At 42.6% G+C, this 67656-nt stretch overlaps 2 protein-coding genes and 1 long non-coding RNA gene across 7 annotated transcripts in view; all 3 read left to right on the plus strand.

Moving 5' to 3' along the window:
* ptpdc1a (protein tyrosine phosphatase domain containing 1a) overlaps nt 1-13638 on the plus strand; it is an 18054-nt gene extending 4416 nt beyond the window's left edge. For 3 of the 5 annotated variants that reach the window (XM_012855026.3, XM_021312018.2, XM_036151522.1), the window contains exons 2-10: nt 1488-1583; nt 2195-2366; nt 2539-2619; nt 2783-2901; nt 7799-7936; nt 8025-9094; nt 9363-9548; nt 12047-12157; nt 12229-13638. In XM_012855026.3, the coding sequence (XP_012710480.2) occupies nt 1496-1583; nt 2195-2366; nt 2539-2619; nt 2783-2901; nt 7799-7936; nt 8025-9094; nt 9363-9548; nt 12047-12157; nt 12229-12342 (2079 nt within the window). In that variant the 5' untranslated portion in view covers nt 1488-1495 and the 3' untranslated portion in view covers nt 12343-13638. Of the gene's footprint in view, nt 1379-1487; nt 1584-2194; nt 2367-2538; nt 2620-2782; nt 2902-7798; nt 7937-8024; nt 9095-9362; nt 9549-12046; nt 12158-12228 lie in introns of all 5 variants that reach the window. The other 2 variants (XM_021312019.2, XM_036151520.1) reach the window with 2 other exon arrangements.
* A 3586-nt stretch (nt 13639-17224) lies between these two features.
* Nucleotides 17225-21517, plus strand: LOC110367165. The gene is made up of 2 exons (XR_004933559.1): nt 17225-17336; nt 20441-21517. It is a non-coding gene; the product is annotated as an uncharacterized LOC110367165 (long non-coding RNA).
* Nucleotides 21518-22592: 1075 nt separating this feature from the next.
* wnt7aa (wingless-type MMTV integration site family, member 7Aa) lies at nt 22593-49089 on the plus strand. The gene is made up of 4 exons (XM_021312021.2): nt 22593-24060; nt 24270-24496; nt 26325-26596; nt 44179-49089. The coding sequence occupies exons 1-4, from the start codon at nt 23990-23992 to the stop codon at nt 44656-44658; spliced, it is 1050 nt and encodes a 349-aa protein (XP_021167696.1). The 5' UTR covers nt 22593-23989; the 3' UTR covers nt 44659-49089.
* The last annotated feature ends 18567 nt before the right edge of the window (nt 49090-67656 follow it).

Consider the following 67656-nt stretch of genomic DNA (forward strand, 5'->3'; position numbering starts at 1 on the left):
CCAATTCATGAAGAGAACCGCTGCAGAATCAAAGAGCCATTTAGATATTTAAACATAAATACACAAGTTAGACATTTTTTACACAAGCCTAAATTTCTTTGTGTTAAGATCTGATTACAGATACAGATGAGTTATGACTGGATTTTTCTTCCTCTCATCTGATTGGTCAATTTCATGCCCGTCACAAATGTAACAATCCAATCAGAAAGCGGTTGGCATGTTGAGGTTGAATGCTAACTGAGCTGCAGGTCCTGGAAGAATTGCACATGTTAAAGATGGAGGACGGCGGCAGAACGTCTGCTGCTCAAGTAGGCAGAACCTTTTCATTTAGTGAAACAGAAAAACAAAATGATATATTTTTTGAAAATCAAGTTGTCATCCAGGGCGCCGTCCTCCATCTTTAGCATGCACTCTTCATGAGGCTGGTGGTCCAGAGAACAGCTGCTGTGAGACGTTGGTTCTGCTGCACAAAGGTAGACGGTGTAGGGATTAGGTGAAGGCAGCTGGCTGCACTGCAGGTTATTTAAGGGTATGAGAGTAAAGGGCCGAAAAACAACTAAATTTATTTTCTGTCGGATCAAATCCCAATAAAATACGCTGAGGTTGATGTTTGGTTAATGCAATGTTCCAGCGGCATGAATGCACTGTACATCTACCCAAACACTAGGGTGTTTGACTAAGCCTCCTCAGTGACAGCACCAAAGGGGAAATGCTTGCATATCAAAACGTTTGCCATTTGCAACAGTCCAGCTCAATGCTTAATGGACAGGAGCTGATTTTGACTCGTGCAGCACTGCTGCGCCCTCACCGCAGAGCAACGTGGGAAATATTCGTTCCCTGAAGTCGAGCTGACTGATAAACATTTAGCTGAACCGCCTTTCATAGCGCAGTTCCTACATTTGCTGAGTGAGTCAAAGCGTCGTGCTGTGTAGCGGCGCCGCACAGCACGACGCTTTGACTCTGCTCGCCTGAATAATTGATACAAGTGCCATCAGCCTTGTAAAGTAGGATCAGTTCACATCATCACTCTGTGGCTGCAAATCAGTGATGGGAGGTGTAACCTAGAGTGATCTCTTAGTTTGAGCGTTCAGCCCTTGATGTCAGCCGGGCTGTAGCTCGCAGCACAGCAGACCGACTTTAATGTGAACCAAGGTAGAGGCAGGAGGACGGTGCATTTCATAGAAACAGGAGTGGTACTTAAGGTGCTGATGGCCCCAGGCGACACCCACCTGCTCCCAGTGGTGCTGTGCTCAGACTGACACACCAGCTGCTTGCAGTTCACTTTCTTTCCTTTCTCCCCCGAGGTATCCTGCCAGGCAACGCTGCTTACAACGCTCACAGCTCCTCACTGCTCCTCACAGCTCCTCACTGCTCCTATGTGAGCACATGCTGGTGCTGTTAACGTAATGGGCACAACCAAAGCTCCCGCCTCAATGCTGTTTGGTATTTTTCCACCTGCTGACACCACGTTTGCTCTCACCTTTCAGCCCCGGCCATGGCGGCTGGTGTCAGCATACTGACTGACCTGCCTCACTCCAGCAGGGGTTCCCGTAGAGACGAGATCGGAGCAGAGATGGAGACAGGTACGAAGCCTTGCAGGTTTGCTGTCACTTAGAGGAAGGGTCTCTTTCTAACTCACATATCTGATATATATGGTTCACTTCTTTAAATTGTACAGCTTGTTGAAGGTTATATTTGAGAAAGGTTTTACTAAAAATTTGATGATGAGTGTGTGCTGCTCCAGATGTTCTGCCTTTTACAAAAAGAGAAAGGGCTTCTCGCTTCTGTATAGTTACCAGCTACCTCAGATCTGTGGTTGGCAGATTTATCTGCCATTGATGGCTGTCTGAATGGTTGTCATGGTGACTGCTTCAAATACTGTACATGACCTGACCAGCCACGGGTTATTCACTCTGTGCACAGAGCCGCTTAGCCCGACAGCCTTTGTTAATTGAGAGAACCAGCAGTGCCTGAAGTGGTAGACGTTTCAGGAATGAGACAGCGTTCCTTACATGATTAAAATGTTCATGGTTTAGGAGCAGGACATCTTGCTAAAGGTCCTGATGCGGATGGCTGCTTTCAGCATCGTCCAGTTTCAGTTCGCAGATGGAACCTTGTCAGAGAAATAACCTGTCGTCTGCAGTTAGAAATCTGATGCTATCTGTTTACACTGTGGAAAACTTTCTTCCCCCAGCCAGTGCAAGAGTGCCCACAGCAAAGTATACCAAGATGGGGGAAACACTGAGACACGTCATTCCTGGTCACATGCAGTGCTCCATGGCCTGTGGAGGGAAAGCCTGTAAATATGAGAACCCGTCTCGCTGGAGTGATGAGGAGCAAGCTATTAAAGGCCTCTATTCATCCTGGTATGTGGGCAGCTGACAGACGTGTTTGCTCCCAACTGTTGATAGTCCAGTCCTTTCTCTTTAACATAATCATGTTACTTTGAATCACCGGGTTGGGGTCAGTTTTGTTGAGTCATGTTTTAGTTTTTAAATTAACAATTTTAAAGATGATTGTTTCGTTTCCTCTTTACAGGATTACTGATCACTTGCTAGCTATGGCGAGGCCTTCCTCTGACATCATAGAAAAATATAATATAATCCAACAGTTTCAAAGGTACAGTATTATCTGGAGCCCGCTTTTTAATCTTAGGTAATTTTATTCTTTAGCCTGTAGATTTCCATGATGCGTCCTAAAAAGTAATTTCTTTGTTTTCAGATAGCTCTGTCACATGTGTGGACTGCTTTTATCCCATTGACCTGTTTTATGCTGCTCTCAGGTGTTGTTTGAAGACTGTGATTAACCTGCAGAGACCCGGAGAGCACGCCAGCTGTGGCTACCCCCTGGAGCAGGAGAGCGGTTTCACTTATCGACCTGAAACATTCATGGAGGCAGGCAGTGAGTTCCATGTCAAACATCACAAACGCATTGTACTCGTGAAATTTACAGGTTGTGATATCAGTAAAAATTGTGTTAGTGTCCACTATCCACTATGTTCAGACATGTTTACTGTTGAAGCTGGATGCTCGGTGACGGTACTGATCCTTTAACGTTTCATACCTTTGTAGTTTTTTTTCATTTCATACCTGGCTTTATTGGGTCCGCCTCACAATGTTTTGTACCAACAATGTGTTAGTTTTTACATTTTAGATTAACGTTTCCTGTCTGAACATAATTCAGAACATTATTCTGAATAGTTGGTTGTCAGGACAAAGTCTATTGTAGGGAGATTATGTTATTTGATTGCAGGACGTCGCTTAGTTATTTTGGTTTAACCAGGGATCATAATCTAAAGTAAATAAAGTCATTTTGTAAGAGTAAGCTGTCCCAAACAGGAATCAGAACCAAAATAAATAATAAAATGTAATTTAAAATCTTCAGATAATCCTCAAAAAATACATTTAATCAATCACTTAATCTGGATGGCATTAACTTGGCCTCTGGTAATAAAGTAAAAAACCTTGGCGTTATTTTCAACCAAGACATGTCATTTAAATCCCATAATAAACAGGTTTCCAGAGTTTCCTTTTTTCACCTCAGGAATATCACTATAATTTGAAATATTCTGTCCAGGGGTGACGCTGAAAAACTAGTTCATGCATTTGTTACTTCAAGGCTGGACTATTGTAATTCTTTACTATCAGGAAGTCCACAAAATGCAGTTCAAAGCCTTCAGCTGATCCAAAATGCTGCAGCAAGAGTTCTGATGAAAATCAACCAGAGGTATAATATTTCTCCAATTTTAGCTTCCCTTCATTGGCTTCCTGTTAAATCAAGTATAGAATTTAAAATTCTTCTTCTAACGTATAAAGCCCTTAATAATCAAGCTCCATCATATATCAGAGCTCTGATTACCCCGTATGTTCCTAACAGAGCACTTCGCTCTCAGACTGCAGGTCTGCTGGTGGTTCCTAGAGTCTCTAAAAGTAGAATGGGAGGCAGATCCTTTAGCTATCAGGCTCCTCTCCTGTGGAACCAACTCCCAGTTTTGGTCCGTGAGGCAGACACCCCGTCTACTTTTAAGACTAATCTTAAAACTTTCCTTTGTGACAAAGCTTCTAGTCAGAGTGGCTCATGTTACCCTGAGCTATCTCTATAGTTATGCTGCTATAGGCTTAGGCTGCTGGAGGACATCAGGGTCTATTTCTCTCTCTCTGCTGAGTTCTCCTACTATTCTCCAATTTGCATTGCTTGTTGTTATTTCAGCTTTTAACTTTTTGTTCTGTAATTTTTGTCTCCATAGAAGGTACACCTGGTCTGGGGTTCTGTTAACTGTGACATCATCTAGGGGAGGCAGATAATTTGCCATTACCATAAAACAGAAAGAACCAATGTGTGCTTCTGTGCTTTCTGTGTCTCTGCTCTGTCTTCTGTAACCCCCAGTCGGTCGTTCACACTGAGCCTGGTTCTGGTTCTGCTGGAGGTTTTTCCTTCCCGTTAATGGGGAGTGTTCCTTTCCACTGTTGCTTCATGCTTGCTCAGTATGAGGGATTGCTGCAAAGCCATGTACAATGCAGATGACTCTCTCTGTGGCTCTACGCTTCCCCAGGAGTGAATGCTGCTTGTCAACATTTGATGCAATCTACTGGGTTTCCTTAGATAGGAAACTTTTTGACCAATCTGTCTGATTTGATTGAGTTTGTAAAGTGCCTTCTGATGACATGTGTTGTTAATTGGTGCTATATAAATAAAATGTAATTGAATAGTATAAAATATAATACAATGTTTTAACTTTCATGACTATCTTTGGAGGGCTGCACAGTGGCGCAGTGGGTAGCGTTGGTGCCTTGCAGCAAGAAGGTTCTGGGTTCAAATCCAACCCTGGGTCTTTCTGCATGGAGTTTGGATGTTCTCCCTGTGCATGCGTGGGTTCTCTCCGGGTACTCCGGCTTCCTCCCACAGACCAAAAACATGACTGTTAGGTTAATTGGCTTCTCCAAATTGTCCTTAGGTGTGAATGGTTGTTTGTCCTGTTTGTCTCTCTGTGTTGCCCTGCGACAGACTGGCGACCTGTCCAGGTGAACCCCGCCTCTCACCCAGTGAACGCTGGAGATAGGAACCAGCAACCCCCACACCCCATGAGGGATTAAGCGGTTCGGAAAATGGATGGATGGACTATCTTTGGAATTGATCCCTACATTTTACAAAGACAAATAAAGTGATACACAATAATCGTGAAGTACATGGATTTGAAATAGTTTAATTATGGATGTAAAATGGAAATAAGGGCAAAATTTATATGGGTGTGAAAAGGTAGGCTGTATTAGTGAAGGGGCAAACTGACCCAGAGCCTTTCACAGTTGGCTTGTGCTCTGAAATGAAAAGAATTAGTCATGTAGCCACAGCAGCTTACAACAGTAGAGATGAAAAAAGGTACAAAAAAGAGACTTCCTTAGAAAAAAGCTAGTTTGATTACAACGGTAGAGTAATACTTGAAATTATCATCACCTTTTATTATTTGGCATTGCAATTTTTGTACATTCCAATGAAATTTTTCCTCTGCATTTAACCCATCCCTTAGGGAACAGTGGGCTGCCACAGCGCTATAGACGGGAGTATTTAGAGGCCAAAGGTGTTGCTCGGGCACTCAGAGTGGCAGTCTGTGTGATTTGAACCAGGGAACTTGCAGCCTTCCCAGGATGCAAGCACACTGCTCTAACCCCACTGGTGTAGCGATCACCGAGTCATCTAAATATCAAGATGTGTTATATTGTAATATCAAGTTCATATAAGTTCATGTATTACCTGAAGCCATGACAATATCATTAGTGACCTTTACCAGAGCTGTTTCAGTGCTATGATGAGCTCTGAAGCCTGACTGAAGCTCTTCAAATAGTTCATTATTTTGTAAATGTTCAGCTGGAGTGGAGGTAGAGAGGCAGTGCTTGTCATACATCTTGTTTTGGTCTACAGACTGCTCAAGCACCACCAAGAGGTGAAATATCGCTCATTGCTCCTTTGAATAAATGGCACTGAATTAAATTTGGGAGCCCAGCTCCCTAGTATCACTATTAACAAAATTATCAATTTGTGAGGGGGACATTGGGTTTCTACCATCTGCTGTGTCATTTTGGATACTGAGCAGATTAGCAATGCAACAGATTCTTTAAAAGTTGTTACAGCATTGTTGGATAAAGATTGAATGTAATGAAATTTTGTCCTAGGGTCAGAATATTTGGTTGTTAAATAACGGCCAGACAGGAAAGGTTTGTGAGAAAAAAACTGTTTTGCTCACACCCAATGTCATATATTAGCACAAGGTCCAGAGCATGAAGAAAGGAGAGAGTAGGTCTGTGAATATTTTGAGCAAAGCCAGTGGAATCTAAGATGTCATGAAAGGCTACATTTATGCTTTTAGACTATCAGTTTCAACACAAATGTTAAAATCCCCCACTATAATGACCTTATCTGTATTTTGCGGTTCAGCTAGGGACACAAGGCACAATTTATTTTGTTTGGATTCACAGTCAGTGAAAGTTTGTCTGACCATTTAGCTGGCAGGGAGTCGGCACAAAAATCTCTTAGTTTGAGATGTGCTGAAGAGTGAAGTCTGCCAGCGTGTAGAGCACCTGAGAAAAAATATCACTTAAAGTAAGCTCTCCCGGGCTCCGTAGTTTTGTATGGTGCTGGTAATTCAAATTCAACTAATTTTATGCAAATTTGTTCAAAACCTTGTTAAAACATGATGATAACATGTGAAAAATAATAAAAAAAACAAAGGTTGTTTTTGAAGAATTGATCATTCACTTCTTTTTTTTTGCTTTTTATTCAGTTTAAACCATGCACTCTGACTCTATTCTTTAAATAATCACCTGTCTTGAAAGCTTCCAAAATACATCAGGGAGACTCTATTTTTCTAAATTCTCCCCTCCGGGGCTCGGGCACCGGCATGAGTGCACCCTCCTACCTGATGGTGTGTGGCCTGCTACTGTAAAAAAGTTTGACTGCCCTGTCAGGGCATAGTAAGTTCCAACCCCAGTCTGGTCCATTGGATGGCCAGACAAGAAGAATGGTGTTGCCCCACATCTATACTCAAAGCTCGGACGCTGCTGCTTGGCCTTAGAAACCTGTTCCATGAAGCCTTCTGAGCACTGGTCTTGATCTGATCTGAAGGTCACATGACATTTGGAGATCTGGAGCGATTGACTCTGTAGAACGTTCTGCACAATGACAAAACTTCACAACTGGGCTTGTTGCACAGGTTTCATTCTATCACCAGTTTTAATACGTTAATGTCAGAATTCACTGAGCTCCTGAGAGCAACCTATTCTTTCACAAATATTGGTAGTGGTAGCCTTCATGACTATGTACTAGACTTTATACACCTCTGGACACAGAAGGGACTGGAACTTCTGAATTCAATAATTTTAGCAATAAATTGTTTAATGTTGCTGAAATATCCCAATAGAATAAGTATTCCGTGTGTAATTCCAGCCATCGGTTGCCATGAATTCTGAATATTGGGCATTAGTCATAGAGCAACCCTTATCAGTCCAGTATATGCACCGCACTGTTGGAGTAATGGCTTTTTTTTATAATGAAGGAGCACTGTAGGGTGGGAAAAAATATGGCACAAAACATGCAGTTATATTGAATCATTGTCGGTTAATCTCTTCCAGGGTGAAACATAATATGAACAAAAACCATTAACAATAAAAGGATCAATTTCTCAGCGTCTACATTGAAATTATTAAAACAAGAGAAGGTGTGAGATATATATGAAGTGTTAAAAATGACCAGACAAAAAAATGACCAAAAATGAAACGGGTCTGTTGTTTGACTTTCTTTCTTTCAGTCTATTACTACAACTTTGGATGGAAAGACTATGGTGTAGCATCTTTAACAACAATACTTGATATGGTGAAAGTCATGTCGTTTGCTGTTCAAGAAGGCAAAATGGCCGTCCACTGCCATGCTGGTCTTGGAAGAACAGGTTCGTAAGTCAGCCTTCTAAGAAATCTTGAGATCCTGAGTTTTTCTTTAAAAACTGTAATTTTCTGTTTGGATTTGCTGTCATTCAGGTGTGTTATTGGCGTGTTATTTGGTTTTCACCACCCGGATGAACGCCGATCAAGCCATCCTGTTTGTACGAGCCAAAAGACCCAACTCCATCCAGACTAGAGGTCAGCTGCTGTGTGTCAGGGAGTTTGCCCAGTTCCTTGTTCCTCTACGAAGTGTGTTTTCATGCGCAGAACCCAAAGCAAGTGCCGTCACCTTGTCGCAGTACCTTACTCGGCAGCGCCACCTACTGCATGGCTATGAGGCTCGGCAGATGAAGAATGTGCCAAAGATCGTCCAGCTGGTGTGCAGGCTGCTGCTGGACATTGCAGCCAACAGACAGGTGGTGATTGAGGAGGAGTGGCTGGAGATCCCTGACCTCACCGCTGAGGTGGAGAAGACCGTGTCCCAGCAGGCCCTTCAGCAGCTGGGGAAGGAAATGATCGGCAAAGGGATTCCTGTCTTACCTTGTTCATCACGCACGCTCAGCACACCAGCACAGCTGACCAGACCAACAGGTGACCAACCCCTCGCCAGCGATAATGAGCTGGACCCCTTGTGGAGACAACAGAATTTAGAAAGCCCCCAGAGATCTCTGGCTAACAACAGGAGTCTCAGCGACTCTCTGCTTGACAAGCATGGGCTGGGCCGGGACCACGTAGGAGGTCTTAGTAAACCAATCAGCTGCCTGATGAGGCATTGGTTGTCTCACAGCAACCTTACTACCTGTAACCAGTGCAGCTGTTGTTACCTCTGTACACAGGACAGAAACTCTGAAACAGAAGCAAAACCAGACCGGGCATTGTGTGCTTCGCATAAGAGGCATCACAGCTTAAGTTCCCATTTATCAGAGCTTGGAAAGAAATCCTTCTTTGATGCCACACCACCTTTCTTTCCACTCCAGAACAGCTTAGTAGCTAGTGTGGAGTGTGTGGATGGAGGAAGTGATCTAGGAGGCGCCCCTGACGCCCTGCACATCCGCCTTCAGTCTGAGCTCCCCCCAGAGAACAGACGTCTGATGGTGGCCAGAGCTCTGGCCATGGACCTGGCTGACAAGGACAAGGAGGTCTCCTCTAAGGTTTTAATGTGGCAGGTAAGAACTTTGTATATTGTACCCTCCTGCATGTGACTCACATGTATATGGCATGCTCAGACAAAAAGTTAATCACAAGTACTTCAAGATCTGATCTTCTTTGTTTGAGGACTCGTTTTTTTCCTGACAAACAGAAAGTTTTATAGTACAGAGTAAACACTGATTTCAAGGTGAACTGTCTGAGAAAAAAACCTAAAGCTGTCTTTTCAAAGTCAGTCCTTCCTCTGTTTTCAGTAAATTGATCCTCAGAACTTGTTATGGCTTGCAGACAGAGCTGAACTCCAGAGAGGGAACTTGGGAGAGGCTGTTTAATGAAAGAGACCCTCTGGTCCTCTCCAGCCTGATGTGGTCATGGCTGGAGCAGCTCAAGGATCCAGTCATCAGCCAAGAGGATGTCCAATTGCTCAGCGAGAAGAATGTAAACCCACAGGATGCTCTCAACTCTCTGGAGAAGGTAGCTGTGTAAAGATGCCTATCTGAAGCGCCAGTGCTACCAAAACATTTCAGACCACTTAAGGCTGGTTCACACGGCAGGATGTTTAGCCCAGTTTAGTCCCCTATCTTCCCCTTCCAACAGGCGCCGGCTGGGGTTGAACAATAATTCAATATCAATATAAATTGAGATATAACGTTATTCAATAAAGGTGATATGATATTTGCAATATTTCAATATACATTACATGTATATTACTGTAATCATAGATTACAGCAATATACATTACACATATATTGCTGTAATCTATAATTACAGCATTTGTCACTGACTGACGTTCTGGGTTTTATGTAATTTTATGTTTTATTTTTTAAAGCAAATATTTCTAAAATGTTATATTGGCAGAGTTTTATGAACATGGTAAAATAATTTACCATAAGTGTGTACAGGCATCTGTTGTGGGCATTCTTCAATATCGTCACTATATATCGTATCGACCAAAATTAAGAAATATATTGCGATAGAAGTTTTGGCCATATCCAGTCATAGCGCCGACTATCAGTGTGACTCTTAAGATAATCCTAAGAGATAATCCTGCCATGTGTGGTGTGTTAAGAGAGATCGGGTCCGCTTGGTGGAACGTTGGGACCGCTCCAACCTCAAACTGGGTATATCCAACATGTTGGATCTCCTAGCGTGTGTGGTGTTCCCAGAGAACAAATGAGCAGGGAGCCTGTTGAATGTGGCGTGTAGCCAATCAGGTGAGGGAAAGTCTGAAAAAAACAACTCTCCTCCATTTCATAGTGCAGCAAATGTAGATCCTCCCCCCCCCCCGGTCGTGCTGTCTCCACTCCTTTAACCAACGCCTTTCTTTTTGTTATGTTTTGTCTCTGTTAAAATGAGTTCAGAAAATATCGCCATTGTTCTTCCTCGTCGGCCATCTTTATTTACTCTGAACTCACGCTTTATCTTGAGAGGATTCACAAGATTTCCCGTCTGACATCTGAGTGAAATCTGTTGGTGTGCTGTGTTGTGCTTGCCGTGTGACTGGACATTGCCTGCTGTATGAGCAAACCTGTTCTAGCTGCCATTTTCAACAGACACCACCCTGACACCTCCCTGACACGGGTGGTGTCTCTCAGGCTTTGAAAATCGTCCGACTGTTTTAAAATCTTGCCGCGTGGACCAGCTTTTTGTTTAAACTTGCTCTAATCCTCAGTGTAGTGAACATTTTTTTTCTCCTCTCAACCTGTAACTTTTTCAGTCTATTTTGCCATTCTGTCAACAACACATTTGTGGGTTGAGACCTGCTGTAGGACCAACTTTAACTGAGTAAATGGAAACTAAGCATATCCTAGGATTCAATTAATGGTGGAACCTCATTTATTGACACAAAAAAGATTTGCTCTCCTTCAGTGTAGCTGGTCTCCATATTGCTGTAGATACTTTCTTAATTTACTGTTGTGACCCTCACTTATGGTGATGAAGTGTGGGTTATGACACAAACAACAGATCCCGGACACAAGCAGCCAAATTGGGCTTCCTCCAGAGGGTGGCTGGGCTCAGCCTTAGACATGGGGTGAGGCACTCTGCTATCTGAGGGGAACTCCTGAGTAGAGCCGCTGCTTCTCTGCCTTGAAAGAAGTCAGTTGGTGTGTTTTAGATATCTGATCAGGATGCCACCTGGGAGCCTCCCTTTGGAGGTTTTGTGGGTCTGTCCCAATAAGAGGAGACCCAGGAGAAGACACAGAACTTCCCTGGAGAGACTATATATCCCATCAGGTCTGGGAACGCCTTGGGGAATGAGGTGGAGGAGGTCGCTGTGGAAAGAGGGATGTCTGGGTTTCCCTCCTGGACCTGTTGACCCCACCACCTGATTTCAGAGAAAGGAAACACACTGGATGTAGATGCACGCTGGCCCTCTCTTATTTAGTACACCGCTTTATTTCACTGAGGTTTGTATTCATTTATTCACCCTACAGGCTACCCTGCCATAAACTTAACATCATCAACACATAATACCATCTGTCAAGCATGGTGGTGGAGGGGTGATGACTTGTGTTGGGTTTGCAGCCACAGGTCCTGGGAGCCTTGCTGCCAGCAAGTGTCCATGAACTCCTCTGCACAGCAAAGAAAAACACCTTGCAAGAGCTGTCACACCTCCTTGAATTCTTCCCATTTTGTCAGGTTAAAACCCCCAAACCTTTATGGTCTTTATGTGGGAGACTAACACTCCCCTTTCTTTTGCTTACAAATAAAACTTAATCCAAAAACTAGCATGTATTAGGATTCAGCCTCACAAACAGTGTCTATGAAAACAGGCCCAACGAGCAACCCACCACACAGCGAGACAAAGCCTGGTTCTATACATTATAAATGGAATTATTTATCACCACAACTTTTCCTGTTTGTAAAATTGTTGCCAACCAGCTTGCTGTGAGAATGTTTACGGTCTTCCAAGTGAGTAAGTAAGGTGGAATATGCTGTTATTTAATTTGATTATATCATCCCTCTTCCAGGGTCACAGGTTCACTCTGCTGTGTGTCCTCAACTGTGCCGCTCATCTCCTGCCTGTGCCAGAAGATGTGCTGATGTGTTTTCTTAACCAAACAATCAAAGTGTTTACAAAGGTACGTGCTGACACTTTGTGTGTACCCAAGCGTTGAAAATGTGAACTCTAAGGTCTTTGTTTTGCTCACAGACCGATCCAGCCTCCGACAGGAATGAGTCTCTGTGCATAACACTGAAAGCAATCCTGACTCCCATTCTTTATGAGCTGCATGACAAAGCTGGGGAGATGACCGAAGACTCCTGATCAACCTCAACGCTGCTTCATCTGACCGGATTTCTAACAGGGTTCACTCTCCTTCGGGGCATTAATACACCCAAAGCCAGGGGATATCCTTGCAGCAGATACTTGGAGATCTGCCAGTCTACATATTTTGGAGCTTTTTCACTGAGGACTTTTCAGTATGTGTTAGAATTCTCTTATTAGATACTAACTGCTGCCATTGTTGATGTTAATGTGCCACTGTGTTCAGCTTGAAACATTTGTCTTTTACTTATTTTACTCTGATGTTTATGAGGGATGACATGCTTGAAATCATTTATCTGGCAGGAAGATGACTAAGGAAAGCTTTTTTTCTGTCTACGAGTAATATTTAAATCCAAAGATGTTTTACACTGTACAGATGTTACAGTGTGTCTTATTTATTCAAACCTTTTCATTACAAGTACAGCTAGTTTAATGCCTAGGTTTTAGCTAATCTTAGGGTTACTTTACTTAGAATCCCAAGCCAGATGCAAAACTTTGACAATGTTTTGGCAGTTCATGTGACACTGGCCAATGTGCTTCTGTTGATCTGTGCAACTAGATGTCCTTAATATTATTTACAACATAAAACCTCTCCTAATGTTCTGTTGCGCTGTTCCAATTTGTGCTGCACTGCCTCTCAGCGGGACCCTTTACCATCGACGTGTGTGTGTGTGTGTGTGTGTGTGTGTGTGCGTGTGTGTGTGTGTGCTCCTATTTGGGCATCAGAGTGAGGACCATTGTTTTGATTTGACCATCAAAGTGAGGACCGTTTGTACCAAAGCGAGGACATTTTGCTGGTCCTCACTTTGTTTTTTTCTAAGGGTAAGGTTTAGCACTACGATATGAATTGAGTTTAGGCTAAGGTTAGGTATTCACTGGTAATGGTTAGATTTAGGGTTATTGACTTTTTTGGTCCTAACCTTTTTTCTGGGCTATGGGACTAAGGTGTCAGTTAGGGTCAGGGTAAGGTATATACTAGTAAAGGGCCAGGGTAAGGCCATAGAAAGAGTTGAAAATGAATGGAAGTCAATGGCAGTCTAGGCATGGTCCTCACTTGATATTTTAAACAAGGATGTGTGTGTGTGTGGGGTGGCGCTAACATACCAGTCACAATACTGTCTCTCACCTAATGTGTCTCATGTATAGACCTAATGTTACTTTGACCCTCTAACAGGCTGAATGTGGAACAGTGATGAAAGATCTGAGGTTTCACTGTGAGGATTTTACAATCAGCACTAATTTTGTATGTTGTCTAAAGGTTTGCTTCACGCAGAAATAAATGCCTCTGACTTGCAAGTTGTGTGGACTGATAATGCCTTAGCATTAGTTAGGTTTCTTAGGGCTATGTTCACACTGCAGGGAAATGCGACCCAGATTAGATTTTCTTGCCCATATGCATCCCATATATGTCTTTTTCACGGCAGTGTGCACGGCCCAATTCCCATCTTTTCATCCCCAAAAAATCCGTTTTGTGTAAATTCCATATGTGGTACTAATTCAGATACATATCGGAGTTTTTTCAAAGCGCCCGCAGTCTGAACGGTCATGACGAATTTTATCCATCTTTCACGTCACTCTCTTGGCTCCATTTACACAGCGACACACAGTAGTAGCAGTTAGCGCTCCATGAAAGACCGTTGTTAATAGCTGTGCTGCTTTATTCTTACCTTACTTCGCCTTGCTAAGATGTGATCTTAACATTGTCAGCTACAAACAGCTGGAGATATGCCATCCAGTATCCATGTTTTTTTTAAACAAAACTTTATTGAACACCTCTAGAAACCATTAGGTTCACCTTTGCTTCCCTAAACAGTGCGCTGCTCTGTGAACATGGGTCGGTTTGCGGTCTTGAACCATTCAGACAACATGTCACATTTATTAGTAGTATGAACGGCCACCTCAAAATAAACCGATTTCAGCAGAAAATCTGAATTTAACATCAAGACTTGCAGTGCAAACATAATGTTAGTCAGCCAAAAAGAGGTAAGTAAACAATGTGAGATGTTACACTTTCTATTATCTCTACCCACCAGACCCGGCTGCAGAAACAAATTACAGGAGGGGCATTTCATTTTTGTCAGGTGGGGGCACACTTTTTTCAAAAAACATTTTATATGCTTCAGGCCGAACAGTGGCTCTGTGAATACTACAGTGCTAAGAAAGAAATTCTCAATAAAATCCCAGAATCTAAAACAAACAAACAATAGTGTAATCGGTGTTGCCAAATTACGCAGGTTTCCACCCAATTAGGCTTCTTTTGAACACATTGAGTTGGAACAAAAATAGTTTATGGGCAGTAAAAATTTGGGAAGCTTTTCACATTTGTTGGGATTTTAGAAAGAATTACTAACAAAATATATCTAAATAGTTGTCAATGTCTAGCAGGAAACTAAAACCATTTTAATAAAATGCCATCTCCTTGAACTTATTTTACTGGTCAAAATATTTTTGAAACGAGTCGAATCTGTCCAATATGACATAATCAATGAATAATAGTAATAATGAATAATATATATTAATAGTTATAATAAAACAAGAAAAGAATAATGGTTAATCAAGTGTCAGTATGAAATTGTATTGGTCAATGTAAACGCCCTAAGAGGCGAGTTCTACTGATCAGCTTAAAATTATTTCATGGCTGAGTGAAAGAAATGTTTGATTGAGCTATACTCTGTAAGATAAATGAAGTTTATATTATGGTAGATTTACAACTCGTGTTGGGAAGCTATTGATAAAATAATTTTTCTGGTTGATTTATCATGATTGTTAAAGTGATTTTGTGTGTTATTTGGTTGTCTGATTGTATACTTTGTGCGGAGCCCGTATGCACAAAGTTTTTTTCTTGCTTCAGCTCAGTTGTGTGCTAATGGCATATTCTTGTGTGTTCAATAGTTCTGTGCTTTTAACATGAGAGAGTTGAGATTTGGGCTTGTTTCTTTCCTTTAAGCTGGGCAGGTTTTATGCTGGGTTTGGGTTACTGGAAACTAACAGTGAGATATGGCAACATGTAGAGCTGCGTCTGGACTCAAAAGTCAAACTCCAATGTTGAATTCAATGCTGACGTATCAAACAGAAACTAATAGCGCTGCTTCCAGCTCGCTCTCGCTGGCTTTGTTGTCACTTCTTGTAATTATTTGGTAATCAGACCACAGCCGAGCCACGGTGTCTCTGAAGGCTATGAACGTCTGACCCAGCGACCCGCACCTCTCCAGCTGCTAGCATGTTGCCTTCAGTCGTTGATTTGACTGGTTGAATTGTATGATTGACAAATCAAAGACAGTACTAACAGAACGATGGCAACTCCGAGGTACCCCCCCCCCCCCACCCCCACAGCTTTCACAACAAATCATAAAAAAAACAGCTTCCAGTCTAGGGTGGGCACAGCACAGTCCCCCAGTGCCAGCCCATGCCGCCGGGTCTGATACCCACTTATCCATATAGGATCACTTGGGGGCTGGTGTCTATATCCAGCGATCATTGGGGCAGGAGAGCCAGGGAGCACCCTGGACAGGTCACTAGTTTGTCTGACATACTCAGTTCACTCTTGCATTTCCACACCTTGGCAGCAACAAACCTCTCCTAAACTGTTTTTTCTCTTAAAATCAATCTGAAAACAGAACAGTGAAGAACTGGCAACTGGATCAATGGTAACCAAAGCTCACCTGAGGTACCTGCAGAGTGAAGGCTGGGGTCATGTACTCTGGAACAGAAAATGAAGTATTGGTGTGGAAATTCTTTAAAATGTTGGCTCTGGTGTTGATAAAGCCAGCTTACCGGTTTGTTTTGTATGGGGTCTATGCTGAGCCCTGGGTAAGTGTGTGTTAGGATAAGGTGCATCATGGGGATAACTGCAGCATTTAGAGGATTCTCCAGCGAAATCCATCTAAGAATTTGGAGGACGTCACAAGACGGGACTGAGGTTGGAGCCGGTGCCTCAAGAGCCATATGCTCAGATGAGTCTTACACACGGGCTAAAAGCTTCTGACCTGTTTCAGAGAAGTCATGGTGTGCAGCAGAAACAGCGCCTCATAGAATTACAATGTATGAAATTGGGCCGTTCTAAAAATAGGAAAGAATGTAATTTTGTTTCTCAGAGGCAAGATTATAAGTGTTTGGTAATGTATTGAATATTTAAAAAAATATCAAATGTAACTCTGGTTTCTGATGAGAAAATCTAATTATCTTACCAGAATATGAATGGACTCCTGCACAACATCAGGACAATCTCAGTTATAGGAACTGCTAACAGATCTGACCTGCCAAATTGGTCAACCAGGGGGGTTAAGTCCCGATCAATAAGCAGGGCCTAGAACAAAACTGGCAGCAACAACAGAGGAGCTCTACGCAATGTGGTGTGAAGTGGAGCATATTCTGTACTGAGAGGATGGCTAACTCTGTCCCTGCTGCAAAGGGTAACACAGGTCTCCAAGAGTCAGCAGAATAGGAAGAACAAAGTATTTATCAGCATACATTCCCTCTCAGTCAACAGATCACATAGTATGGCCAAAGGAGAAGATAATACACAAAGACAAAATGTATTTATGAGCTTTAGAGCTGTGACACAGTAGTAGTAATATTCATTGAGACATGCATTACAAGGATAGAGTGATAAAACTTTACCAGTAGCAAGAAAAGTCATGGCTGATACATTTAAGATGCAGGGGGTGCTGGAGGTATAAGAAACTTGCAGCAGGTCTTTAGCTTACGGTATATATATATATATATATATATATCATCACATTGATATAGCTCATGCTACATACTTCAGTATAGTAGGTGGCGATATGCACCTAAAAGTCAAGGTTGCAATCTGCCATTAAACAAAAAGAAGAAGAAGAGGAGGAGGAGGAAGAAGAAGAAGAAGAAGAAGAAGCATGAGCTGGCTTCACAAGGTGGCAGCACTGCGGCAATGAGGGATGAAGTGGGCGGCAGCTGAGACTCAACGAAGAAGAGGAGGTCTGGGACGACGGAGCAGCATTTTCCCTGCCAGTCAGGTGGGAAGAATCCCTTAAACATGGAAACTTTAGCTCCACCTGGTTTTCCTTCTGTCCTCCATGATAGAAGCGCCGGGGCTTGTTCTGACCGCAGAAGCGGCTCCGGGACTCACGGAGTTCTGGTTTTCTGGACTCCCATGCTGAAGCGGGATGCTAACTGACTGGGTCTGCTAGCGTCCTGGCTCTGACCCGAGATCTGACCCAGGATCTGACCCGGGATCTGACCCGGGATCTGATCCAGGATCTGACCCGGGATCTGACCCGGGACCTGCAGCGGGGTTCCGCTGCTCTCACTGCGGGTCTGATCTCTGAAGCGTTTCCAGGATCCTCCAGCGATAATCTGGGCCGGGTCACCGGGGCTGTTGGTGGGGATTAGCTTGCTAGCTTCCATCGCCATTGAAGGAGGGGTCCAGGTTGGGAGGTGCGTCAGCTGCTGGAGGTTCTGAAGGCCGGGGGACGTGGCTGTGAGGGATGGCCATCCCCTGCTGTCTGCTCCATCCTGCAGGCTGGAGGCTGGAGGAGTGAGCCTGACATCCTCCTGCAGAACGTGGTGATGTGAGGAGCAGACAGATCTGGGAGCAGAGGCGTCTAAAGTCTGCAGCAGGCCTCCAAGGCTGTAGTGGTCCCTCCCTTACCGGCATGCAGAGCATGAATTTATCCCTTTTTGGATTATAATCATCAGAACTCACGTTCTGTGGCTGTAAAAGGAGAGTTTCTGAAAACAAAAGGCTTTTTATGTGTATTTCTGTCTAAACGGTGCCATCCAGTTTGATTTGATGCATCAGATGGTGTCAGGGATGTGAACTGCTTTGGTCCTGGAGTTACTGATGGAGGACCCCCTAAGAGAGGACGACTCCACCTCTGCTGACATCTTCAGCTGGACAACAGGTGTGGCTTTCCAGCAGGCTCTGGTTTAGGTTGTTACGCAGGATTCAGTCCGGACCGGACACGTCTGAGCGATGCGTGTTTTAAAGTAGAGCTGATCTAAGGTGGTGCAGCCGGCCCGCAGAACTCTAAAGCTCAGCGGATTAGTGGAACAAGAACGCAGTTTGGGCCATGATTCCACATGGTGTTTGTGGAAACAGTCGTGATTTCTCAGAGATCAGGTCGGCTGTGCTGTTCCATCTAACGGACATCAGATAATGACATTATTATCTTTAAGCTGGTTGTCAGCTGACGGTCTGCCAAAGATCACATTAACGGACCCAGACAGAAACGGAGCCACATCTCTGGACTGATGGAACCACCGTCTTTGTTTCTGGGTCTAGGAGCCACAGGCAGTTTGTGGGATAAACTCCACACCCTGAATTTAAGTCTGCGTACCCTGGAGCACGGAGGCATCATGATGTGGGTCATGTTTCTGCAGAAGAACTGAGCCCAGTGGTTCTGGGATGGAACAGCTGCTCACAGCTGACAGAAGCTGGTTGGTCCATGCAGCGCAGATCTGAAGCAGTGAGATCAGGGGTTGGGAGGATCCATTTGGACCCAATGTTGCCAACATTTAGTGGTTCTATGGTAACATTTAGTGGTTCTATGGTAACATTTAGTGGTTCTATGGTAACATTTAGTGGTTCTATGGTAACATTTAGTGGTTTTATGGTAACATTTAGTGGTTTTATGGTAACATTTAGTGGTTCTATGGTAACATTTAGTGGTTCTATGGTAACATTTAGTGGTTCTGTGGTAACATTTAGTGGTTCTATGGTAACATTTAGTGGTTCTATGGTAACATTTAGTGGTTCTGTGGTAACATTTAGTGGTTCTATGGTAACATTTAGTGGTTTTATGGTAACATTTAGTGGTTCTATGGTAACATTTAGTGGTTTTATGGTAACATTTAGTGGTTCTATGGTAACATTTAGTGGTTCTGTGGTAACATTTAGTGGTTCTATGGTAACATTTAGTGGTTCTATGGTAACATTTAGTGGTTCTGTGGTAACATTTAGTGGTTCTATGGTAACATTTAGTGGTTTTATGGTAACATTTAGTGGTTCTATGGTAACATTTAGTGGTTTTATGGTAACATTTAGTGGTTCTGTGGTAACATTTAGTGGTTCTATGGTAACATTTAGTGGTTCTATGGTAACATTTAGTGGTTCTGTGGCAACATTTAGTGGTTCTATGGTAACATTTAGTGGTTCTATGGTAACATTTAGTGGTTCTATGGTAACATTTAGTGGTTCTATGGTAACATTTAGTGGTTCTATGGTAACATTTAGTGGTTCTATGGTAACATTTAGTGGTTTTATGGTAACATTTAGTGGTTTTATGGTAACATTTAGTGGTTTTATGGTAACATTTAGTGGTTTTATGGTAACATTTAGTGGTTTTATGGTAACATTTAGTGGTTTTATGGTAACATTTAGTGGTTCTGTGGCAACATTTAGTGGTTCTGTGGTAACATTTAGTGGTTCTGTGGCAACATTTAGTGGTTCTATGGTAACATTTAGTGGTTCTATGGTAACATTTAGTGGTTCTATGGTAACATTTAGTGGTTCTATGGTAACATTTAGTGGTTTTATGGTAACATTTAGTGGTTCTATGGTAACATTTAGTGGTTCTATGGTAACATTTAGTGGTTCTATGGTAACATTTAGTGGTTCTATGGTAACAGGACTAAAGGGAGTCGGGTTCAGGTGTGTTTGGGTCTTAGGTTGCGGGTTCTGCCCCTGCAGACTGTCAGGCGGCCGCAGGGCAGTTGTGCACATCAGTTATATTCCAATTATGATCTTTTTATGTGTCGATCTTAGTTGGTGTTCTCATGGAAGCAGCGGTGGAAAAAGATGGAGAACGTAACCATCAGCGTTATTTCTCTACATCAGTGAGAGTTTAATCTCTACCATAAATTAGAAAATGGTTGTCATAATGAGTGACATGTACTTAGCCATCCTTATGTAATGTACTGTAGTGAGTTTTTGGGGCTGTGTGGGGGCCTCTAGTGGTGTAATGTGGGACCGCAGTGTCCCATGTGTCATGGTGGGCTCCTCCAGGGACCTGCGGTGAGAAGCTGGTCTTCAGATGTCCTGGTCCTCACAGCCAGCTGCAGGAACTCTTTCTCTTCCTTTTACTCACTTGGTTTCTGTCTTCTCGGTCTGTCTCTTCAGGTGCCGTCCCCTCAGCTGCCCTGGGATCCGCTGCGGGGGTCTTCCAGTCAGAAGGAGCGCAGTGGGATGAGGTAGTAGGTTGTATAGTTTTAGGGTCACACCCACACTGGGAGATAACTATCCAACCTACTGTCTGTCTCAAAGCGCTACACCTCTCAGCTGCTCTCACCGCCGTGGAGGACTTCCTGCTCGTCTCCGCCGGAGCCGGACGCTGCTTTCTGGTCAGGATGTCCGGCTGCTCGCTCGGTTTGAGGTAGTAGATTGTATAGTTTTAGGGTTGTGATTTTTGCCCTGTTATGGAGATAACTATACAACCTACTGCCTTCCCTGAGCGGTGGGCTACCATCCCTGCTGTGCTGCAGCGTCAGAGCAGCGCTGTCTTCTACAGAAGTATTATACTGTGGCTGTTTCTGCTCAATGACATGTAGTGTGACCTATAAGTGGAACTGGCTCAGCACGGGCCAGTTCTGCTGTGTTTAGCTTTTTATGTCTGATTAAAAGCCATTTCTCCCGCCTTGTCCCAGAGGTGCAGCAATAGAGATCATCAGCCATGTAGACCCGATGATTCTGTCAGACACTCGTAGTCTATCACCAAATCAGCCTGCTGCTTTCTAGGAACACTGCAGGGACTGCAACAGCGTCTACACATCTGTGGAAAAACCATCATTCAGCAGCCGGTGTAAGCGTAAAAATGATGTTAGAAGAGAAACCCCGACACCTTACTTATGTCCCTGTTCATTCTCCAAAGTCAGCTGTAGTACCGAGCTGAAACCTGGTGGGGGTGGAAATAATCAGGTGTGTTTCTCGATCAGCAGATCAGGACTGGGCCAGCATTGAGTTTGTCTGCTGTGGAGCAGCCAGCAGCAGAAACTGCTGCTTCCTTAAATCCTGTCCAGGTTCTGCTTTGCTTCTTTCAGCGGTTTGGAGCCATGCGTCTGTTTACTGTTTAATCTCTCATAACTACGTCTTACTGCATTCTTTAATTGGATCTAATGAGCCTTTTCACTGCACTGTGTTTTTGCTGTAAAGTCCTGAATTACCTGTTATAGAAATAAAGTTTCCTCGTCTGTCACCCAGTCTGTTGTGTTGAGTGTTTGCTGTAAATGTGTGAAGTTGCACCTGAGTCTCTGGTGTATTCTGCTGATAGTCCAGATATCTGCAGACCGTTTCTCACCTGGTCATGATGGAAATGGGGGATAGAGTAATCCTTTCTGAGTGGAAACCTTCCACCCCCCAAATTGACAACATGCAGGTTTTAATACATGTTGACCAGTAGGAGGCAGCATTTCTCTTTTCCCCCTCTGGGTTACTATTGATCAGGACGGGTTCTACTGACTGCCAGTAAGCAAAATGCAGTCTAGATGAAAAGCCTGTTCTCCAGTTTATTTGAAGCAGAATGCTTTCAAGAACATCTCAATCTGCTGAAAGCACCTTTTTAAGGAGGGTCTGTAGAACGGTGAGGGCTCAGGCTTTAACATGACAGGTTCTCTGGGAATAGTTCAAGTAAGGCGTGTGTGTGATGTACACGCTTTGATGAAGGTGTTTCTAAACGCAGTACATCTAAAGCAGGTGAAATATTTTCCTATCTACCTGCTGTAACATTTCTGTTCACCCAGAAAGCAGAGACGGGACCACCGTGAATGCATCACATTTAAACTGGACCCTTAAACATGAGGTGCTGTTTCAGTCACCATCTTGGTGCTGGTTGGCGTTGCACTGCTAACCCGTAACAGCTGCAGATTATATGCTTATGCATGGTTGTCAGCGTTGCGGTGTGCCTTCGTTATCCTTAATGCCCCCCAAATCAAATCCAGTGCAAACAAAAGACTTTAGAAGTCAGAGGTGTTTCTGTGCCTCAGTGAGACTATGATTTTTTTTTTTTTTTTTTTTGGAAAACAGCTAAAGCGTAGTGAGACTATATGGAGAGTGCCTGTGAACATCAATTTTCAAGTCTTGCCACATATTCTCATTTGGTTTTAGTGATGGACTTTAACTAGGCCATTGTGTCATGAATCTGTATCTCAGGGTGTATGTTCTGGATGGTTGTCCTGCTGGAAAGTAAACCTCCACCCCAGTCTCAGGGCTTCTTCAGCCTCTTACAGGTCCCCCCCCCCCCCTCCAGGATTGTTCTGGATTTAGCTCTATCTTCCCATCATCTCTGACCTGCTTCCCTTTCCCTGTTGAACAGAAACATCCCCACAGCATGATGCTGCCACTACCATGTTTTATCACAGTGATGAACTGTCCAACATCATGTGTGGTGTTAGCTTTCCACCATACATGTTTGGCATGTAGGCCAAATAGTTTTATATATTGTAATCTGTGACCAGAGCACCTTCTTCCAAGTGTCTTCTGTGTTTTTTATAGCTTGTGACAAACTGCAAACAGGACTTACTACTTTTTTTCAACCTTCTTGCCCCTCTTCCGTAAAGGCCAGTGTACAAGTATCAACTGTCCTGCCAGACATTCTTGGACCTGAGCAGTGGATCTGTGCAGCTCCTCCAGAGTTACCATGGGCCTCCTGGCTGCTTCTCTGATTAATGTTCTCCTGTCAGTCCAGGCGGATGTTCATGTCTTTGTAGTTCTGCAGGTGGTCCATCCTCTCTCCATGTTCAGATGATGGATTGATCAGAGCTCTGGGAGACGTTCAATGAACCTGACCCTGCTTTACGCTGATGCAGAACTCTCTCCCTGACCCATCTTCTGGGTTCCCTGGTCTTCATGGTGCTGGTTGTTCTTTAATGTTCTCTAACAAACCCAGTTTGTTGGAGAACATTAAACTGTGAGGCCAGAATCTGAACAGCTGGACCTGAACTGAGATTCTATTATTGCTCACTTTAGTTGCACCCGTCAACATGAAAGCTTTCCTGGTAGCTAGGCCAGAAATAAGGGAACTGAGAAAGGTGTAATTCATTTCCCCCTGTAACTATTTAAATTAAATTAAGGCATTAACGCCTCAGCATAACATTTCACGAGAAGGCAACAATTTTATATTTAACAACATTTTGACTAGTAATTAGGTCAGTTTTAGTCTTAAAAATACTAAAATGAAAGCAAATGAATTCTAGGCAAAAATCCTTTGCTTTAATTCAGGCAGTAGGCTATTTATTAATCTATTTTAAATCCGTTAAATGTTGGCGCAGAAAGCATCTACATAAAGCCGCTGTGGTCTCCTGGCCAGCCTGCTAATCAGCAGCTCTGCGCTTTGGAGGCTTTTTTCTTCATCACCTTCAGTATCACTGCTTTCCTCTTGTCTTCCTCGTGGACACCCAGCGCGCGGCCCGGAGGCAGATCCTCGGCAGAACACGCCCTGATAGAAAAGGTAGACCCACGCAGAGTGGGGCTCAGACAGACGCGGAACGTTCAGCCGGACCACGCCGGAATCAGCAGTCCCAATGCCCCCCCCGCAGCCTCCCACAACCGGACTCCCACCCAATCAGATCGGGACAGGCCTGTCGGCACTTTGCGTGGACTTACTGTGGACCGACGGCTCGGAACACCTGGTGATCCCGAAGGAGGTACCCGCAGCGGCAGAGGAGTAAGCCCACCATGAGCAGGAAGACCCGGCGCTGGATTTTCCATTTTTTCCTCTGCCTTGGAGTAGTTTATGTGAAAATTGGGTGAGTTGTAGAGGTGCTGAAGCTTGGTTCTGCTGATCTGCCTGCTACTGACGCTGTGTGCTTAGGACCAGTTTCATCACATCAGCAGAGAGCTGTAGGTGAAGCAGGGGGTCACTGGGTTTCTACCACACCTGTTGTTATTCTGTGCTTAGTCTGAGCAGGAGCAAGCTTCTGGACGCACGTTCACCTGCATGTCATCTCCATCACAGGGGTCTGTCATCGGTGGTGGCACTGGGAGCCAGCATCATCTGTAACAAGATCCCAGGCCTGGCCCCCCGGCAGAGGACCATCTGTCAGAGCCGACCCGATGCCATCATTGTGGTGGGAGAGGGGGTCCAGATAGGCATCAACGAGTGCCAGTTCCAGTTCCGGCACGGCCGCTGGAACTGCTCGGCCTTGGGGGAGAGGACCGTGTTTGGGAAAGAGCTCAAAGTGGGTACGTAGCTGGGAAACATCTGGCCCCTGGGCTGGGTTGTTGTTTTTCCCTGATGGAATCTGAAAAATGATTAACTTAATACTGATGCAACAAAAACACCATAATCATCCACAAAAGCCAGGATTGGGAAACATGTCGGCACGCATGAATAAAAATAATCACTGTGATTGCACTAACATGCTTTATTCTCCACTAAGTTGCACATTAGCAAGTTGGCAGCGTCTCTCTAACAGAAACGAGGAAGATAAGAGGGAGAGAAGGATTGCTGAAAATTGTTATAAATCTTCTGAATTTGCTCCAGAGGAGACATTCCTCTGAGGTACTCGACCCTCTGAGCTTTGGACAAATGTCTCTGAGACTGAAGCTACAGCTGGTTGCATCTGCTCTGAGGGGATATAGCCTCTGACGGTGTCTGTGGAATAAAGCTGGAGGCGAGACAGCAGGGCAGAAATATTTCCTAAGAAGCTGCCACTCTGCTGTCTTGTCTTCAACCCTCCTGTCACCTGGATGGACGGACTCATTTTCCTCCACAAGGATGTTCGATCCTTCAGTGCAGCATTTCTGCGTGTCGCTGCGTTAGCTCGGAGTTTAATGGCAACAGGCTGGTGTTTTCACAGTAAGGCCCAATGTGAAGCACTTAAAAGAAAACACAGACCTACATGGCTTTTCCCCTCTCTAAGCCGAACCACCTCCATGCATGTTCATAAAATACCGCCTCCCCTCCCCAAAAACATCAAGTTCAGACAAGTACTTTGTTCTAGGTTTACAAATTTCCCTCCAGGTTCTGCAGCTTTGGCAATGCAGCGTTACACATTGAATAATTCTAGTCACTCGCCTCAGGAAGAAGCTGCATTAGTGCGTCTATCGTCACATTTAAGGGGTGAGTCCAGACATTTCTGTGGTGCAGTGCAGATTCTACCTCCACTTTGTCAGGGACCTAGGCCAGAGAGTGTTGCTCAAGTCCAGCTGCCCTGCACAGAGTGTGGAACCATTGTTTTGTTTCACTGGACCAGAACACTGATAGCTGACAGAATATATAAATTTGGGCCTGTTGTTGGCAGTCATGCAGCAGTGGGTAGTATTTTGGCATTAGGGTGAGGATCCTTCCCACAGACTACTTAAAATGATGTGAGACACGGTAGATTTGAACCATAACCGTTAAGTAGGACACTGCTGTGTTTGGGGACACCTATGAGGACGTGCTCAGGAGCAATCTGTGTGGAGAAGGGCCTCTACAGAAGTTTAGGTATGAAATCTGACCATGTTTTTTGACTGTCCCTGGATATAGTCCAAATATGCTCCACCAGGAGTTATCTCCAATTTTATTAATAAAAACTTCAGTTTGCCTGAAGTGGTCAGATTTATAGGCTGGAAATCTCTCCATGCCGGGAGGTTATGCATGCCTCTCAGATTCACCTCCGCAGGGTGGAGACCAGCATGACGGCTGGCAGGGAAAGGGCCAGAAGTCCTGCAAAACCTTTCTTAATCAAACACCCTATGGGTTAAAATACTTAAATGTACCAATCAGGAACAGAGAGGTGTGTTTGATGGTTAACAACTACAATTTATCAAGTGAAACTGCCACGTTTCCCTACAAATATGCTTTTCCTCTATTGAAAAGGCTCCATTACACTTTCCACAACATTTTAGACCTTTCTGAAGTGTATGTGCTTAAAGAGAGCTTGATTAATGAATTGGACTTGGCTTGCTTCATGCATTTCATAATCTGCTCTGAAGCAATTATGCCAGGTATGTAAGGAGGCTTGACAGTGCCTGAAAGAGTGGATCCTGTTGTGTGCAATTGTGATTTTTTTCTGTGCCGGTGCAGGTAGTAAGGAGGCTGCGTTCACCTACGCCATCATAGCAGCCGGGGTCGCCCATGCTGTCACTGCAGCCTGCACCCAGGGGACCCTGAGCGGGTGTGGCTGCGACAAGGAGAAGCAGGGTTTCTACAACCAGGAGGAAGGCTGGAAGTGGGGCGGCTGCTCTGCGGACGTCCACTATGGCCTGGGATTTTCTAAAGTGTTCGTGGATGCACGGGAGATCAAGCAGAATGCCAGGACGCTGATGAATTTGCATAACAACGAAGTGGGGCGAAAGGTATGTGGGTCTAAAAGATTTCCATGACCTAACATCAAATCTGATCGTCAGGGAACTTATGCTGCTTTCCATTCGTTTAAGAGATGGGAACGAGATTAAGTTTGTGTGTGGAAACCCTCCACTTCCAAAAAACAGTAAAAGTTCATTATTCATTACACTACTGTGTATTATACACCATATATTAAAATGTTGATTAGACAATAACCAGTTTTTGAGCAACCGATTAATAAGACATAGATTGTGACATGAATTCTATCACCATGTTTATGTTACCTACCTAGGACCTTAACCTCACACCATAGCTCTTGATTAGAGTTTCAGTGTGAATTAGCTTAGGCTTAGGAATATAGTGGCGTTAGGATATCAACGAGGTCAAGTGGAACGAACTGTTTATCCCAGAACTGTCTTCCACACTTGGATAACACCGGACAACAAGGAAATGACTGGGTAAAAAGAGCTGGGTCCACTCTGGGTGTTTCACCGCCAGAAGGGTCGGTATACATTAACAGTGGTAATAGCCATGTACGTGTGTGCGTGTGGTTTCCCTTCGTTTTTCAGCCTGAAATACAGCTTTGGGTGTGGCTTTGAACATCAATACATTCAGATTTTAAACAACCACTAACGATGCTCAGATATTCTTAGAAATGAACCATGACTTGGAAGACATCTACATAGCTCCCCTGTAATTAATTTGTTGTTAAAAAGCATTTAATAAAGAACACAGAATAAACATCTGGGATTTTTGTCAAGCACGCTGTTTATTTCAATTCAATTTATTTATATGGAGGCAATTCACAACACATGTCATCTCAATGCACTTTACAAAGTCAAATTCAATCAAATCATCCAGACAGATTAGTCAAAAAGTTTTTTTTTATCTAAAGAAACTCAGCAGGTTGCATTGAGCCATTGACTTGCAGCATTCACTTCTGAAAGAGCGTAGAGCCACAGTCGACAGTCACTTACATTGATTGTGTTGTTAACTTAGCAGCTCATACTGAGCATGGGTGTAGCAACAGTGGCAGGGAAAACTCCCCTTTAACAGGAAGAAAAAGCTCCATCAGAACCAGAACCAGGCTCAGTGTGGATGGCCATCTGCCTCAAACCACTGGTGGAGAACTGATTGGAGACGACAGTGCAGAGACACAAAGGGAACACAGAAGCACTGATATAGCAGTACTTTCTATGTCAGAGAAAATGAAAAGGGTAATGGCAGACTAGCTCCATAGGCAGGTGTGGGCACAGCTAACCAAAACGTTTGCTTCGTAAACTCATATTCTGAAGACAAGAGTATTAGCTTCAATACCATTAAACCGGTGATAAGTACAGAAGGTTGAGGAAGCTAACACTAGCCACTAACCGCTAAACAATGGCTGTCAGTCAGTCTGTCACACAGCTTCAGACAAAACTACACATGGCACATGACGAACATGCACAGTGCCTCATGTTTTAAGGAAATATCTGCTTTAATTCAGTATAATTAACTTTTAGATTTTGACTTTCACACGGCAGTAAAACATTTGACAAACATATTCTATCCCTCTGTTCTCAGGCAGCAGCGTCTTAAAAGAAACAGCGTGAGTGTGGGCTAAAACCAGTGTTGCCAGTTCTGTGGGTGAAACAAGCAACAGGCTGTATTACCTTCACCTTGTAAACATTATAAATGAACAAGCCCAAAGTTACTGATAATAGGCGACATGATAACACTGCTGGAAGCCTGGAACACAGTGCTGAGCGGAGGTCCCTTTTCCCCTCTGTCATCACACTCTTTAACAAACATGCAATAAATTATGAAGTTTTGGGTTACTAATTGTTGTAACATCAATTATATCAATATTGTGAATTGAAAGGCATAAATAAAAATCGGTTTCATCATTGTTGTATGGAAACAGGTTTTCCTATCCATTACCTGCTGGTTAAATGTCCCCTCATGGATTGCCATAGGGTAGACAAGCAGTAAGTGCCGGTGTTTTGGACAGAAGTGTTGGAAAAATAAGAGTCCTGCTTAGCCATGTGGCAACCTAAAAGCCCAGGTCTGAGTATAGTCCCTTTCCACCTCAGGCGATGCCAGTAACATACCAACAAAGCTTGGTTACACTACTAAATAAATGCAACTGTCATCAGACTTCTGTCTGAATGGTTCTAAAAGCCCCCAAAGCGAATTGCATACATATATAACAGAGGAAGACGTGACACAACAGCAGTTATCAGTGTCTCTGTGTTATTAAGAGGTTGTTGAGCAATGGGAGCCCACGATATTAAGACCACATCATAACAATGTTTTTTTTTTATTGTCGAGCTGTGGCTACTACTATTGTGGAGAAGTCTGAGTGGATGTGTAGTGAGAGCCAGGACAGTGACATAAGCAGCGGATGAATCTCCTGTGTGAAAGTTGTTATCGGACTTCCAGGTATCGAAACCTAATAAAGTGGATGCTCACCGGTCTGTTAACAGTTTCTAAACTTACCATGAACAATAATGTGATGACCGAAAAGTTAACTCCCTAAATATTTGTCCTTGGAATAGCACAACTATGCCCGCTACTGACCATGGGTGGTTTTATATACCAAACAAATAAATAAAACAATCACAGTTAAGCAGACAAACTGAGCCAGTTTTCTAGTGTAGAGGATGAAAGAGAGCACGTGCAGTTAGTTATAGTAAAAGCTCAACTAATGTGTAGAAGAGGCTAACACTAAAGGCAAGGCAAGGCAAATTTATTTATTTATTTATTTATTTATTTATTTATTTATTTATTTTATTTATTTATTTTTTTTTTTCTTCTTGGGGAAGCAAATTTATTTATATAGCACAATTCAGTACAGAGACAATGCAAAGTGCTTTACATGATTAAAATATAGGAATAAAAGCATGTACGGATAGAATGTAGAAACAAAAAAAGGACATTAAAAACAGTAAAAGAGTTAACTAGAACAATCAAAGGCAGTTCTAAACAAATGTGTTTTTAATCTTGATTTAAAGGAACTCAGGCTTTCCGCACTTTTACAGTTTTCTGGAAGTTTTTTCCAGATAAGCGGAGCATAGGAACTAAATGCTGCTTCTCCTTGTTTGGTTCTGGTTCTGGTTCTGCAGAGAAGGCTGAGGCCAGAAGACCTGAGTGGTCTGGAGGGTTGATACACTGATAACAAGTCTGTGATGCATTTAGGTGCTAAGCCATTTAAGGATTTATAGACTAACAGAAGGATTTTAAAGTCTATTCTCTGAGATACAGGGAGCCAGTGTAAGGACTTTAGAACTGGGGTTATGTGCTCTATTTTCTTAGTCTTAGTGAGGACGCGGGCAGCAGCGTTCTGGATCAGCTGCAGCTGTCTGATCCACTTTTTAGGTAGACCTGTGAAAACACCGTTGCAGTAATCAATTTGACTAAAAATAAACGCATGGATTAGTTTTTCCAGATCCTGCTGAGACATTAGTCCTTTAATCCTGGAAATGTTCCTCAGGTGATAGAAAGCTGACCTTTTAACTGTCTTTAGATGCTTTTGGAGGTTCAGGTCTGAGTCCATCACTACTCACAGGTTTCAGGCCTGATCAGTGGTTTCTAGCTGAAGCGACTGAAGCTGTGTGCTAACTTTTGATCTCTCCTCTATTGGTCCAAAAATTATTACTTCAGTTTTGTTTTTATTCAATTGAAGAAAGTTTTGACACATCCAGGCATTGATTTCTTCTAGGCATTTACTCAGTTCTTGAACTGGTTCATAGTCACCTGGTGACATGGTGATGTAAAGCTGTGTGTCGTCTGCATAGTTATGGTAGCTGATGTTGGTATTTTTTATTATCTGAGCTAGAGTTCAACAGACAAGTTCTAAAAGACAAGTTCAACAGTATTATCTATGGGAGAACATAAAGTTATGGGCAGTATTAGCTCAGAGGATAGCAGAAATAACTACATAGACGCTCAGGGCAACATGAGCCACTCTGACTAGAAGCTTTGTCACAAAGGAAAGTTTTAAAATTAGTCTTAAAAGTAGACGGGGTGTCTGCCTCACGGACCACAACTGGGAGTTGGTTCCACAGGAGAGGAGCCTGATAGCTAAAGGATCTGCCTCCCATTCTACTTTTAGAGACTCTAGGAACCACCAGCAGACCTGCAGTCTGAGAGCGAAGTGCTCTGTTAGGAACATACGGGGTAATCAGAGCTCTGATATATGATGGAGCTTGATTATTAAGGGCTTTATACGTTAGAAGAAGAATTTTAAATTCTATTCTTGATTTAGGAAGCCAATGAAGGGAAGCTAAAATTGGAGAAATATGATCCCTCTTTTTAACGTTCATCAGAACTCCATGTTGCCTGTTGAAAGGACAGGGAGGGTAGGTTACTTCTTCTTTATATGTTGTATAAATATTTTATACTAGTATTTCATTTAGGCATTCATTGATAAAATTTATTTATACAAGTGAGCCCCATTAGGACACAATGCCTCTTTTTCAAGAGCAACCTTTTTAGACCATCATTCAATATTAGAAACAGTTGCAAACTAATAACAACCATTATTAATATTTTTATTTGACCTTTATTTGTACAGGTATTCTCATTGAGATCCAAGATCTAATTTTCAAGAGAGGCTTGAATTATACAATGCAGTCCTTCAAATGATTGTTTTGAATTCTGTCCTGAACCATGAGTATAATAAAATCTGAAACAATTTTTCTAGTAGAGCATTTTTGCAATATCTAAATCAGCTACAAATATTTTAAGGTTCTTTCAAAAATACTGAACTTTATTCATAAAGCAATTTAAAATACCACACAGGACCAGAGATCCATACACACTGAAAAGATACCAAATCTCAAAATTTAGACAGGACAGATATAAAAATATGATCGCTAAGAAATACTGAATAAAGCAAGGGTAGGAGCAATTATAAAACAAAAATAGAAAAGACAACACGAAACAAAATAGAAATGACATACGAAAATCAAATAAAACTTAGCATGTCAAGTGGAGTCGAAGCCAAATCATAAAGACCAGTCATTTAAATAAAGAGAAAAATATAATGTCTAATTTGCACTTTTAAGTTATTACACTCTGAAGGAGCTGAGATTTGCAAAGACAGCACTTAGTGTTCAAAAGTTGATACCCTTGCAGGCTTTTGTGTGTATGAAATGTGCATAAACGTGAACAGGCTCTCATTCACATGCTGCTCTCTAATTGGTTACTTAAGGGTTTGTTTTATTTGGCGCAGCTCTCCACACCCATGGCCATTCAATGCTTTTTTCTTTATCCAATCAGATTAATTCATGATACATGGAAATCACAGCTGGCAGCTTAGATGTGCAGACGCTGAAGAGCCAGACAACAACAAAAAGACAAAAGAGAATGGTGCTGCAAACAAACTTTCATGTATTTTATTTACACAATAACTCCCTCATGAGGCTTTTGTTGGAGAAAAAAAAAAGGACATAAAGGAATCCAGCAGCAGACAAGTGACCGTGAATAGAATTATATTCAGGTAGAGTTTATTGTTTTGGGGTAATCTCCCACCTACTGCTATATTTAGGTCAAATATAATTGTTTAAACTTGGATACTTCCCTGACCAACAGAGACAGAATAACTATCAGACGGCTCCTGAGCCGAGCAGATAGCTGGTCAGAGTGGAAACCCCACACTGCTCTCTTTATCATAGGACCTCATGGTCATTTTCTCTCAATGTTTTTTTTCCCTTTTCTTCTCTGTCTTACCAGATCATGTTTAGCTTGACTGTTGATATTAGTACTGTAAAATGCTTTACACTATCTACTTGTTACTTTGAAAACTGCCTCATTTGAGCTAAACTCTGCTGAGTTTGAAAAGAGCACAGACACCATCAACGTTCTTTTTGGTTCAACCCCGAAGGGTTTACATTCCACAGTGGGGTTCAGTGTGTACATTTTTTACTGTTATTTTGTTAAATTATTTAATTTATTAGTCAAAATGAATGTGTTAAAATGTCTGCCCTAAAATAAATATACATATATTTAAACAGTATATATAAAATATACTTTTTTATTTCTAAACAACAAAAGAAACAACAAAAGAGATGGATGGATTGTGGGGCTATTATTGTTAGCTCTGTGTTTTCTGGAAAAAGATCATGGATTTAAAGGTTGACTGTTGGGTATGACACCTACTCTTTTTCTGAAGCTGTATATTTCACATTTGATGACAAGTTAGTTCATTGTTCTAAGCAGGGTTGGGGGACAGTGGGCAGATATTCAGAGTTGGGCCAAGACCAAGGTACATTTGGATAATCAGAAAACAACTCCAGTTTCAGAAATGTTGGGGTAATTCAGTCCAACAACAGATTTTTAAGTTTCCTTTGCATTTGATAGTTACTGAAGACTGGGGGTGTTCCACTGTAGTCTGCTGTAGTCTGTGGACCATAACAGTGACCTTATCTTCATGAACATGTATTGGACCACAATACATGTGAAGCTTATTGGGCTTCATGTAAAGGGTAGTGTATTTATTTTTAGTGTCTTACTTTTCTTTACTAGGTGAACATGTATGGCCCGAGATTTGAAACACTCTTTTTCTTTGTTCACTCAGCACTTTCCTAAAACCATTTATTAGCCAAAAGCAAGAATAATATTTTTGTCCAGACAGACATGGATGTCAGTCAACTGCTTTTATTCAGCTGTAGAGATAAAGTGATGTTTCACTGTGCGCACCTGATTTGGAAATACAGTCCTCAGCAGTCCTCACTGACCACTGAATATTCCAGAAAACAAGAAGGACCAGGAAAAATGTCATATTACAGCATCTTTCACATGAGTTTCCTAGTTTGACATAGCTTGACTGATTGGGAATAAAATCGTGTTTGTGTGAAAGAACTTTATATGTACTTGTATATTTTTGTGTGAATGAGCAACTCTTGTAAAAATGTAAGGCGGCATGATGCATTTCCTGCCAGAATTTATTTTTGCTTTATATCCATCGACTAGCAGTCTCCAGCTGATAACAAAGATTAGCAACACATTATTGCCTCTGAAAGGTTTTCTAGTTGGAATGATTTTTTTATTTATTTATGGTGATGTACATTCATGGGGTACATGTCCTCTGATGGGTTTATTGATGAAGCAGGTCTAATTTTAGTATATAATAATGTTGTTATATGAGTACTGTCCAGTTTGGGCTGGTTACTGGTTGGTCTTATGTGGGATTATGGAACAGTGAAACATCCTAAAGTCATAAAATAAGTCAAGAAAGGATGGTGTTAGGCAAAAATGCATGCTGAGGCTACTTCAAGTTCCTAACTGGGTAAGCATTAGCTGGGCTTAATGTTGTTTACCAGAATACAGGAAGCCAATGGACAGATCAATAGATACTGGCCACACAAGCAAGCTGTCAATAGCAGAAACTAGTACAGGCACTTCCTATGATGCACATTAAATGTGCGACTTGGGAGCATGCTTTCCATCATATTTACATTGAGGAATAAACCTTGTTCCCAGTATTAGGTTGATGGCAGAGGTGGAAAGAGAAACAAAATATTGTACTCAAATACAGTTATGTTGATACATTTTACTTAAATACAAGTAAGGTTAAAAGTGTAAATGTTCCTCAAGTAAAAGTAAACGGTGCCTCATTAAAATTGTAATTTAAGTAAAATTAGAATGACATAATTTGAAAGTCCTTGTGCATTTCACAAATGAGGTATTGGTCTCAGACTGCTTTTAATTAGATGAGCTATAGGGCAGCCAAGGTGTTGAGGGGATCCGTTTTGGTGGCCTTAGGATTGCGTCTCTGCTATTCGCGGATGACGTGGTCCTATTGGCTTCATCAGGGCGTGATCTACAGCTCTCACTGGAGTGGTTCGCAGCCGAGTGTGAAGCGGCCGGGATGGAAATCAGTGCCTCCAAATCCGAGACCATGGTCTTGAACCGGAAAAGGGTAGAGTGCCTTCTCCGGGTTGGGGAGGATGTGCTGCCCCTAGTGGAGGAGTTCAAGTATCTTGGGGTCTTGTTCACGAATGAGGGGAAGATGGAGCGGGAGATCGACAGGCGGATTGGTGCAGCGTCTGCTGTGAAGCGGGCGCTGTACCGATCCGTTGTGGTGAAGAGAGAGCTGAGCCAAAAGGTGAAGCTCTCGATTTACCGGTCGATCTACGTTCCTACCCTCATCTATGGTCACGAGCTTTGGGTCGTGACCGAAAGAACGAGATCCTGGATACAAGCGGCTGAAATGAGTTTTCTCCGTAGTGTGTCTGGGCTCTCCCTTAGAGATAGGGTGAGGAGCTCAGTCATCCGGGGAGGACTCAGAGTAGAGCACCTGCTCCTCCACGTCGAGAGGAGCCAGTTGAGGTGGCTCGGGCATCTGGTCAGGATGCCTCCTGGACGCCTCCCTGGTGAGGTGTTCCGGGCACGTCCCACCGGGAGGAGACCCAGGGGAAGATCCAGAACACGCTGGAGGGACTATGTCTCCTGGCTGGCCTGGGAACGCCTTGGGATTCCTCCTGAGGAGCTGGCCCAAGTGGCCGGGGAGAGGGACGTCTGGGCCTCCCTACTGAAGCTGCTACCCCCACGACCCGACCCCGGATAAGCGGAAGAAGACGGACGGACGGATAAACCGCTTTATTTAAATAAGGGATACAAACCACTCTTTTGCACCAAATAAGGAAGCAGCTTTTTCATTTGAACACTGATTTTGATACGCGGTAACCCTCTCCAAGTAGATGCATTTTGCTTGTAATGACGATTATCATACATGCGCTCCACGGGCTCCAAGAAACAGCTGACGCAGTAACAGCTGATGTTGTAGGCTTTGCTTTTCACAGACTCAAGGAGGCGGTCTGGAACGAAACTGACACATACAGGAGAGGAGGATGTGGAATCATGGGGTAATGGTTAACTCCAAGTGAGCCATTATATTCCTCCATCTAACTGTGTGGCACCTCGTGCCCATCACACTTTAGAGTCCTGATATGTTAAGTCCTACAGAGATATTAACTAAATAACAAATGAAAAGATGTGTAGAAAATCATGTATTCAGTTCTTCTGGAGTCATCTGCCGCTGATCCACACATTTACTTCCCAGCAGGACAATTACTGATGGATGTGTTCATTGTTTATTGGTTTCATTTTTAAACACTCATCCAGAAACTAAATGATTTCTTGTAATAAAGCAGATCAGCTGATGCCGGGTCATAATTTTAACATGTTCATGTTAATAGAACACCGTTAATAAACTGTTAAGTTAATATTAGTTTGGCTAATACGGAGTCCTCTATATTATGGTAAGAAAAAAATCGAATTAACATATCATCCCAACTTTAAATATAACTCCAGTTTTTTTCTTTATCGGAGGTTCTCTATTGAGATTCAACCTGAACAATGACCCTGAAATTATTCCACTGTCACTGAATTCTTCACGTTTAAATGAATAACAATCTAATACTCTGTTGGTCTCAAAGTACATACATACTCTACTTTTACCACTGCAATTTCTGTTGCAAATCTTTCATATTTAATTTGAGATGATGTAAGTCAATGTGTTTCAAGTATTTTTTCCTTTCTTGAGAAGAATAAACAACAGTGTGAAAGGTGCCACAGAAGGCTTACACAGGTTCTGTTAGGCAAACAGTGGCAGCTTCGATGGGATTTCACTTCAGTGAGCTCCATTATTTCAATGTTTGCCAGGTCTCGGGGGGGCATGACCACACTAAGCTGTGTGCGTCTCAGGCTTTTGACAATTACCCCAAGAGACTCCAGAAAGTCTGAGGCCACATCAGAATGGAATAATTAAAAAGCAGGGTGAGGCTTTTCTAATGCCAGCCAGGGTTCCCACTCAGTGAGAAGGAAACACGGTAAGCTCATGTCATTCAGCCCAAGGAACACAGAGAATGTCCCGGCAGTGCTGCCAGACATTCTGAAAGGTTCTTCTCCAACACCATGAAAAGACCTTTCTCTACCTTTCTCATAAAGGTCCTCATTTGTTAACAAACCAAACTGTCTTCAGTCACCACGGGAACCTTTAAATTAATTCAGTTCAGACTGACATTTTGTGGTCTTGCTTTTCAGTTCTTTTTATCTATGGACAGATTGTGAAATCATGAAGATTTCTAAAACAAATCAGCTCAACACAAATGGATGAAATGGAGGTAACTTCCTATAGGAGTGAGGAACCCAGAGAGTAGAGGAAATTATGTGGAAAAACACGTAGGTTTGATTTTTAAGGTGCATTGCACAATTTTTAAATAGTTAAATATTATGTATTTTATTTCCCAGACTTGCCCTTACAATTGCCAGACTTGTAAAATGAGTTATTCTTTGATTGCCATAGTTTCCTCTATAGGCTGAATTAGTCAGTTAATGAGAAAGTGATTGGGCCGAATCCTCTGGGCGTGCGCTTGGGTGTGATGCGTTGATTGCTCCTGTTCACCTGGCTATTATGTTGATTGATGCATTAGCAAGAGAACACTGGCAAACTTCAATATTTGCATGTTTTTTTTAACTCAGATGATATCACAACTCTAAACAAAAGACCTGTGCAGTCGCAGCAGCAGATGCTTTTCCTCTTCACCCGTGCACATGCACAACACTGGTGTCATTTCAACTTGTCCCCAGAGACTGTTCAAAAACTCTGGAACTTGTGCTATGCTCCTTTTAAAGGGGTAGAGTGTAACTAATTTGGCTTTTTATCATCAAAAAGTCGTTGGCATGTCTGCTGATTATGTGGCTATGATTAGAGATGTTCACACCTATACAGTATGTTTTTCTTACTATTGAGCTAAGCCTATGGTTGAAACAGGAGAAATATATATATATATTTAAGTCTTGTGTTATATTAAAAACACTTAACAAAACAATCTACCACTTAAATTTTATTTGGATATTAAAAATGGAAGATTGAATGATACACGGCTTTAATTTCATAATAATAGTTTTTTTTTTTTTTTAACTTTTCAAACTCACTCTATGTCTGATGAGTGCCATGTTCTGCCGCTCTCTTTCTGCGGCTAAATAATCCGTCCTCAGGAGAAAGTTTGCAATTCACCGTAGTCCAAAGCGTTCTTTGTCTTCCTCGATTTCGGTTAACATCAGCTGGAAACTAGGAATGCTCTCTATCCGCAGACGGTATACTAACGAGTCGTGGCTTCTTACACTCTAACATGTAAATACAGCTCAGGGGGATTTTAAGATGAAAACGTCCCATTTTTAAGCACAAAGTTTACCATTTAAAACCTTCAAAATGGTAATTTGAAGCATTAAGGGTGTACTGCATCAAGAAGTATAGTTTGCAATATAACAAACATCATTATTTTCTCACAAATTTAAGGTTTTTCACGTTTTTCTCAGTTTGTGTTCTGCCGACTTGTTCATAGTTTTGCTGTGGCGGATCACATTCATGACCTTTCGTGGCTTCTGTATTAGTGGTCAGCTAATTCATTTAGCACACTACTAGATGGTTGTAAATTGTACACACTGGAGCTTTAATGTTAGGGTTCAGGCATAATAACATGTGGAAAATAAAAAATGTTCTTAACAGTGTTGTGAACAATTTTCTATTACATAATGTGAGAAGTTGAACCATAGTATCCTGACAAACATGGAGGGAGTTCAGAAAGGAGCATCAAAACATACTGAGGAGGACAGCTACATGTAGCGAGGTGGAAGCTGCACATGAACATCCTCCTCTGCGGACCAACACAGAGTTTATTTTATATATGAATGGATTTTACATGAACTGAAATATAAAAAAAAAACAAAAAAAATATTTCTTATGTTTTTTAATTACTCTAAGGCCCTGTCTGTGCTAAGAAAACCAAAGCCCAGGGCTTTTAAGTTTGACGCATTTCCATTTGCGAGGGGCCATTTGTGTAAAACAAACATATGGGAAAGTTGGGTGGAAAACTGCAATACCATTCCAGTGGCAGCATGAAGACAGCATAGGTCAAACAGACAAAGGCAGACTGAAAAGCAGCCGGAGATATAATTAACCTAAAATGCATAAAACATCCGGTAAAGATTTTTACATTTGATATAGAAAGCTGAAGTGTCCCTACATAGTAAAAATGTATTTGGGTTGGACCTACTCTGTTCACGGTGGTGCTTAATAATAATGTTGCTCTTTATCTTTTCTGGACTTCCTATGAGGAAAACCTTGATTCTTCTCGCCCCTTGGCCAATCACAGAAAAGCAGTGTGTTCATGTCAAAACTCCTCTCAAGTCCACTCGGTTTGATCCTGCTCTTGGAGAGGGTCCAAAAAGATCCGGGCTGGCGGTAAAAAAAACTGCTCCTGAAAACGCTCACAAGTGGGTGGAGCCAAGTGGCACATGGCCAAACTGAGCTAGTGGAACTGGGGCTTCTGTATACCTGTCGGAACACTTAATATGTTTCCTGTACTTTGGATGTTCATGGCTGAGGTTTGCTCTGTTAAAGTACCCAAGAACAATGATCAGGGAATTTGGATGCTTTTTCTCCATGTTAGTCATCTGGTCGGCCAGAGGTATTAATGCCTCACTGACACAGTGACCAGGACATATGAGGAAAACTCTCACGCTGAATAAAAGGTTTTATAGTTAATGTGTAATGTCTTTAAGTGAGGGCTACTTGATTTATTTAACAATGTGACATCTGTACACCAACCGTCGTTTTCGTAGAGAAAGAATCTGCCACCCTTGCTTTTCCCATGAGCTCTCTTATGTGGTCTAGCTATAAAAGAATACAGTCTGGTAGGCAGGGCAGTCAAACTTTTTTACAGTAGCAGGCCACACACCATCAGGTAGGAGGGTGCACTGATGCCGGTGCCCGAGCCCCGGAGGGGAGAATTTAGAAAAATAGAGTCTCCCTGATGTATTTTGGAAGCTTTCAAGACAGGTGATTATTTAAAGAATATAGTCAGAGTGCATGTTTTAAATTGAATAAAAATAAAAAAAGTGAATGATCAATTCTTCAAAAACAACCTTTGTTTTTTTTAATTATTATTCTTAAAAAAATGTTCTAATGTTATCATCATGTTTTAACAAGGTTTTGAACAAATTTGCATAAAATTAGTTGAATTTGAATTACTAGCACCATATAAAACAGATCAGATTAGGTGAATATATGACAATTTACTAACTTCCGAGCGCGCAGTGAGACAACACGCGCGCACGCTCAGTTCCTTCTCTGCTCACGCTCGACCTGCTCATTCCATGCTTGTTACTACCCGATCCGTACCGGTAGCACCATAGACATCATATACGTAGACGCGTCGTTGAGCGGGTTCTGCCTATGCTGCGATGCGTCAGAGCGTCCGCCATGTTGAATGTGAAAAATCTGCAGTTACTCAGTCAATTAAACAGTATCAGAGGGACTTTACTCTCAGAATATACTTTGTATTCGTAATATTTTTATTTTTGTAATATTACAAGTTTATTTTCGTATCCCTTTAGCTTCATTCTCCTGAATTTATTCCCGTAAATAATAATAATAATTAAAACTAGAAAAAGCTGTTCCTGCATGACAGCGAGTGAGAATGCTAATCTGCAGAATGATTTGAGGAGAAGATGCAGAAGATCCATGCAGAAGAGAAGAAATAGCTGAAAAACATTGAACAATTTAAAAAATTTGAAAAATTTGAACAATTTGAAGTAATTTGTAGTAGTAGTAGTATCAGTAGTAGTAGTAGTACTAGTAGTATCAGTAGTAGTAGTAGTAGTAGTAGTACTAGTAGTATCAGTAGTAGTAGTAGTACTACTATCAGTAGTAACAGTAGTAGTATCAGTTTTTAAAAAATTTGAAGGAATTTGAAGAATTTGAAACAATTTGTAGTAGTAGTAGCAGTATTTGTGGTACTGATACTACTACTACTACTAGTAGTAGTAGTATCAGTATTAGTAGGAGTAGTATTGGTTGTTGTAGTAGTAGTAGTAATATCAGTTGTATCAGAAGAATTTGAAAGATTTGAAGTATTTGAAAAATTTGAAAAAAATTGAAATATTTGAAGAATTTGAACCATTTGAACAATTTGAACAATAAGAACAATTTGAAGGAATATGAACATTTGAAGGAATTTGTAGTAGTAAAAGTAGTAGTAGTAGTAGTATCAGTAGTAGTAGTAGTATCAGTAGTAGTAGTACTACTATCAGTAGTAATAGTAGTATTATCAGTTTTTAAAAAATTTGAAGGAATTTGAAGAATTTGAAGGAATGTGTAGTAGTAGTAGTAGTATCAGTGGTACTACTACTACTACTAGTAGTAGTAGTACTAGTACTACTAGTAGTAGTAGTATCAGTATTAGTAGGAGTAGTATCGGTTGTAGTAGTAGTAGTAGTAGTAATATCAGTTGTATCAGAAGAATTTGAAAGAATTCGAAGAATTTGAAAGATTTGAAGAATTTGAAGTATTTGAAAAATTTGAAAAAAATTGAAGAATTTTAACCATTTGAACAATAAGAAGAATTTGAAGGAATATGAAAATTTGAAGGAATTTGTAGTAGTAAAAGTAGTAGTAGTAGTAGTAGTATCAGTAGTACTACTACTAGTAGTAGTTGTATTAGTAGTAGTAGTATCAGTAGTAGTTGTTGTAGTATCAGTAGTAGTATCAGTAGTAGTAGCAGTAGCAGCATTAGTATCATTAGTAGTAGTAGTAGTAGTATCAGTGGTAGTATCAGTATCAGTAGTAGTAGTAGTAGTAGTATCGGTTGTAGTAGTAATAGTAGTAATATCAGTTGTTGAGACGCGGACAGCGGTCTCCATGCTTCCTGACTTTGTCTCGTCGGGGTCGTCCACCACGGCGCCCGATCCAGACTCGCCTACTCGGCCAGGCCCGCAGATTGCGGTCCCCGAGCTGTTGGACGTTGTCTCGGCCGGGCCGTCCACCACGGCGCCCGCCTCTGACTTTCCTGCTCGGCCGGGGCCGCCGACCGCGGTCTCCGGGCCGCTTGACTATGCCTCGTTGGGGCCGCCCTCCTCGAGGGTTTAGTCGGGCGATGTTGCTTCGCCGCCTGCCTCGGCCTGGTCGACCTCCTCGAGGACTCTTTGTGGCTTAGCAGCTGTTTTTGCCTGCGCCCTTAAGGCCAGTGCTTTCTGTTTTATTTTGTTAAGCTCGGCTTAGTTTTGAGTGATTTAGAATTCCTCAGTTTGGAATTATTTAGGGGGTTCTTTGTTTTCTTAGAGTTCTTAGTCTCTGTTTTGGCTTTTGTTTTTTCCTGCTCTGTTTTAGGGTTGTAGATTTTGCCTTAGTTTTCTAGCTTTGCTTTGCTTTCTCATTATAGCTTTAGTTCTCTGCTCTTCACGTTAGTGTACTTGTTCATGTCCTAGTTTTCTTGTTTTGCCTTAATTTCTAGTTTAGCTTTAGTCTCATAGTTCTGCTTAGTATTTTGTTTTGATTTAGTAGTTTTTTGCTGTAGTTTTTCTTTGTGGTGTTATCCCTGACCTAGTTTTCTTGTCTTGCCTTTATTTTCTGGTTCTTGGTTTGATTCTTTATTTTGGTCCCAGCGCTCCTTAGGTTCCAGCACTCCTTAGTTCCTAGCACTTGCTTAGACTTCTGACCCCTGATTATGAGCTGTTTCACGCTCCTTAGCTTTGGCTAGTTCGAGCTTCCTTAGTTTGTTTTTGGCCTTCTTGTTCCTCAGTCTTCTTGAATTTAGACCTCTTGGTTCCCCGGCATGTTAGAACGCCTTTGTATCCTGGTTTTTAGATTTCAAGGCTCCCCTGGTGTGTGTTAGGACGCCCTCTGTTCTCGGTTCCCCGGCGTGTTAGGATGCCCTCTGTTCTCGGTTCCCCGGCGTGTTAGGACGCCCTTTGTTCTCGGTTCCCCGGCGTGTTAGGACGCCCTCTGACTCTTGGTTACCCGGCATGTTAGGATGCCCTCCGATTCGTGGTTCCCTGGCGTCTTAGGATGCCCTCGGCTCCCCGGCGTGTTAGTACGCCCTCCGTTCTTGTTCCCTGGCGTTTTAGATGTTCCTGCTTCCCTTGTGCCCCGGCGTTTCCCTCACGCCCCGGCGTTCTCTTCCCCAAGCCCCGGCGTTTCCCGCACGCCCCAGCGTTCTCTTCCCCAAGCCCCGGCGTTTCCCGCACGCCCCGGCGGGTTCCCCTGGCGTTTCTGTATGCCAGTCGTGCTCCAGCGTGTGTTTTGAGCCCTGGTGTTTTCAGTATGCCTGTTCTTCCCTTTGGCGCTGTGGTGCGCCCGTTCCTTCCCCTTGGTGTTAAGTATGCCCGTTCCTTCCCCTTGGCGCTGTCAAGCGCCTGTACCTTTCCCAGATGTGCCGCGCCCTGGTTGTGCTCTGGCACGTCAGTGTTCTCTGGCCCCTTGGTTTCCCAGTGTTCTCTAGCTCCTTGGTTCCCCAGTGTTCTCTAGTCCCTTGGTTCCCCAGTGTTCTCTAGCCCCTTGGTTCCCCAGTGTTCTCTAGCCCCTTGGTTCCCCAGTGTTCTCTAGCCCCTTGGTTCCCCAGTGTTCTCTAGCCCCTTGGTTCCCCGGTTTCTTGTTTTTGACTCGTGCCCGCCCTCTTGAGACCCCTTCCACCCACCCAGGGTAAGAGGTTCTGAGCCGTCCGGTGTTTGGCCTTGAGGGGGGGGGGGTAGTGTCATGGTTTAAGTTGTCTGGCTTCTTTCTTGTTTTATAGTTCACCTAGCTCTCCCTCCCACAGCCATTAGTCACACCTGTTGGTAATCAGTCAGATGCATTTCACCTCCTAGTCTCCCTATTTAAGCCTCCCTCTGTCTCACTCTTGTGCCGGTCCGACTTCAGTCACCACCTCCCCATGCCAGTCCTCGTTTTGCCCTTGAAGATTTGTTCCTCTCATGTTAAGGTTAGTCTAGCCAGTCACTCTAAGGACTGTTACCCTCTGTGTTTCCCTGGAGAAGTTTCTGCTCTGTGTCCTGGTGTCTCTAGAGAGCTGCTCACCTGACTAGCCGCCCAGGAGATACGCTGCTCTGTGTCACAGTGTGTACTGCGAACCGCTACTGGTACCACTGTGCTTCCTGGCCACTCTGGTCGTTATGGACTCTAGCTCCGGGCCGTCAGCTCCTATCGTCACCTACACCTCTGATCCTCTGCAACCCTGACCCTCCGGACTTCATCATCCACCATCCAGCACCTCTTGTTAATAAACTCTTTAAAAACCTTCAGTCCCGTGTGCGCGTCCTGAGTACACCGATAAACAATCATGACAATACCTATATGTATAAAATACAGGGTTTCCTTTTTTTAACCATGGTGGTGGTCAAACGGAGGGGGTGCAATGTCATTGAAATGTCATTGACATGGAACATATGTTAACATTACTTTATGAAATAATATACACATTTTTATACATTGCCTGACTGTAAATCTAATTTTACCAAAAACATAATAATCAGAGGCACACACAATGAATGAGGTCAATAAGTGAAATATAATAAAATATATATATATATATTATATTTGTACCCCCCTTTGTACTCCAGGGTGGACTTACTGGTAGCTTTACGCATGTGTTATACATTTGCAATGTGAAAACACAGTGCTTGATCTTTCATTAACAGCACTCCAGTCGGGTGGGCATTGGAAAAATATCAAATTTGCTGGTTTAACTTTACACTACTTATGGAGTGAAGTCATTGTCACCGCTTTGTTTTTAATCCCTATTTTGTTATGACTTTGTCATTTGTTTTGTAGGTCCTTGAGAAGGGAATGCATTTGGAGTGCAAGTGCCACGGTGTTTCTGGATCCTGCACTACCAAGACATGCTGGATGACGCTCCCTAAGTTCCGACAGCTGGGATACATCCTGAAAGACAAGTACAACCAGGCGGTACATGTGGAGCCTGTTCGCGCCAGCCGTAACAAGCGTCCCACCTTCCTCAAGATCAAAAAACCACACTCCTACCACAAGCCGAAAGACACAGAGCTCGTCTACATTGAGAGGTCACCCAACTACTGCGAGGCCAACCAGCTGACTGGCAGCATGGGAACGCAGGGGCGCTTGTGCAACAAAACTGCTCTACAACCCAACAGCTGTGACTTGATGTGCTGTGGTCGTGGATACAACACTCACCAGTACTCTCACGTTTGGCAGTGCAACTGCAAGTTCCTGTGGTGCTGCTATGTCAAGTGTAACACCTGCAGCGAGAGGACAGAGGTGTATACGTGTAAATAGAGATATTTATTAGATGCTTATTAGGACGTGCACCTAGGCTGAGCTGCATGTGTGTATATGTCTGACTGTGTTTGTGTGTGTGTGTTTGTGTGTGTGGTTTTTGATTAATATATTAAAATGCAAGAGTTTTTGTGTGTCTTTAGATTACAACAATTCCATCTGGCTCATCCCACTTCTGTTGGTTGCGATGGCACCAATGAACCTTAAATTAATCTTCTAGATTCATAAGTGTTCTGTTAATCTTTAAAGTCAAGTGCCATTTAATATTGCAGACTACTTTTGTGCAGTCCATAAATGTCTATAGGTACAGTGTGACTCATGTCAAACTGTAATAGCTTTTTATTTTATAGAATAATAATTTATTGACAGAGAAAACTACTGATCACATTGAACATACACTGACCACTACATCTGCTTTGTGGTGTGGATGAAAAGTTTGAAAATGATAAGTGCACTTAAAAGCAAAAAGGTTTTTGCAACTTTTATTTTCTTTGTGGCAACTTAAACACTGGAGCTAACAAAAGGAAATGAATCCAAGTGAGTCAAAGTACCCTTGTAGCCTTTTTTGTAGTGAGCCTACAACAAGAACTACTGACCATGTGCTGAATATGATGGTGTTGTGTTCTACTTTCTGCTCATTCTGGACTAAGTTTCACCAGGAAAACGTGCAGCAGTGATGTTTGTCCACATGCCCACACATTCACACTTAAAGATTAAACTTGTTAGGAGTTAACATATCCAAATAACTATTGTTTTGATGGGAACCATTAACATCTCAGGATAAGGACCATTTATATGTGCAAACTTACAACCATGCAAATATCAAACCCTAACATTATATTATTAACCCATCACACTGATGCTTTAGAACTGAGAGTCAGGAGATAAGAAAATGCAAGTGATAAAGGGGGTAGAAGTGTGACACGATAGAGTAAAATATCGCATAAGATCAAAAGTCAAACTTGGGAACTGTTACCTGAAAGTCTGTAGACAAATGGAACGTTTGGACCAAAACTGACACTGGTGATGCTACTATCTGAAGCCCATTGAACATGCACTAGGATCTATACCTATAGCGCCAATAGACAAAAGATAAACATTATCCAACCTACTTAAATTTTGCAGGTCATCGTGGTTCCTTTAAAAACCATCCACTAACCTCTGGATCATAGTGTTGCATCTTGATTTGATCTTTCTTGATGTTTCTTTTCTTTTTGTTCTCATATGCAGGGTTAGTGCCCTTGATGGTTTTAGTGAGATATCTACACATCCTCATAGCTGTTGGCACTTTAGATTTCCACCTGTCATTTAATATCCTCTTACCTTCTTTATTTTTAAATATTTTGTGCTTTAAAACTCTGATGTCCACAGATAACCCTGTAGTTTTTATTAATCTAAAAAGGCCTGCACCTTCCTTTCATAAGCATGTTAAAAGTATCAAGATATACCACGTTTTTTTAAGTTGTGGTTCCATATCTGTAAAAAATGTCCATGATATTGTTACCGCAGTTTGAAGTCCTTTAATGCGATGCTAGAAAAAGTGCTTTAGTGACTGCTGTATTCTCCAGCTCTTTTACCCAATTGGTAATGCAGCACTGCAGGAACAGCTACGAGGTGGAAACTAAAAGAGCACCACACATTAGTGTTAAGGTAACACAGATTTAAAACTAGAGCAGGCAAGCTACACGCATGTTACTGAGGCTCTACCATAGCTGACTGATTAAGCAGCTAATGTCTGCTTGTTATACTTCCAGTGTTACTCTATTAAGAGCTGAACAAAGAAGCAGCAACACTCCATGCCATGAGCACTTGAAAAGTACAACTAAGCTATTACTAGCTTTACCACTAGTTTAAGATCACAATACGGTGATAATGTAACACCCCTGCAGGTCCCTCCTCATATTAGGCATCAGGACACTGACACAAGTTCAGAAGACGAAACCAGTGCCCCAGTTGAACCATGGTTGTGGGCCTGCATTGTGAAAATGGTACATTTTGTGCTGTTGATCCACAAGTGTAGCTACTGCACTGCCTTTATTGAGACTGGGTTTCCCTTTAAATGTGCTGCTAGGTGTCTGTAAAGTTATGATGTTTGTAACAGAGCAGCCATATTGACTCTTAAAGCTAACATTGTAAGAAATGCAAGCCTCCAGACATTAATGTCCCATAATGTTGGTTGACAGAATATATTTTATACAAAACTATTTTTGTATAGATTGCCTTTATTTATTTATTGTATATCTGTGTAATCGTTGTTCCCTAATCCTTTCAGGCTTTGCTTTTAAATAACAAACTGTGGAACAAGTTGTGACAGGTCTTGTGAGGAAATTTGTGAAGTAACTTTCTGTGGAACGATATGGAGAAGCTCATGTCTGAACACTAGTAGAGAGATTGGATAACCTAACTTTCTCTGCTTGAATAGTAAGGAAAAACTTTGAACTGTCCTGCTCCACTAATGGCTGGTCAAATGAAGGCCCAGACCAATGGGAATCACTCTCACTTTTAGGTTAGATTTGTGGTTCTTAAACTGTGGTACTAGTATCATTTGTGGTAATAGGGTTGCCTTTAGTGGTAGTCAAAGAGAAAATTGATATCAATAGTTTACAAGGTAACCAAATGAATTAGCTATAATGTAAAGCCCATACACTCAAACAGCCAAACAATTATTAGTTTAACAACACTGATCTTAGCTCCAAACTGCTACTATTCATTAATGCAAGCTAATAGCAAAATGTGGTCAGTTTTCAAGTCCAAAAAAGCCACAAGTATGCTCTTCTGTAATTGGTAATTAGCTATTTGAAGAAGAGCTAAAAGCATGTTCTTCCAAAGGACTCAGGAGCACAGTGATGATGTCACCACTTGTGTAAGATGTATCTCAGGAATTATATTATTTTCTGTCTTGGAATCTGAAAGTGAATGCATCTATCCAACTAATGGCAACAACCCACTGAGTCTATAGCTACAGTAGCCTGCTAGGGGAGCTTAGCTCCTCCGAAAACATTAGAGCGCATTTAAAAGTGCCCTTATTCTTGATTAATAAATGTGTTTATAAAGTTTTGAGGTCTGCTTACAAGTTTTAGTGACAAATCAATAGCAGGTTTTTCTTCATCCACCTTCTCTTTTAACCTCTGCCGGTTGTAAAGTGCTAAATTCGCAGAAAGCTGCATTGATACATCATTTATAAAATCGGCGCAGCAAGAACTCATTCAGGCTCTTGAAGCATATTTACTTTGATCCATACTTTGGATTGAAGCAGTACTGGGGATGCTGCTGATGACGAATAAGTAAACACAGCAGTGCTGACAGTGGCTAATGTCTCTGACATATTCAGTAAATATTAAGACACAAGTGGACCAAAACTGCAGATACACAGTTTATTACTGCAGCTATCTGTGATTTAACATGGTAGTTCATTGTTGCTGAATGTGGAATATCATTCTTTGATATAAGTCACAATCGATGTAGAAAGGTTTTTTATATAATGGTGTCTTCATGAACCTCTCCAAAACTTTTCAGACCAGATAGGTTTTAACATGACAAATCTGCTTTGGTTTGGGTTCTTCTTGGACTACTCACTACCTTGCAGGAACAGTTCCTAGTTGTTTTCAAAGTTCTGGGGGTAAAACATGGCTTCTAGGGAAGGTAAGAAGCTAACTAATCATGGCCTGTCCACAGAACCCTAACCCTAGCTAAAAATGTCTGACTATTTCTTCTAGCAATACCAAAATGTTGCTTACAAAATATAGCCTTTACAATTCAGCACTGCCTTTTCTAAAAATCAGTTTGCTAAAAAATCACAACGCTGCTTCCTTATTTTGAAGGTGTATACTGTAGGCCATTTTTTTCTCAAAAGGAATAATTTACATTTAACCATAATATTTTTAACTTTTTATTTTACTTAGGGAACATTTGATCATCTCAATAAAAGAGCAGGTATCATTACAAACTATAATTAGCTAATTAAACAGAGATCAGTATTTTACAGTAAGTCTTTATGAATAGTTGAAAAAAGAATTTTTAGATCTTTGTTGAGTAGTGAAACCAAATAAGTTTGACATGGATGCCTAAAACATTTAAGGATTTACTGTACAAAGTTTCAAAGCCTTTTGTAACCATTGTAGACACTGAAACAACCCAATGACCCAAAGTGTTAAATGCTTATTTTTGCCCTAATAACTACACATATAAAATGATCTGAGATACCTAAAGTGAAACGTTGGCTGTCGGTTCTTAAAGCACATCCAGGTCTCAGGACAGGCTGCAGGCTTCTCTCTCGTTTCTTGTAAACTTTGAATCATCCTTAGGTTTTTGTTCCCGGATGTTTTCCCAGCTGTTGGAGTTCTCTTTAATCGGAGCTATTTGTTGAAATGTAACACTGAAAAATAATGTTTGTTCATTCTTTGTTGTGTTTAATAAATGGCTCTGAATTAATACAAGCTGCTTAGTGTGTGCTTGGTTCCCATATTTCAAGGTTTATGTCTTTATGAGGACAGACTGGAAAGAACTGTGTGTGGTTTAGAGCGGTGGTGCAGGATAGAGGCCGTCAAAGAAGTTCTGCTCCTCAACAAACAGAGGGAGTGTGGAGCTGCCAGCTGATGGATTACCCTGACATCTGCTCCATTCACTCCTCAGTAACGTTGCTACAACAACCGCAGTCTGCCCCTCAAAAATGCTCCTTGTCTCATCAAGAGGCCAGGCTGCCTATTTGCAAAATGGTAACCCTGCAAAAGCTGGATAAAATTTGGATGCTATCTGTTTTTTTGGAAATTGGGGGGAAAAAAGGAAGAAGGTGAGGGGGTTTTACAACTGCTAGGGAATGATGTCCAAAAGGATTTCAATTTGAATGATAGAATAGGGCTTAACACCCAGAATATTTGACCTAAAACATTCCTTAGCTAAACTTTGTCTCAATAGCGTGGTGCTTTGAGAGGGCTGCTGGCCAAAAGCTTTGGTTAGACTAACACAAAGCTTTGTCACTAAGAGCTTCACAGTATTATCTGACAGCCTCCCACAGCGTTGGTTTGTTACAGGCAGGATAAAGAAGGATACCAACTCCATGTGCAAGCATGAAACTGATGGAGAAATTCATTTCATTATCTCAGTGGAGCTTAATTGCAGATCTTATCCTACTTTATACTCCTTAAAGTTTATCTCATTTTGGCAAAATTCTATGTTTTTATTTAGGGTTGTGTGACACAATGTAGCACATATTTATGAAGTGGAAGAAAAATTATATTTTTTTCAATTCAATTCAATTCAATTCAATTTTATTTATATACCGCCAAATCATGAAACATGTCATCTCAAGGCACTTTACAAAGTCAAGTTCAATCATATTATACAGATTGGGTCAGATTATACAGATTGGTCAAAAATGTCTTATATAAGGAAACCAGTTGATTGCATCAAAGTCCCGACAAGCAGCATTCACTCCTGGGGAACCGTAGAGCCACGGGAAGAGTCATCTGCATTGTACATGGCTTTGCTGCAATCCCTCATACTGAGCAAGCATGAAGCGACAGTGGGAAGAAAAACCACCCATTAACGGAAAAAAAAAACCTCCGGCAGAACCGGGCTCAGTATGAACGGTCATCTGCCTCGACCGACTGGGGTTACAGAAGACAGAACAGAGACACAACAAGAGAAACAAAAAGCACAGAAGCACACATTGATCCAGTAATCTGTTCTACATTAGATGGTAGTAGCAGGTGAGCCGTCTTCTCTGGATGATGTCACAGTTAACAGAACGCCAGACCAGGTGTACCTACTATGAAGAGAAAAGAGAGAGAACAGAAAGTTAAAGCAGAAATGACAACACATAATGCATAATTGAAGAACAGTAGAACTCAATATAGTGAGAAAATTAGATCCTGATATACTCCAGTAACCTAAGCCTATAGCAGTAAAACTATAAAGGTAGCTGAGAGTAACATGAGTCACTAGTTATAATTTTTGTCAAAAAGAAAAGTTTTAAGCCTAGTCTTAAAAGTAGACAGGGTGTCTGCCTCACAGACCAAAACTGGGAGTTGGTTCCACAGGAGAGGAGCCTGATAGCTAAAGGATCTGCCTCCCATTCTACTTTTAGAGGCTCTAGGAACCACCAGCAGACCTGCGGTCTGAGAGCGAAGTGCTCTGTTAGGAACATACGGGGTAATCAGAGCTCTGATATATGATGGAGTTTGATTATGAAGGGCTTTATACGTTAGAAGAAGAATTTTAAATTCTATTCTTGATTTAACAGGAAGCCAATGAAGGGAAGCTAAAATTGGAGAAATATGATCCCTCTTGTTGATTTTCATCAGAACTCTTGCTGCAGCATTTTGGATCAGCTGAAGGCTTTGAACTGCATTTTGTGGACTTCCTGATAGTAAAGAATTACAATAGTCCAGCCTTGAAGTAACAAATGCATGGACCAGTTTTTCAGCATCACTCCTGGACAGAATGTTTCTAATTTTGGCGATATTCCGGAGGTGAAAAAAGGAAACTCTGGAAACCTGTTTAATATGGGATTTAAATGACATGTCTTGGTCAAAAATAACACCAAGATTTTTTACTTTATTACCAGAGGCCAGGTTAATGCCACCCAGATTAAGTGATTGGTTAAGAAGTTTATTTTTTGAGGACTCTGGCCCAAAGATTAAAACTTCAGTCTTGTCAGAATTTAGATGCAGGAAATTTAAAGTCATCCAGCTTTTGATGTCATCAAGACATGACTGCAGTCGAAGTAATTGATTGGTTTCATCAGGATTTATGGATAAATATAGCTGAGTGTCATCAGCATAACAGTGGAAATTAATCCCATGCTGTCTGATAATTTTGCCTATCGGAAGCATATATATAGTAAATAGAATTGGTCCAAGAACTGAACCCTGTGGTACTCCACAGGTGACCCTAGAGTTTGAGGAAGATTTATTATTAACATGAACAAATTGGAATCTGTCTGACAGATAAGATTTAAACCAGCCTAATGCTTTTCCCTTAATCCCTACAGTATGTTCAAGTCTTTGTAGGAGAATATTGTGATCAACTGTATCAAACGCAGCACTGAGATCTAACAGGACAAGTATAGACACAAGTCCATTATCTGAGGCCATGAGAATATCATTGGTGACCTTCACCAGAGCTGTTTCAGTGCTATGATGAGCTCTGAAGCCTGACTGAAACTCCTCAAGTAGGTCATTGCTTTGTAAATGTTCACAAAGTTGATTAGCAACTACTTTCTCAAGAAAGTAGATAAGAAAAGAAGATTAGATATAGGTCTGTAATTTACTAACTCATCTTGATCAAGAGAAGGTTTCTTAAGTAAAGGTTTAATAACAGCTACTTTCAAAACCTGTGGTACATATCCATTTACTAAGGATAGATTAATCATGTCTAAAATAGTGCCACTGATCAAAGGGAATATGTCCTTAAACAACTTGGTTGGGATTGGGTCTAACATACAGGTAGAAGGTTTAGATGAAGCTAAAATTTTAGATAGCTCAGAAAGCTCTACTGCTTCTAAACAGTTCAAACACTGCGCAGATTCTAAAGATTCCTCCAATGCTGCCTCACTTACTGAGGACGAGGTAATCATGTTTGGGAGGATGCTAATTATTTTATTTTTAATGGCATCAATTTTATTTATGAAGAATCCCATAAAATCATTACTACTGAGAGCTAAGGGAATGGATGGATCAACAGAGCTGTGGCTCTGGGTAAGTTTGGCAACTGTACTAAAGAGAAATCTAGGATTATTTTTATTCTCTTCAATTAATGATGAAAAATATGCTGCTCTAACTCTGCGGAGGGTCTTGTTATACAACAATAGTCTGTCCCTCCAGATTAAGTAGGATTCCTCTTGGTGTGTAGAGCGCCATTTTCTCTCCAATTTCCTAACATTGTGCTTCAAGGAACGCAGCTCTGAATTAAACCAGGGAGCCAGCTTCCTGTGAATAATCACCTTCTTTTTCAAGGGAGCTACATTGTCTAATGCAGAACGCAATGAGGAAGTCACATTGTTAGCAAAGGTATCGATTTGTGAATGGGAAGTGTGACAGGGTGGACCAGGAAGTGGGAAGTTGGGGGGTGGAGCATAGCTTTTAAAAGCCAGAGGGAGCAAATCTGGGCCTTTCACTCCACCTGGGTGCAGAGGGCAACCGGCAGCCATCATACTTGAGTGGTTAAGCCTAATTTGTGTTTGGTGCAAACACAGACAAAGGTAAATGTATACTCTGTCTGTCATAAAAGCAGTGTGGCAAATAACAACCATATCTTTTTACATCCAAGTAGTAGCTACAGTCATCAGTCATCACCTGCTGGCCTCTTCAACTAAGAGTTCCTTTTGGAATGCTAACAAAGTAATCTGGATGCTACTGAGTCGCCACTGTTTTTTCCCCTTTTGTTAAGTTTTAGGCTGTGTATTAATTGTTTGGGCTTGTATAGGATTTTCGGACCGTGTCAATTTGAATTGACCTGGGGTACCTTTGCATGTTTTGTTTGGTTTTTATTTGGGCTTTTGTTTGGCCATGCCATTTTAATTTTGTTTCCTAAATTGCATATTTATTATTATTTAAACTACTCCAGGTCAGTAAAGTATACGCTAGTCCTGTTTTGAATGCAGCCCATCGATTAACCGTATTTTTAAGATTTTAGAACATTGAATAATGATGATTTTATATTTTTGTAAATAAACATTGGACTACTAATTACGTCTCTTTACATTCTATTTTACACTTGGTCACAGAAGAAACAGCAATGCTGCCATCTACAGGGCATTTCTGCAATACTGAGGACTTTTTCTACAAATAACTCTGAAAAGTGTAGCCTTTCTAACATCCATCCATCCATTTTCTGACCCGCTTATGCCCATAATTTGTTCTAAGCAGTTCCACTGTAGCTGTGGCTATATATTTAGAGTTGTCTTCCTGGAAGGTAATCATCCACCTGAGTCTCAAGTCTCCTGCAGCCTCTAACAGGTTTCTGCTAGGGTTGTTCTGTGTCGAGGTCCATACATCTTACCATCAGGTCTAATCAGCTTCTCTGTCCCTGAAAATGAAAAGCTTCACGGCATGATGCAGTCACCCCTATGTTTTATCCGTATGTGTAGTGTTAGTTTTCCACCATACACAACATTTTGCATGTCGGTCTAAAAGCTATATTTCTATCTTTGTTCAGAACACCTTCTTCCTCATCTGCTGTGTTTACTAAAAGACTTGTCTTAAACTGTTAACAGGACTTCTGGATTTCTTTCAACAACAGCTCTCTTTTTGTCACACTTTGTGGGGTGCTTGAGTAATAGTTGTCCTTTCAATCTTCCACCTGAACTGTGGATCGTTGCTGCTCCTCCAGAGTTACCAAGAGCTTCTTGGGCGTTTCTCTGATTATTGCTCTCCTTGCCACTTCAGGTGGACCCACAGGTCTCATGAGGTCAGCAGGTGGTCCATCCTCTCCCCATGTTCAGATGATGGGTTAATCAGAGCTCTGGGATATATTCAGAGCTAGGTTCCTTGGTCTTCATGCTGTTCAAAATGACTGCAGTCACATGAACCTCAGCTCCTGACACCTGTTGTCTAACCTCTGTTTGTGATTTTGTTAGCTGTTAGCCATGGGTGGACTGGGACTAAAAATCTGCTCTAGACTTCCTCATGGATAGGCCCATTCCCAGGTGCATATCATCAGTCATAAACAAGGTGGTCCTGATATCTGGTTAGATCACAGTAGACAGTAATATTCAATAAAGTAGAATATGTAGAAGTACCTTTTGAAAAACAAAAACAAATGGGTATTAAACATACGTTTCATTAGATCCCATTTCTGCATAATGTTTTTTATTGGTCTGATGTAATATTCTTGTCCTAAATGCTGTGTTTTTAATTAGCCAAATGTGGAAAAAAATAATTAACACAAATAAAGGCTTTAAAAAATCATTAGTCTGTGCTAATCTATATAATGTGTTTCCCTTAGTGAACTGAGTTACTGGAATAAACAAGCTTTTGATAAATATTCTAATTTATCTAATATGACTACATTTAATTATGTATTCTGCACACACCATCCAAAGAGACACAATAAACAATGAAAACAATTGTATTATTAATGGGACAATTATGCAGTAATTAATTCATATAATATATTTCTTCATAATAGTACACCTTTAAACGAGTCTGCATGTGTAGTATCAGTTCCACTATAGATCACCTCAGTAATATGAAATAGAGGATAGACAGGGAGGGGCTGCACAGTGGCACAGTTGGTAGCGCTGTTGCTTTGCAGCAAGAAGGTCCTGAGTCAGAGCCTTTCTGCATGGAGTCTGCATGTTCTCCCTGTGCATGCGTAGGTTCTCTGCGGGTACTCTGGCTTCCTCCCACAGTCCAAAAACATGACTGTTAGGTTAATTGGTCTCTCTAAATTGTCCTTAGGTGTGAATGGTTGTTTGTCTCTGTGTTGCACTGCGATAGACTGGTGACCTGTCCAGGTTGTGCCCTGCCTCTCACCCATTGACAGCTGGAGATAGGCACCAGCACCCAACAGGGATAAGCGTGTTGGAAAATGGATGGATGGATGGATGGATGGATGGATGGATGAAGATAGACAGATGAAGATAGACAGAGAATCAAACTACACTTAGATGGAAACAACTCTAAATGGATTATCACAAAACATTTGATTGTAATACCTAAATGTGCCCCCTTACCAGACCCCCGACCAGAGACAATAATATATTAAATCAAGTTTTACTGTAATAATCCCAAGAGCATACAAAGCCGCTGCAGCTCCTCACTTTGGCTCATCAAATCACCTCTCTGTAGACCTGATTCCTGCCTACAAGTCACTGATCTGCAGAACCAGACCGGTGATAAAAACCATTCAGGTTTGAACAGAAGAAGCCTGCTCAGCTCTACAGGACTGTTTTGGAAACACAGACTGGGATGTGTTTAAAGAGGACACTGACTTAGAAAGATACACATCATTTGTGCTTTCCTATATCCACTTCTGCACTGATGCTGTCCTACCCACAAAGACAGAGTGTTTCCTAACCAGAAACCATTGGTGGACAGCTCAGTGTGGTCCCCCTGAACGCCCAGGAGGCAGTGTTCAGATCTGGAGATAAACTGACCTACAGCAGGGCTAGAAGTGAACTTTAAAAGACATCCAAAAAGGCAAAGCAAAGGTAAAAGCAATGCATTGAAGACCACTTCAGCAACAACAATCCACGCGACATGTAGAGAGGCATCAGAACAATCACGCACTACAAGCGCAGCGACCAGCAGCCCAGCAATGACCCAGCTCTCCCTGACACCTTAAACAGCTTCTTTGCACGCTTCGACTCTCCAAGCAGCAGGGAGCCTGAACATCTTCCTCAGCCAGAGGAGCTCCATCAGCCTCTTGTCCTGCAGCTCTAAACAAGTGACCTCTTCCCTGAAAAAGGTCAACACCAAAAAAGTTGCAAATCCAGACATGGTGTCCGCCCGGAAGCTTAAATCGTGTGCTGACCAGCTAGCAGGGGTCTTTCCAGACATCTTTAACCTCTTCCTGCAGCTCTCCACAGTTCCTGCCTGTCTGAAATCATCTATCATCGTGCCTGTCCCCAATAAACCAATCATCACCTGCCTCAATGATTATTGTCCCATTGCTCTGACCTCATATTCATGATGTGCTTCCAGAAGATCCTCCTAAATTACATCAAGGACTCCATCCCTGCTGACCTGGACAGCCTGCAGTTTACCTACAGGGAGAATCGCTCCACAGAGGATGCTGTCTCATTAGCACTTCACTCAGCTCTGACCCACCTGCAGCAGCCCAACACCTATGTTAGGATGCTCTTCATGGACTTCAGCTCAGCATTCAACACGTGCTCCCAGACATGCTGGCTCTGAAGCTCCACAACCTGAAATTATCCAACCTCTCTGCTCCTGGATCAGCGACTTCCTTATAAATAGGTCCCAGGTGGTGAGGATAGGGAAACGCATATCCGCCCCACTGATCCTCAACACAGGAACGCCGCAGGTTTGTCCTCAGCCCTGCTCTATTCACCCTTTTCACTCGGGACTGTTCTGCTGTTCTTCCCAAAAACACAGTGGTGAAGTTTGTGGACGATACCATTGTAGTGAGTCTCATCTCCAGCAATGATGAGTCCCACTACAAGGACGAGTTACGTAATCTGACGCAGTGGTGCTCCAGGAACTACCTGATTCTGAGCATGGCCAAGACCAAGGAGGTCTCCCACATGGTGAGGTCCCACATGGTGAAGAGGGCCCAACAACAGCTCCTTTTCCCCAGGAAACTGAAAATCACTTAACTTTCCACTAAATTGCTAAAAAAAACTTCTACAGAGCTACCATAGAAAGTGTGATATGTCTCTACATAACTGTACGACATGGGACATGCACAGTGCAGGAGAGGAAAGACTTCTCAGTGAAGAGAAGAAAGCACGGGTGTTGAGAACAGTACAGGGGGTTGTGGGATACCGTCTGAAGGATCTGGACTCAATTTATGCAGATCGAGTACAAGGAATGACCAGACGCATCTACACTGATCCCACCCACCCAGGCAATGCACTGTTTGCCCCTCTCCCATCAGGTAAACACTTCAGAAGCATTAAATCCAAAACTAATAAACTTAGAAATAACTTCTTCCCAAGAGCTGTGAGGACCATCACCCCCTGGTGGGAGACTGCGGTCCAACATAAATGGTAAAATCACTTCACTGTTATTGCCGCAGTACCTGAGCAGAGGGCGAAAGACCCCTGCTGAGAGTTTGTCCATCAAATGTTCATAATATGTTACAACCATATGTTACAATCCATCTGACATTAAATATGTTAAAATCCATCATATGTTACAATCTCTGTACTGATATTGCCTGTTTGCACACTCTTCTCTCAGGAATATCAATTGCACACTTCTATAAATGTAGCCTCAAAATCATTGCACAAACACACCTTATTACCTCAAAACCTGTGATTCTTGAAGGACTAATCTATGTAACCTTGCTCATGTCACTTGCAAAGGGACTGATATCAAAGCCTTCAGACATGTTCATGTGTGTGTGTGTGTGTGTGTGTGTGTGTGTGTGTGTGTGTGTGTGTGTGTGTGTGTGTGTGTGTGTGTGTGTGTGTGTGTGTGTGTGTGTGTGTGTGTATCAGTGTAAGCCCATGACTGTCCAGTACCCCACCTCCAGGGTTTGGTCCTTGATGGTGTATCAGCCAGTTCAATAGAGCACTGTTCCAGGTAACAGGGGTGTTGTGCAACAGCTATGGGGAGTAAAATCAGACAGTAAGTTGAAAACAACATGAAACATGAGAATTTGACAGGTATCAGGTGACTGTTCTTACACCAGGGGGCCAGTGTATAAAACCCCCTGGTCACAGACAAACGCTCTCTTTTGCCTGCTGCTTAGCAGCATTGGGGAGAACACTCTAAGCTCTATGCCTATGGACCCTTGAGGAGAGAGTTCCACACAGGGGAGACAAGCATGGGGTTCACAGATTCACAAACGTGCTCAACTGGGAATGGAGCTTATGCAGCCTATCTTCTGCATAACCAGATGCCCAGGTAAAGAATCTGTCTATACCGAAACCAGCCTTTTGAGTTTTCTCAGCTGTTGCAGAAAAGTTGAGCTGCAGCCTTACCCCCCCCAAAGAATGAACACAGCCATGCCAGGAAGGCCGTGTGGAGGTCCCAGAAGCTGGAAAGGCTGTGCAGAGAGCCCATGCTGTGACCCCCTTCACAGGCACAGTGCAGACCACGGGAGCCGTGTTAACACATTCCAGGCTGCGTTTCTCGAGGAGTTTCTGCCACGTGTTCATTGATCAGACAACCAGCTTTCACCCTGGTCCAACTTTTTCCAACTAGATGTCCAAAGTCAACCGAAGTTAGGTAGCAAAAGTCAAATGGTTTTGTTTTAAGCTTTGACTGAAAGGTTCTGGAGCTTATAGGCTAGCTTCCGCTACCATTCTGGAAACAAAGCTTTGCTGATGTGTTTGAGTGTGATTCACGGTTATAACAATCTTTATTTCCATAAGGGTTGTATACACTGATGGGATATTAATGGTCACTCATTTCGACCAAATAGCGCTTAAAAGTCTTTTTTAGTCTGCACCGAATATATGCGAGTATAGTGCTAGATAGCCCCTCATAATAGCTTAAGGCTACCACCTAGTAAACGCAACTTTATTTCAGATGTGTACAGAGTTTTCTGCTTGAATCACCCTTTCAACTATTGTCCTTATATCAGCTGTTTGGGCTGACATTTACCAGACGATACTTAACAGAACAAGAGTTATTTGTTAAACCTTAAACAACTTAAAACAGAGTCCTTGCCCACATCAGGCACAGTTTAATTTCCTTGCTCTATAGCCATGCTTGGCTTATGTCGGCCTTGCCTGGAGGAACTGACTTTATGCTTGTCAAATCAGGCCATTCAAAAGATTTGTAAATCTGCATTCCTCTCCTGTACTAGTGGAGATATTAAAAGAGGTGGAGCAGAGCTATAAGATTAACTGAGGATAACTGAGAATTTGCACAGGCATGTACGCACATTAAACTTTCTTTAATACAAAATTAACTTTTAGATTGATTTTAGGCGAGAACGTTGCTGTGTAAAACCAAAATATCTGCTTGGTTTAATCAAAATATGGCTTAGTTGTGAAATACTCGTTATGTCCGTTCTCGCTGCACTTCACCCAGCTGCAGCTGAGCTCCTCACCCCTGGAATAGGTGTGGCCTTGTGGGGCAGACTGAATCTACAGCAGCAATTCTATCAGATATCAGACAGTTATTATTCAGTTTATTTCAGTGTTCATTTATCACTAAGATTAATGGTTGCGATTAAAGTGAAGCTACAGGACGGGATAGCTTATTTAACTTTAATGACTAGAGCACTAGAGTTTATTCAGAAATGAATAATTCGTTCATATTGCTTAATTACAGAGAACAAGCTAGACTGTAAACATGTTAATATGCTCTCCCTTTTTTTTACACTGGGCTGTAGTTTAAAATCTTTTTAAACATTAAGTAACGTTAAAAGCTTGAAGGAAATATTGTTTTAAAAACATTTTATTGTAAAAAAATCTACTTTGATAGAAATATTTAAAATAAACTAATTCAGTTAAATTTTAAATATTTTATGGAGGATCATTTATAAAGCTAGTAAAGGAGAGTGACAACAAGAAACAATAAAGAGGCATTCAAAGGTGTGTAGAAAAGAACAGGTGAGTCAAAATATTTGTACAAGCAACTGAAGTGATGATGGAGTTCATTCAAAAAATAACCGAGATTAGTCGACAATAAAAATAATTGTTAGTAGCAGCCCTACATGTCATGTATGCCAAACATCAGTCTATCATACATGCAGTCCTTGATGGGACAATCTTACCATTCATTACACAATCCCTGACACAAAAGTCTAATAAATGTCCAATGAGGTGTCTACAGGAAGGAATACAGCAGACTACACTTCTCGAGGAAGCTCAGGTCCTTCAGTGTGTGCAGCAAGATGGTGCATATTTTCTTTAAGTCTGTTCTGGAGAGTGAGATCTGTTCTGCCATCATCTGTTGGGTATCAGAGCAATTGATTTAAAGGAGCAACAAGCGAAATGTCCTTATTTTAGACAGAAATAACCAAAAAATAGTGATGTGAAGAACTAAAGGTAATATTTCAGACGTACTATGGTATGCATTCACACCGCATCCATCTGTGCTGTTCTCCAGTCTCTTGCCACGCGTGCAATGTGAACAGCTGCCACTCAGGGCTTAGCCTCTCCCTGCCCTAAAATACCACCATCAGAGCAGCCCAGTGTTGGGGCAACATTGCAGAGAGCACCCCCAGCAGATCAAAATGTTCTCTTGCTAACAGCATTATAAAGTTATGAGTTACTTACTTCTTCACTAGACATGTTCCTCTGAAACGTGATGCTGTTCTGCTGTGTATTTATCCTTTGCAAATATGTACATAAGAGGTGATGGTTGAGAAGGGAAAGGAGGGGCCAGGTTGCAGTTTGGTTTGGTCTACAGACAGTGCTCAAGCACCACCTGTCATGATTTGGGTTTTGTTATGGTTGTGTGTTCTGTTTAGTCTTAGGTTTAGGTTCTGTATTAGTTTTGGTTTATGGAATAGTTTGGGTCTTATTGTGGTTTGAGTTTGTAATTGTTTTATGTTATCAATTCTTCTGGCCTGCTCCGATCACTTCTGTCACCAGCCTTTATTAGGTTCACCTGCCAGCATTCTTTCACCTCTTAGTCACCACCCTGTCACTCCCCTTCTCCAGTCACCATCCAATCAGCTTCAGTTTACTTCCAGTCACTTCCCTTCCCCTGATCAGCTCCACCCATTCCGGTTATTAGTTTCACTCCTTTCACCTGCTCACTCCCCTACATATACCTGCCTCTGCCCCCTGCACTCTGCCAGATCAATTCAAGCCTATTGGTGAGTCTTATCCAGCGTATTCTGGTCTGCTTGCGCCGTTGATAACGACCCAATTTGACTTTTGACTTCTGAGCCAGCCTGACCCCTGATCCTATTTTTCTTGCCTGATCCTGCTTGTTAACCTGTGTACCAGACCTAGCTAGTTTTTGGATTTTCTGAGCTTGCCCGATCCCTGCCTGTTTTACCTGCCCGCCTGTGTACCGACCTGGATTTGTTATCTGACCACGAGCCAGTCTGACCGCATTTAGCCAGTCTGTGTACTGAACTTGGACTGTTTATCTACCACGAGCTTTGTCTTGCCCTGCCCTTCATTTCTGCCTGCTTGTTTATTCTGGTTCCTACTCCCGACCTTTTATTTAAATAAACCTTCTTTCATTTTACCCTCTTGTCTGGCTGAATACTGGGTCCACAGTCTCTGGTTTATGACACCACCTAGCGGTGAAATATAGCTAATTGTTCCTTTAAAGAACCTCAACAAGTTAATAAAGAAGGCTGGCTCTGTTCTGGAGACCCTTCTAGAACCTCTACAGATGATTTTACAAAGAAAGATTCTTAATTAAATGAAGAACGTTGTGGACAACCCTGAGCATTATCTTCATCAGATTGGTGTACAACAACAGCGTCTTCACTGAGAAGCTTATCCAGACCCTCTGTAAAACAGTCCAGAGGAGATCATCCCTGCCTGCGGCCATCAGCATCTACAACAGCTTGTTGAAGTAGCCCCTGTAATATGAGTTCCAACATTTATTTTCCCTTTGTGATTATTATGTAACCATAATTAAATTATTTGGTGAGATGTTGGCTTAGGCTGCACAGATAACACACAGACATACATTAAAAACACTTGTAGAAACAAGAAGACTAAGCATTCTTAGAGAAGACCCTCAAAAATCCTAAATTAGCATCCTCAAGATAAACACAAACATTAATCATTAAACTTTGTTGTGAAAAAATATGCATATATAAATGAAGCACGTGGACTTTACGTTAAGTGCAGTTTTTGCTGAATGAGACAGATGAAAGACATCAGAGCATTACCTCTTCCTGAGCGTTACCTGACCAGATCCTTGTTCTTAGTTCTTCCATGGTTCTGAGTTCTAACTGGCTAACACCATCAGTTCCTAGTCCCAAGAACCTTCCTGGCACTCCAGCCGACTGCTGCTCCTCTGGCCCTGCTGGTGTTTTTGGCCACAATCTCCACCATGCTTGTCCACCCCTAACACAGAGGAACTGCCAAGTTTCCAGCTGCACTTCCACCCAAAAGACATTTTTAATCAGCATAGTATTAATCAGTTTTATCTCCAGTATTAAAATCAGTAATATTGTTTTGTGAAAAAGGCACAAGAAATAACACAATGAGAGTAAAAAGTTTACAAGGAGACATAAGTCAGTCAAAGAAGAAGCGGTGCTTTGACTTCCTCCCAAAATGTCAAAAGCCAGTTATTGAAGCTTTAATGAGCTCTTTCATATGTAAGTAAACACGGCTGCCAGACAGCCAGAGGTTGGGTTGTTTTATGTGTCTGTTGTTAATATAATGAATGCATGATTTGGTTTCATTCTTTTTGTGTGCAGTGCACCTGTGAATGCCTACATTGAGGTGGGAGGCCAAAATGTATGACATATCCAGTTGTTATTACTGCGACTGCATCTGTTTCTGTGACTCACACTCCATGAAATGCCTGAAGCTTCAATCCAACGCACAGTTTGATAAAGGATTTAGTTTGATGTTTTATATTTGATATTTTAGATAAGGAACTTCCAGCACCATAAAGTGGAGCTCCAAGGCATACTCCATTCGAAACCGTGATGACTTTTACAGAAGAGTCTTTGTCAGAAAGCATATTATTTAATACCCAAGCTGCTTGATAAAAGTACTTTGACAGTGAGGACCTGTCAACATTCAGTTCATGACCTCATTTGCCAACAATGACATTGTTTCTAAAGAATGAAGAAAAAAATGCAGCAGTCTTTGGAAAAGGTGTTTATGAAGACTTTGATTGAAGCATATATAAGCCATGCATATGCTATCCCATACTTAAAATGCTGTCTCCTGTAAATCAGAATGTGGCGTGTAAGTGATGAATGAAAAATGAAAGATGTTTTATTTGTTGGTCAGGGTTGCAACACGATAGAAAATTATATATCTATAGCCTCGAGCTAAAAACGTTTGCTGTCTGGCTGTAAAAGGTTTTCTGTGCTAAACTATTTTCACTGTAAATGCAAAGTGAACATTTTAAAATTCCAGCATATTGTAGTGGATTTTTGTCTGAATTCTTGCATAATTTAAGATCTGTTAACTTTTTCTTGCTGTATCATGTGGATGTAATCAGCTCAATTGATATGCATGGAACAGTAAACTGCTCAAAATTGAAAAATATAAATACAACATTATGAAATATCTACTTGAATAAATAAGATATAAATATTCAAAGTGACAATGAAATTGTAAAATAACTAAATTGGAGGAATTAGGGAAGTCTAAGCTCAGTATTCTGAGAGACAATGCCTTTCTCCTGGCACATTGCTTATCACGATTTACGTTTCTGTCTTAGTTTTAGTTCCTGTCGCAGTTTGTTTTTTTGTTTTGGTTCTGTTTTGCACTTTGCTTTATTTACTCAGTTCATCATTTAGTAGTCAGCCAGCTTACTTCACCTCTCAGTCACTACCCAGACTGTCTGCATGTCACTCCCCTGTCACCAGCCACTATCAGTTTGGTTGTCCCTCTCCTGCCACCAGTCTAACACCAGTAAGATCTGTTCACTTTCCAGCCACCAGTCACCATCCAATCAGCTTCAGATTACTTTCAGTCACCAACCTTCCCTTGATTAGTTCCACCTGTTATCTGCAATCAGTGTTTCACTCCGGTCACCTGTTTATCCTTCTATTTATACCTGCCCTCACCATCTGATCAGTGCCAGATAACTACGAGCCAATTGGTGAGTCATATTTAGCGTCTTTGTTCTGATTGCTCATAGATACCGACCCGATTTGCCTCTAGACATCTGAGCCAGCCGAATCCCTGTTAACCTGCTGTACTGTCATATTCTGGGTTTTGTTTTGTTTTATGATTAGTCAGTATACCTTTCTGTCTTGGGTTCTGTCTTGTTTGATTTGTGTTACAGCTTGTGTATTTTAGTTTACCCTGGCATATTATTTATTCTTGGTGGTTATTTATGTTCTTAGTCCTGTCTTAGTAGTAGTTCTGGTTCTCTATTTACTTTATTTAGATTCTGTTCCCTTCTACTAGTCCTGTCAGCTCCCTCAGTCACTCCCCCGGCCTTGATTACTTCCACCTGTTCTGATTAATTAGTGATTTACTCAGCTCACCTGTTAGCTTATTTATACCTGGTTCTGCCAAGCCATCTTTGCCAGAAGCTCATCGCTTTTTCCCTGCCTGTGTGTCCCTGGACTCTGCTTTACCTGCCTGCCTCGTACCAGATACTGCAGTAAGATTTTTCTGTTTGCCTGTTCGTTTGTTCCACTATTCACCCTTGCAATAAATCCTTGGAACGTTAAACATTTTTGTGTCTGGTTGAATACCGGGTTCACCTCAGAAATCATTACAGTAGCTTCTGGCCAACTCTGAACCCGTCCCAGATACAAGTGTTACGTTCAGGAGGAACTATTACCTGTCACACCTTCCAGCATGCCCAATCACGGCAGTAACTCACCAGAGATCTCCAGATTGTGTTCTCCGCAGCGGTTCCGACCAGACCGCAACCTTTTTGTGGAGGTGGTCCAGCAGCTCCGTCCAGATCTTTTTCTAGAGCTTCCACGGGTCTCCCTTCCCAACAAAGAGGTGCCTGCGTCACCACAGACTCTGGCGGTTCCATCCCGTGTCGCTGGACCTGTTTCCTTGCGGGGTTCGCTGCCCCGTCGTCGGAGGAGAAGACGTCAGGCTGTTTGTGACTCCTCCAGCTCCTCCGAGCGGCAGTCAGATAAGTTTGTCCAGCAGCCGTCTACCTCTCTGTCTCATTCCCTGCCCACTGTCTCCGGTGCTCCTGTTGCTACTTCCTGTTCGGCAGACCGGCGTCCTCCACTTGCCGGCTCCGTGACGCCCACAGCTCCTCCTGGTGGCACCCCTGACGCTGAGCATAACTTGGAGGACAAGTTAAGAGCTTATGCCCCCATCATTAAACGTCTCAGGGAGGCTTTATTCAAACAGTATTCAGAGGAGTTGGAGACTAAATTAAAGGTGGTAGAGGGACACTATAGGTCAGCCCTCCAGGCTTTCTATTGCCGACCCGAACCTGTCCCCGAGGGTCTGGCTGACGCCGCGGTTCCCGAACCTGTCCCCGAGGGTCTGGCTGCCGCCTCGGTTACCGCATCCATCAAGCAGCACCTGCCTCCGCTCAAGCCCCCGGAGGACACCCAGGAGGGTCAGTCGGCGTCCTGTGAGGTGGAGACCCAGGAGGGTCCGCCGCCGGTCCGTGATGAGGCAACTAAGGAGGGTCCCCCGCCGACCCGCGACGTGTCAACCCAGGAGGGTCCGCCGCCGACCCGCGACGTGTCGACCCAGGTGGGTCTGCCGCCGACCCGCGACGTGTCGACCCAGGTGGGTCCTCTGCCCATCAGCGATGTGTCGACCCAGGAGGGTCCGCTGCCGGTCAGCGACGTGTCGACCCAGGAGGGTCCGCTGCCGGTCAGCGATGTGTCGACCCAGGAGGGTCTGCCGCTGGTCAGCGACGTGTCGACCCAGGAGGGTCAGTCACTTCTCCACAGTGGTTGGGTCCAGGGGGGTCTGGGCAATCGTGTTCCTCGCCAAGGCAGAAGAGGACGTGTAAGTCGCCCAACTCCTCGATGGGTTGGCCGATCCCTAGGGTCTCGGAGGAGGGCCAAGAAGTCAAGATTCCCTCAAGACCCTAGAACCTCTGGATTTCCCCAGAAGCATCCACCTCCAGTCTCTCCACTCACCCTATGTGACAGTCAGCTGTTTGAGTTTTTGTACTGGCTGTCACTCCTGGAGCCCCTCCAGAAACTGATTGGGCGATTATTCTTTTTCAAAGGACTGCCTGAAACCTGTAGCCCGGGGCCTCCTGAAGCCTGTAGCCCGGCTTCCCCTTTAGCAGCCTGTAGCCAGGCTCCCTTTTCAGTCGCCTGTAGTCAGGCTCCCCCTTTAGCAGCCTGTAGCCAGGCTCTCTCTTCGGTAGCCAGTAGCCAGGCTCCCTTTTCTGTCACCTGTAGCCAGGCTTCCCCTTCAGTCGCCTGTAGCCAGGCTGCCTTTTCTTTAGCCTGTAGTCTGACGCCTCCCTTAGCCTGTAGTCCGGCACCTGGTTCTGTTTTCTCCCTCTGCAGGAGTCGGGGTCCGAGGTTCCTGCTCCGCCGATGGCCTCTGAGGGTCCTGCTCTGCCGACGGTCTCCTGTCGCCCTGCTCCGCCGGCAGCCTCCTGGAATCCTGTCTCGCCTGATCTGTCTGCCGGAGATCTTGTCTCGCCTGGCCCGTCCGCCGGGACGACCGCCGGAGATCCTGGCTCGCCTGAACCTGTCACGCCGGGGCCGTCCGCCGGAGAACCTGTCACGCCGGGCCGTCCGCCGGAGACTCTGCCTTGCCAACATCTTCCGAGGTTCCTGCTCCACCATCAGCTCTATGAAGCCCCGCTCTGCCAGCATCCTCTGGGACGTTCACCGGAAAGCCTGACTCACCGGGGCTGTCCTCCGGGACACCCACCGGATTACTTGACTCACCAGGGCCGTCCTCCGGGTCGTCCACCGGAGCACCTGCAACACTGGGACCATCCTCCGCGACGTCCGCCGGAGCACCTGCCACGTCAAGGCCGTCCTCCGGGACGTCCGCCGGATTACCTGCCACGTCGAGGCCGTCGGAGAACCTGATTCGTTGGGGTCGTCCTCCGGGATGCCCACCAGACTTTTACCTGTATCCGTTCTCTGATCTTTTCTGTTTTTCGTTCACCCTGTCTGGGTTGTTTTTGGTTTAGACTTTGATTGAACAGGTTTTTTTTTTTTTGACTTTTCTCTCCGCTCGCCCTGTCTGGGTTGTTTTTTTTTTGTTTTGTAATAGATTCTAACCCTCCTTCCTGTAACCCCCTCCACCCACCCGGTCTAGTCTGTCTTGGTTTCCTGGTTTAAGGTCGTCTGGAATCCGCCCTTGAGGGAGGGGCTCTGTCATATTCTGGGTTTTGTTTTGTTTTATGATTAGTCAGTATACCTTTCTGTCTTGGGTTCTGTCTTGTTTAATTTGTGTTACAGCTTGTGTATTTTAGTTTACCCTGGCATATTATTTAGTCTTGGTGGTTATTTATGTTCTTAGTCCTGTCTTAGTAGTAGTTCTGGTTCTCTATTTACTTTATTTAGATTCTGTTCCCTTCTACTAGTCCTGTCAGCTCCCTCAGTCACTCCCCCGTCCTTTATTACTTCCACCTGTTCTGATTAATTAGTGATTTACTCAGCACACCTGTTTGTTAGCTTATTTATACCTGGTTCTGCCAAGCCATTTTTGCCAGAAGCTCATCGCTTTTTCCCTGCCTGTGTGTCCCTGGACTCTGCTTTACCTGCCTGCCTCGTACCAGATACTGCAGTAAGATTTTTCTGTTTGCCTGTTCGTTTGTTCCACTATTCACCCTTGCAATAAAT

This window comes from Fundulus heteroclitus, chromosome 20 (assembly GCF_011125445.2).
Source record: "Fundulus heteroclitus isolate FHET01 chromosome 20, MU-UCD_Fhet_4.1, whole genome shotgun sequence".
In the NCBI taxonomy this organism is placed as follows: domain Eukaryota; kingdom Metazoa; phylum Chordata; class Actinopteri; order Cyprinodontiformes; family Fundulidae; genus Fundulus; species Fundulus heteroclitus.

Excerpts from the sequence above, each read along its gene's own strand:
- wnt7aa (XM_021312021.2), top strand. The coding sequence starts at position 23,990 with ATGAGCAGGAAGACCCGGCGCTGGATTTTCCATTTTTTCCTCTGCCTT. Across the intron at positions 24,497-26,324 it reads TGGGAAAGAGCTCAAAGTGG|GTAGTAAGGAGGCTGCGTTC; the intron begins GTACGTAGCTGG and ends GTGCCGGTGCAG. Across the intron at positions 26,597-44,178 it reads ACAACGAAGTGGGGCGAAAG|GTCCTTGAGAAGGGAATGCA; the intron begins GTATGTGGGTCT and ends TTTGTTTTGTAG.